This window comes from Homo sapiens, chromosome 18 (genome assembly GCF_000001405.40).
Source record: "Homo sapiens chromosome 18, GRCh38.p14 Primary Assembly".
NCBI lineage: Eukaryota > Metazoa > Chordata > Mammalia > Primates > Hominidae > Homo > Homo sapiens.
In genome coordinates, this window is record NC_000018.10 from 54560619 (window position 1) to 54632707 (window position 72089).

The 72089-nt window shown below is 37.0% G+C and overlaps 1 protein-coding gene, 1 long non-coding RNA gene and 2 pseudogenes across 5 annotated transcripts, besides 1 other annotated feature; 3 read left to right on the forward strand and 1 right to left on the reverse strand.

Annotated features, from left to right (window-relative positions):
• On the forward strand, positions 2464 to 6685 carry DYNAPP2 (DYNAP pseudogene 2; annotated as a pseudogene).
• On the forward strand, positions 15003 to 38875 carry DYNAP (dynactin associated protein). Of its 4 annotated transcripts, XM_011525923.4 has the most exons (5): positions 15003 to 15114; positions 27141 to 27248; positions 30597 to 30721; positions 34321 to 34485; positions 37195 to 38875. In XM_011525923.4, the coding sequence occupies exons 2-5, from the start codon at positions 27230 to 27232 to the stop codon at positions 37525 to 37527; spliced, it is 642 nt and encodes a 213-aa protein (XP_011524225.1). In that variant the 5' UTR covers positions 15003 to 15114; positions 27141 to 27229; the 3' UTR covers positions 37528 to 38875. The 4 variants fall into 4 exon arrangements, with proteins under 4 accessions (XP_011524225.1, XP_016881198.1, NP_001294884.1 ...); XM_017025709.2 differs by lacking the exon at positions 34321 to 34485 and having other exon boundaries at positions 15077 to 15114; NM_001307955.1 differs by lacking the exons at positions 15003 to 15114; positions 34321 to 34485.
• Positions 17912 to 18001, forward strand: DYNAPP3 (DYNAP pseuodgene 3; annotated as a pseudogene).
• A 5231-nt stretch (positions 38876 to 44106) lies between the features above and the next one.
• Positions 44107 to 46489, reverse strand: LOC124904308 (uncharacterized). Its single transcript, XR_007066380.1, has 2 exons — positions 46292 to 46489; positions 44107 to 44316 (listed from the first exon to the last, which is right to left on the reverse strand). It is a non-coding gene; the product is annotated as an uncharacterized LOC124904308 (long non-coding RNA).
• Positions 46658 to 47449: an enhancer, noted in NCBI's record as "OCT4-NANOG-H3K27ac-H3K4me1 hESC enhancer chr18:52274507-52275298 (GRCh37/hg19 assembly coordinates)". NCBI's record gives its function as "activates a minimal SCP1, AML or CMV promoter by ChIP-STARR-seq in naive H9 embryonic stem cells {active_cell/tissue: H9 hESC(naive)}" and the evidence as "EXISTENCE:reporter gene assay evidence [ECO:0000049][PMID:30033119]".

Consider the following 72089-nt stretch of genomic DNA (forward strand, 5'->3'; position numbering starts at 1 on the left):
CATTTTTAATCAATCATTCAAAACATTTTTCAGCTGCTTGTTTCCATTTTGAGTAGTATTAATTATTATTATTACAAGATACTATCTAATTTATTTTTCATTAATTTTAATCTGTTGAAAGGACATTCTGTCACTGGTATTAGAAGTTGAGTAAAATAAAGAACCACTCTTATTCTTTATGATAATTACATAAGAGAATGTATAAAATTTTCTTTTTTTTAACTTCTACATTTAGTGATTTTATGCAAAGCACTCACTGAATTAATACCCATCTGAGAAGGTTTTTGAAATTTTTTTGCACCTCTGTGTATTTTTATGACTTTTCATACATTAAATTAATTGAATAATACTGGAAATATAGTTATCACTAATTGCACTATATTTTAAAACCTCTTGTCTGGCTTGTTAGTTACTATGCCAATCAAACAGTTAAAAAGGGAACTAAGATAATCTCTTTGCCTGAATATTGTCAAAAATCAGAGAACTGGAGCTGTCACATTGGTCTCAGCCAATGAATGAACTAAGTTGCTTTAATTATCATCAGACCATAATGAAATTTCAGCCAAGGGGTTTGTGTGTGTGTGTGTTAGTCAAAATAGAAAACAAATTGACATAGCATTAATAGATGAACCTAAAAGAGACCACCAAGTTTCTTTGGCTAAAGAATGGCCAAATATCAAAGCACTTTCACTACTTTACTAATAAGTGTTTCCAAATTCTTTTGGCAAAAAAAAAAAAAAAAAAAAAAAAGAAAGAAAAACCAGAGTGGAAGTATGTGACTGTGAAGGCGGTGGGATATGCAACTGCAAGTGGCATCATTTTCACAATCTAAGGTGCAAAAAAATCTAAGGTGCACTTTTGCCTCTGGTATTGGGAAAAGTGACAATCCTGGATTTACCCATACATTCTTTGCACATCATATTAATCTGGGTATTCTATTCTGAATAATATACTAATACCTGCATAAGAAATATTCTTTGACAATGTAGAGATCAGATGAATTTCGCAGTAACATATTTTCTTTGGTACTTCGTAATTGAGTTTTGCGACTGTGTAATCAATTAGGCATTTTGAAAGTGGAATGTGCCAGTTATTGTACAAGCATCAGAAATAATTTATTCATCTGTAGGCTATCAAAATAAGGTGTAAATACAAAAGAATGCTTGCAAAATTTTATCTATGCTGTGGTTATTGTGCCCCAGGGCCAAATTAAGATAGTATCTCCTCCCTGCTGTAATATGTTAGTGTACTACTAAAGATGTAATTCAGCTGTTATAAAAGTCTACAGTGCTGCAGTAATTCTTCTTTATGAAGGTTTTAGAGGTTCAAGCTTTTTTCACTTTGCTACTCTGTGATTCATAGGATGTTGCCTTGATCTCTTTAGTTGACTTACACTATTAGATTATTCTTCTCTATGTTGAGTCAAAGTCAACCCATAAAGAGTAAGTAAGCTGATTATCATACAATGCATTAACCATCCTCTTTCAGGAGTGACACATCATAAAGGATGGCGTCCTTCCTTCCCAGCCCTCTCCTGCTCTGATTATAGCCTCTGTCCTCTGTTTGGCTGAGCTCAAATTTCTTCATCTTTCTTAATCCTGTCACACTCATAACAGTGCCTTATTATTTTTTATAGATGAACAATCTGATTTATTATACACAGAGACATATCACTTCTTTATTCCCTATAATAGAGCATGAAGGCCTTGAGGCGAGATAGAGACCACACAACGCATGGTGATCAATTGCAAAATACTTGATCTTTCTTAACTTTGTCTTGAGCTTGGACTCTGGTATTCTGTCAGAGCATTGAGTTACTACTAATACAGAACGTGTCTTTGCATGGGGGGTTTTAAATGGTGGTTTTAGTTGCAGGCACTCCAGGATTAGCAGGAGAAAATTGGATGATAGAACTTTCTGAACAGTTATTGTGGAAAGTCTCCACACCACTTTTGGTCTCAGTAATTTTATTTCTAAAATAACTGGCAAGGTTGCTTTTGGTAAGCAATTTGTTTTCTTTTAGCTCTGATCATCTATGACCCCTTGTTTCTATACCTAATAGAAGCTCTGTTGTGGTATATCTTCATAGGATGCACCTATGCTTGAAATATGGGGATATTTAATAAATATGCATCATAATATGATGATAACAGATGATGGGTGATATTGCCTCATAATATTAATAAAGTATATGAAATAATAAAAGCTAGTGACCTGACTGGATTTAATTACTTTGAGAGATAATTTTATTTAAAGACTATATTTATTCCTAAAATAAAATGAAAATTTTGATTTATTCAGTACAAGTCTTGTTTTAAATATTGATCTTCTACTAATAATTTTATTACATGTCACAAGACAGTTCAAAATTTTTAGAATAATTTTGCTTTAAAAATTCAACACGGCAGCTTCTTTTTCTTCCCATTTGTTCCATTGTTTTGTCCCTGTAGACAGTCCAGAGTCCAAACAACCATGAAGCTCATAGTTCAGCATGTCAGTTTCTACTGATGTCACCAGTGGGGCTTGCACCAATATCAATGCTGTCTGCATCAGTCCAGGAACCCCTGAACCCTCAGAACTCCCAGACAGACTATTCCAGCAGGGCCAGATAATGTTTATGATAATATTGCTTGTTTCTCCAGTGATACTTCCGTGGCAGTACTCCTGGCTCAGTATTTATTGAATGGGTATATGTATATAATAATATAGGTATTATATATTAGGAATTATATATATATATAGAGAGAGAGAGAGAGTGTGTATATTTCTATAAAATGATGTGTGTGTATGTATATATACATATGTATACACATATATGTGTGTATGTATATATACATATGTATACACATATATGTGTGTATGTATATATACATATGTATACACATATATATGTGTGTATGCATATATGTGTACATGTGTATAATATTATCTAATATCCAATATATATATACACACACATATATATCCCATATATATATGGAATGGGCAGGTAAACTAAGCTCAAGTAGCAAGATAGAGGTATCATTGTGCTCCAAGACTCTAAAGGCCTTGCTCTGTAGGAACCTGCCTCTTGCTGCAATCCCAATCCAGCCTCTGAGTCAGCCTGACTGTCCTTTCTTTACCCCTCTGGGCTCTGACTTCTTTTTTTTAAAAAACTTTTTATTATGGGAAATTTAAGACATGCAGAAAAGTAGAAGAAATAGTATAAAATAACCTCATATTTATATCATTCAGCTTCAACAAGTATCAACATTTTCCCAAATGTGTTTCATTTATCCTTTCATTCACTTTAGGTCCTTTGACTCGCAGGTAACTCAGCATACTTCTCTATCTGGTAAGGACATTTTAAAAAACATCACCACTTTTCTGTTACCATACTTATAAAAATTAACAGTAACTCCTTAATATTACCTAATTGCCAATCTATATTCGAATTGTCCCTATTATCCCCAAAATTATAATTTTTGGTTTTAATGAGGATCTAAATAAAGTCTACACATTTCTTTGATTGTTATATATCTGCATCTCTTTTAGTCTAAAATAGTTTTTCCTATCCCCCTCCCCCTCCGTTTTTTTTAGATGGCATTGATTTGTTGAAGAAACTAGGTCATTTCCATGTAGAATGTCCCACATTCAGGATTGGGTTGGTTGTTTCTTCCTGATACTTTTTGACTTGTTACTTTATCCTCTCTATTTCCTGCAAGCCACAGGCAAGAAAAATATATAGGTGATGCATTCTACATTTTACTGCACACAAAGTCTGTTTTTTCCACTTACTGTGATGCTAAGTCTGTAGATTCATGTGGTATCAGGCTGATAGCACTATCATAAAGTTCCTTAACTCTTCCACATAATAGCTTTAGTATCTATTGATAATCTTTACCTAGATTCACTTTTGTTTTCCCATTAGGGGTTGGAAACTGGTGATTTTCTGATTATATATTTCCCTCTACAATTATTAGATAGAGATCTTTGACAAAGATGAACCAGCTGTTTTATTACCTTGAAACGCAATCCTTAAAGAAAGGACTGTAGAAATATTTCAATATTTCATTTTATTTATTAATTTTCAAGGAAATGAGCTTGCTGGTGCCATAGCAACCTCCAGTGGTGAACCGTGAGGTTTGATTTTTAAGAGTCAATGTTATCATTCCTTTTTTCATGGTTTAATTTTTCCTTCTGGCCACTTAGGAGCCCCTTCAAGTTGACTCTTTTGTCTTATTGGCAAAATCCCATTAATCTTTGACAGATCTCTTGCTGAAGGAAGGAATGTCCTAGGAATATCATCTTGTACTTTACACACCTCAGACTTATAATTAGCTACCTCTCCAAGGACTACAAACTTTCCTTTGCCCTCCTGATTCTAATCTTAGCATCTTTCTTTTTGTTTTTGTTTTGCTTGGTTTTTGGAGACAAAGTCTCGCTCCGTCCCCATGCTGGAGTGCAGTGGTGTGATCTCAGCTCATTCTGCCTCCTGGGTTCAAGCAATTCTCATGCCTCAGCCTCCTGAGTAGCTGGGACTACAGGTGCTTGCCACCATGCCCGGCTAATTTTTGTGTTTTTAGTCGAGACGGGGTTTTGTCTTGTTGGTCAGGCTGGTCTTGAACTCTTGACCTCAAGTGAGCCACCCATCTCGGCCTCCCAAAGTACTGGAATTACAGGTGTGATAATCTTAGTGTTTTTAACCTTGACTTAGAAACTTTACTTTGTTTCCCTGTGTTTTTCACTTTGGTTTGTTGCCCAGACTCAGATCTCCCACATTTCTGAACTCCTGCCATGTTGCTATATTTACTTCACCTCACAGCATGACCCTAAGCCCTGAACCCGGCAGAAAATTGCCATTGCTTTGTGGGTGAGATGTTTGGCAGCTCGGTTGGGTTATCCTGGCTTTGAATCCACCCCTCCTCTTTTTCCTGCTATTATGGAGCATCTTCTGGAGGGTCTCGGTCCTGGTCCTTGATACAACTTTAGCAGAGCTGAGGCAATGTGGATGTTGGAGTGAGCTTAAAGAGAAGTAAGAGGATGTGTCTCCTTGTCTGCAAAAGTGAAATAAAACATTTTGATTTTCAAGCTGAAAGTTATCTTAGCTACCATTTAATCCAACCTCTTCATTTAATAACTGGAAATACACCTTCAGGAAAGTTGAATATTTTGCTAGAATTTATACAACTAGTTAGTGGCTGAGATGAACTAGTATCAGGCAAACTTAGAAACTTCTACTAAATATCATAGTTTTGAGACTTAAGAATGCTTGATTTTTTAAAAAGCCTATTCTTTTCCAATTATCATGCTGTCTATCCACTTAATAATAGCAAAAAAGATTTGTTGCCATGTCATGATAATCATCAGTACCAACATAATCATAAGCGTTTTATAGCATGTGCTAAATCCCGGAGAGTGAGATAAGAACTTTACACATTTATCTCATTTAAGCTGCACAACAACCCCATGTGCCAGGTTATATTATTATCCTTATTTTACAGATGAAGACTGTGAAGAGCAGAATTGAAGTAACTTGCTCAAGGCAACATTGTAAGTGGCAGAGCCAGGTTGGAAGCCAAGTTGTTTGTGGCTCCAGACTCTATGCCGTCCAACCACCATGTATTCAGCCTCTCACTTGAACAGCTCTTTATAGTTCACAAAGCTATTTCACCCACATGAATCTTTGTGCCCATATTATATGTCTACTAGCACTCCTGTTACTAATTTTACAGATGAGGACATAGGCTCAAAGAGGATAAGCAATTTTCCAAGGGAAAATAGCTAGTAGCTTGTAGAAGCTAGACTCTCCTAAGATCTGTCTGAAAATTGTCATGCTGACAACTCCTAATATGAGCTGAAGATTTAGCAGATGAATATGTTTTGTCCAATAATTTAAAAGTAAGCCACTGGAAGATTCCTAGGGAGTCTACTTAATGGAAGAATTTTGGGTTTTAATAGGCTCAGAAAGGAGAAAATTTTTATCAGGAGAATTTAGGCAATTCCTTATTGCCAATATAAAGTCAACAACCTACCTGTGTACTGATCTTTGAGGATTTTGGTTTTTTAGCAAGATTTTCTTTGTAAGATTCAGACATAAGTATAAGAAAGGATTAGAGTTGTATGCAAGTTTCTTTACTCCAGTGGTAGGAAAAGTTTAAGACATTGCTCAGGATGAAATGTAGAAATTTAACTTAGTATTTATTATGAAAAAAAAATAATAGTGACATTTACACACTTTTGGTGAGGCAAATTACAAGTAAGTGGCAAATTATAAATAACAAGCACTAATTAAAATTATAAAGAAGCAACAATGACCTTCATTTTTCTTGAAATGTTTGATTTCATTTTTACTATTTTTATTTAAATCATTTTTAGGTGACACAAAATATATCTAGTGACTACTCTTTGTGGAAAATCTTTCTTATTTGTCTCTTATCCTGTGTAATAACAGCAGCAATTGGAGTGTTCATTGTGTGCCTGGTCAATAAATATGAGGACAACACTGCCTCCATTATTATCCATGTACCCCTAGATGATGTGGAACCTAGAATAATCATTCCTGAAACAACCACACTGCCTATCTCTTAATCTACAGTGACCACCACAACAGAACTAACTACGTCAATTGTACACACAACTACCACAACAGATAATTCTAAAATTTCAACTGAACTTATGACCATAAGGTCCTCTACCATCATGTCACCTGAACCTGCAGCCAACACAATTTCAACCGAACCTACAAACATAACCCCAGTAACCTTCACTTCAACGGAAGCTATTACCATAATGGAAACAATCATCAGCATTTCAATGAAATCTTCTACTATAATGGATAGTACCACCACTCCAACAGAATCTATCACTTCAACTGAGCATAATAGCACCACAACAGTTATGGTCATGTCAATAGAAGTTATACCTAATGTTACTCCAACAGACCTTACAACAATAACCACTTCAATGGAACATACAACTCCTGAAGCTACAACCATCAACACACACAAAAAAAAAACAAACACACAAAACACCTGCAACAACACAAGGACTTCCTCACAGCAAAGAAACTTTTATTACTACTTTTAATTATCCCATTGTTTCATCCCCCACTATCTTTTCTACTCCTGAGTTTATATCTATGCCTAGCTGATTCTTTAACCAACAGGAATATTTCACTGGAAGTTTATCACCTTTTGAAGGGCAAAAGGACAACCATTTGGTCCCTCATCAATCTTCCATCACTATAATGAGATAAAACCCACATTGTCTTCTGCATTCATTAGACCATTTCACTAGAACTGAAATTTTAATTTAAAATGTTTGTCAGTTTTCTTAAAGTTTCTGATTATGTAACTTGCCTAGACAATGAGCCTAGTTTGCTATCTAAAAAGCCTTATCTAAGAAAAGTATGATAAAATCTCATAATAAAATCACTTTGATATCTGTTGGTAATATTAATGCATTTATAGGGTGAACTTTCAATATAGGAGTGTGTTAAATAAATATAAATAGAATATTTCTAATTATTGTATGTTTTCCTATGTATGCAACACAAAAAGGTAGTTATTTTCTCCTAAGGTTGGCTTTTTGCATATTATATTGACTGCTACTGCTAATGCCACTAACATTATTGTGTAAAGAGCTTTTTCTATTTTTAAATGGAAGCATTAAATACTGAAGAAGTAAAGAAAGAAAATAACAGTGCAGGATAAGTAATATGATTATTAATATGGACTTTTATTGTTTAGAATTTCTGCCAACTGATGAGGTTAGAATGAATACTTACAGTGGCCAGGCTTCTCTAGAAGCCTATGGAACCAATGAGGTGGACCAGGAATATATTTTATAAATCCGTAGATATTAAAGAGTTGTTAACAAAATTAGTTATTGAGACATACTGTAAAAAATGTTAGCCTATAAAGAATGGACTCCTATTAAACATGATTTCATTCTGGCAGGGGTTAAGGGGGAATATTTTCCTTACCATGTAGTAAAAAAGTATGTATGATTAAGGAAAAATTTTTAAACAAATATTTTAATATCAGCCATGCTAATTTAAAATATTTAAAAAAATTCTTCCATGCCACTTCAACAGGATATTGTTTTCAATATTTTAGTTTATTTCCCATAATTATACATAGTTAAAGGTGACACAATCCATTTGGATACTTTAATCTAGATTGTAATCATGCAAATTACAATTCTCTTCGAGTCATTTAATTAAACAACACACACATACACAAGCTTACTTTAAAAAATGATAGTAAGATTTTTCTCAGCTTGACATGTAATAGGTGCTTAATAAATATCCATTACATGAATGTCTACCTGCCCACATATATAAATAGATAAATGTTAATTGACTTGTATATTAGTTTTCTATTACTGCTGAAACACATTATGAAAAACATAGGGGCTTAACTCAACACAAATTTATTATTTTTAAAATAAAACAGAGATAATAAAAGTTATTTTCTCTGGAGGACAGTCCATTTCCTTGCCTTATCCTGCTTCTAGGGCATGCCAAATGCCTCCCGGGTGGGAACTTCCCACATATAATTTGTAACTACATGTGTGCATCTTCTATTTATTTAATACCTGGGTAGTATTCCATTGTATAAGTATGCCATTTTGAGAACCATTCACTCTTTTAGAGGCTTTAGACTATGTCATTTTACTTCTGCTTCTTCCAGTAGAATTCCCTAAACTAAAGGCAGGGAAAAAAATTGAGTAGTTTTTAAAAGATCCTATGTTTTTCTTTTAAATTCAGAATCAACATACAAGGTATAATATAATGTCCCAGCAATGCAGGGATGTCACTTGTGTGTTTATTATTGAAAATTTACAGATTAGCATGATGCATGGAAAGTAAATAATTTTTAATGAATCAATTATTTTTAAAAGTTATTTCTTTATATATATTTATTATTATACTTTAAGTTCTAGGGTACATGTGCACAACGTGCAGGTTTGTTACATATGTATACATGTGCCATGTTGGTGTGCTGCACCCATTAACTCATCATTTACATTAGGTATATCTCCTAATGCTATCACTCCCCACTCCCCACACCCCACAACAGACCCCAGTGTGTGATGTTCCCCTTCCTGTGTCCAAGTGTTCTCATTGTTCAATTCCCACCTATGAGTGAGAACATGCCGTGTTTGGTTTTCTGTCCTTGCGATAGTTTGCTGAGAAAGATGGTTTCCAGCTTCATCCATGTCCCTACAAAGGACAAGAAATCATCATTTTTTATGGCTGCATAGTATTCCATGGTGTATATGTGCCACATTTTCTTAATGCAGTCTATCATTGTTGGACATTTGGGTTGGTTCCAAGTCTTTGCTCTTGTGAGTAGTGCTGCAATAAACATAGGCGTGCATGTGACTTTATAGCAGCATGATTTATATTCCTTTGGGTATATACCCAGTAATGGGATGGCTGGGTCAAATGGTATTTCTAGTTCTAGATCCCTGAGGAATCGCCACACTGACTTCCACAATGGTTGAACTAGTTTACAGTCCCACCAACAGTGTAAAAGTGTTCCTATTTCTCCACATCCTCTCCAGCACCTGTTGTTTCCTGACTTTTTAAGGATCGCCATTCTAAATGGTTTGAGATAATATCTCATTGCGGTTTTAATTTGCATTTCTCTGATGGCCAGTGATGATGAGCATTTTTTCATGTGTCTGTTGGCTGCATAAATGTCTTCTTTTGAGAAGTGTCTGTTCATATCCTTCGCCCACTTGTTGATGGGGTTGTTTTTTTCTTGTAAATTTGACTTCTTTGTAGATTCTGGATATTAGCCCTTTGTCAGATGAGTAGATTGCAAAAATTTTCTCCCATGTTGTAGGTTGCCTGTTCACTCTGATGGTAGTTTCTTTTGCTGTGCAGAAGCTCTTTAGTTTAATTCGATCCCATTTGTCAATTTTGGCTTTTGTTGCCGTTGCTTTTGGTGTTTTAGACATGAAGTCCTTGCCCATGCCTATGTCCTGAATGATATTGCCTAGGTTTTCTTCTAGGGTTTTTATGGTTTTAGGTCTAACATTTAAGTCTTTAATCCATCTTGAATTAATTTTTGTATAAGGTGTAAGGAAGGGATCCAGTTTCAGCTTTCTACATATGGCTAGTCAGTTTTCCCAGCACCATTTATTAAATAGGGAATCCTTTCCCCATTGCTTGTTTTTGTCAGGTTTGTCAAAGATCAGATGGTTGTAGATAGGTGGTATTATTTCTGAGGGCTCTGTTCTGTTCCATTGGTCTATATCTCTGTTTTGGTACCAGTACCATGCTGTTTTGGTTACTGTAGCCTTGTAGTATAGTTTGGAGTCAGGTAGCGTGATGCCTCCAGCTTTGTTCTTTTGGCTTAGGATTGACTTGGCAATGTGGGCTCTTTTTTGGTTCCATATGAACTTTAAAGTAGTTTTTTTCCAATTCTGTGAATAAAGTCATTGGTAGCTTGATGGGGATGGCATTGAATCTATAACTTACCTTGGGCAGTATGACCATTTTCATGATATTGATTCTTCCTATCCATGAGCATGGAATGTTCTTCCATTTGTTTGTGTCCTGCTTTATTTCATTGAGCAGTGGTTTGTAGTTCTCCTTGAAGAGGTCCTTCACATCCCTTGTAAGTTGGATTCCTAGGTATTTTATTCTCTTTGAAGCAATTGTGAATGGGAGTTCACTCATGATTTGGCTCTCTGTTTGTCTGTTATTGGTGTATAAGAATGCTTGTGATTTTTGTACATTGATTTTGTATCCTGAGACTTTGCTAAAGTTGCTTATCAGCTTAAGGAGATTTTGGGCTGAGACGATGGGGTTTTCTAGATATACAATCATGTCATCTGCAAACAGGGACAATTTGACTTTCTCTTTTCCTAATTGAATACCCTTTATTTCTTTCTCCTGCCTGATTGCCCTGGCCAGAACTTCCAACACTATGTTGAATAGGAGTGATGAGAGAGGGCATCCCTGTCTTGTGCCCGTTTTCAAAGGGAATGCTTCCAGTTTTTGCCCATTCAGTATGATATTGGCTGGGTGTTTGTCATAAATAGCTGTTATTATTTTGAGATACATCCCATCAATACCTAATTTATTGAGAGTTTTTAACATGAAGGGTTGTTGAATTTTGTCAAAGGCCTTTTCTGCATCTATTGAGATAATCATGTGGTTTTTGTCTTTGGTTCTGTTTATATGTTGGATTACATTTATTGATTTGCATATGTTGAACCAGCCTTGCATCCCAGGGATGAAGCCCACTTGATCACGGTGGATAAGCTCTTTGATGTGCTGCTGGATTTTGTTTGCCAGTATTTTACTGAGGATTTTTGCATCGATGTTCATCAAGGATATTGGTCTAAAATTCTCTTTTTTTGTTGTGTCTCTGCCAGGCTTTGGTATCAGGATGATGCTGGCCTCGTAAAATGAGTTAGCGAGGACTCCCTCTTTTTCTATTGATTGGAATAGTTTCAGAGGGAATGGTATCAGCTCCTTCGTGTACCTCTGGTAGAATTCGGCTGTGAAGCCATCTGGTCCTGGACTTTTTCTGGTTGGTAAGCTAATAATTATTGTCTCAATTTCATAGCCTGTTATTGGTCTATTCAGAGATTTGACTTCTTTCTGGTTTAGTCTTGGGAGGGTGTATGTGTCGAGGAATTTATCCATTTCTTCTAGATTTTCAAGTTTGTTTGTGTAGAGGTGTTTATAATATTCTCTGATGGTAGTTTGTATTTCTGTGGGATAGGTGGTGAGATCCCCTTTATCATTTTTTATTGCGTCTATTTGATTCTTCTCTCTTTTCTTCTTTATTAGTCTTGCTAGCAGTCTATCAATTTTGTTGATCTTTTCAAAAAACCAGCTCCTGGATTCATTGATTTTTTGAAGGGTTTTTTGTGTCTCTATTTCCTTCAGTTCTGCTCTAATCTTAGATATTTCTTGTCTTCTGCTAGCTTTTGAATGTGTTTGCTCTTGTTTCTCTAGTTCTTTTAATTGTGATGTTAGGGTGTCAATTTTAGATCTTTCCTGCTTTCTCTTGTGGGCATTTAGTGCTATAAATTTCCCTCTACCCACTGCTTTGAATGCGTCCCAGAGATTCTGGTATGTTGTGTCTTTGTTCTCGTTGGTTTCAAAGAACATCTTTATTTCTGCCTTCATTTCGTTATGTACCCAGTAGTCATTCAGGAGCAGGTTGTTCAGTTTCCATGTAGTTGAGCGGTTTTGAGTGAGTTTCTTAATCCTGAGTTCTAGTGTGATTGCATTGTGGTCTGAGAGACAGTTTGTTATAATTTCTGTTCTTTTACATTTGCTGAGGAGAGCTTTACTTCCAAGTATGTGGTCAATTTTCGAATAGGTATGGTGTGGTGCTGAGAAGAATGTATATTCTGTTGTTTTGGGGTGGAGAGTTCTGCAGATGTCTATTAGGTCTCCTTGGTGCAGAGCTGAATTCAATTCCTGTATATCCTTTTTAACTTTCTGTCTCTTTGATCTGTCTAATGTTGACAGTGGGGTGTTAAAGTCTCCCATTATTATTGTGTGGGAGTCTAAGTCTCTTTCTAGGTCTCTAAGGACTTGCTTTATGAATCTGGGTGCTCCTATATTGGGTGCATATATATTTAGGATAGTTAGCTCTTTTTGTTGTTTGATCCCTTTACCATTAAGTAATGGCCTTCTTTGTCTCTTTTGATCTTTGTTGGTTTAAAGTCTGTTTTATCAGAGACTAGGATTGCAACCCCTGCCTTTTTTTGTCTTCCATTTGCTTGGTGGATCTTCCTCCATCCCTTTATTTTGAGCCTATGTGTGTTTCTGTACGTGAGATGGGTTTCCTGAATATAGCACACTGATGGGTCTTGACTCTTTATCCAATTTGCCAGTCTGTGTCTTTTAATTGGAGCATTTAGCCCATTTCCATTTAAGGTTAATATTGTTATGTGTGAATTCGATCCTGTCATTATGATATTAGCTGGTTATTTTGCTCGTTAGTTGATGCAGTTTCTTCCTAGCCTCAATGGTCTTTACAATTTGGCATGTTTTTGCAGTGGCTGGTACTGGTGGTTCCTTTCCATGTTTAGGAGCTCTTATAGGGCAGGCCTGGTGGTGACAAAATCTCTCAGCATTTGCTTGTCTGTAAAGCATTTTATTTCTCCTTCACTTATGAAGCCTAGTTTGGCTGGATATGGAATTCTGGGTTGAAAATTCTTTTCTTTAAGAATGTTGAATATTGGCCCCCACTCTCTTCTGGCTTGTAGACTTTCTGCCGAGAGATCAGCTATTAGTCTGATGGGCTTCCCTTTGAGGGTAACCCGACCTTTCCCTCTGGCTGCCCTTAACATTTTTTCCTTCATTTCAATTTTGGTGAATCTGACAATTATGATTCTTGGAGTTGCTCTTCTCGAGGATTATCTTTGTGGCGTTCTCTGTATTTCCTGAATCTGAATGTTGGCCTTCCTTGCTAGATTGGGGAAGTTCTCCTGGATAATATCCTGCAGGGTGTTTTCCAGCTTGGTTCCATTCTCCCCGTCACTTTCAGGTACACCAGTCAGACGTAGATTTGGTCTTTTAACATAGTCCCATATTTCTCGGAGGCTTTGTTCGTTTCTTTTCATTCTTTTTTCTCTAAGCTTCTCTTCTCGCTTCATTTCATTCATTTCATCTTCAATCACTGATACCCTTTCTTCCAGTTGATCGAATCGGCTACTGAAGCTTGTGCATGCATCACGTAGTTCTTGTGCCATGGTTTTCAGCTCCATCACGTCCTTTAAGGACTTCTCTGCATTGGTTATTCTAGTTAGCCTTTCATCTAATCTTTTTTCAAGGTTTTTAACTTCTTTGCCATGGGTTCGTACTTCCTCCTTTAGCTCGGAGAAGTTTAATTGTCTGAAGCCTTCTTCTCTCAACTCGTCAGAGTCATTCTCCGTCCAGCTTTGTTCTGTTGCTGGTGAGGAGCTGCGTTCCTTTGGAGGAGGAGAGGCACTCTGATTTTTAGAATTTTCAGTTTTTCTGCTCTGTTTTTTCCCCATCTTTGTGGTTTTATCTACCTTTGGTCTTTGATGATGGTGACGTACAGATGGGGTTTTGGTGTGGATGTCCTTCCTGTTTGTTAGTTTTCTTTCTAACAGTCAGGACCCTCAGCTGCAGGTCTGTTGGAGTTTGCTGGAGGTCCACTCCAGACCCTGTTTGCCTGGGTATCAGTAGCAGAGGCTGCAGAACAGTGAATATTGCTGAACAGCAAATATTGCTGTCTGATCGTTCCTTTGGAGGTTGCGTCTCAGAGGGGTACTGGGCCGTGTGAGGTGTCAGTCTGCCCCTACTGGGGGGTGCCTCCCAGTTAGGCTACTTGGGGGTCAGGGACCCACTTGAGGAGGCAGTCTGTCCGTTCTCAGATCTCAAACTCCGTGCTGGGAGAACCATTACTCTCTTCAAAGCTCAGTTGGAAATGCAGAAATCACCCGTCTTCTGCGTCACTCACGCTGGGAGCTATAGACTGGAGCTGTTCCTATTTGGCCATCTTGGAACCGGAAAAAGTTATTTCTAAGTTTAAGAAAAATTAGCTTTATTAAAACATTTTTCTTGAAATAGTTCAAGGAGTCCATTTCATCTATTATAAACATTTCCACTTGAGATTTTCTCCAGTTTTTATGCACATAAGTATCATCTGTTTCTGGCCCAAAACCTCACCCTCAGAGCCAACCTCAAATTCCTTAAATCTGAGATGAAAGCAGAAATCTTCACTAAGAGCAGTTGCCAGCTGGGATGTTTTCCAATACTGAGACTTTAATCTTTGCTTTTCTTTGTTTTCCGAAAGACCTGTAATTGATATCTACCGTGATGTTTACATTTCTACATGATCTCTCATGTGCTAGGTAACTTGGGAGGGGCACTAGACTAACTGACGGGAGACACGCTCAACCTGAATCCACAGGACACAGATTGTGCTACTTTTCTTTCCTAGACTTTGGGTTCCTTATCTCAAATTCACTGCTAATGGTTCATTTTAGTTCTTTCTTTTTTCTTTTTTTGTAGAGACGGGGGTCTCACGATGTTGCCCAGGCTGATCTCGAACTCCTGGCCTCAAGCAATCCTCCCACCTCAGACTTCCAAAGCACTGGGATTATAGTCATGAGCCATCGCAGGTACCTGGCCTCTTTCTTTATTTTTCATTTTTTACTGAGGGCTAACATTCATAAAGTTCATTAACATAACATGCACACACACACACGCACACATGCACACACACGTGCCCGTCACCCACATCAAGATATAGAATATTTCCAGTACCTCAACAATTTCCTCATGTCTCTTCCCCATCAACTTCTCCCAGCCCACTCTGAAATAAACAAATATTCTAATCTCTCTCATCATCTGATTACTTTTGTTCATTCTTGAACTTCATATATTGAAATCATACGTGTCTGATATCTCTCAGTAAACATAGTGAATTAACATGCAACATGTTGCTGCTTGTAATAATAGCTGATTTTTAATTATATATGTGTGTCCCTGTTGTTTAATACTGTGCCATACTTCCTTGTATCAGTATACCAAAATTTATTTATCATTTATGGGTATTTGGATTATAAATGTTACAAATAAAGGTGTCTAAATATTTCTATGCATGTCTGTTTTGGACATATACACTCAGTCTCTTGGGGATATATCTAGGAGTGGAATTGCTAGGTCATAGGGTAGATGTATACAGAGCCTTCATAGAAACTGCCAAACAGCTTACCAAAGCAATTGTATCATTTTCCACTCTCACCAGTAATAATGAGGGTTCAGTGGATCCATATCTCACCAAGACTTGGTAATGTCAATCTTTTAATTTTCATCTGTCAGTGGGTGATTTTGACCTAAGTTTTATGGGTATCTAGGCAATGAGTGCTAATGACATAAGCATTTTCCAAAAAGAACAAAACTAACCCAGCACAGTGGCTCGCACCTGTAATCTCAACACTTCGGAAGGCTGAGGTGGGAGGATTGCTTGAGCCCAGGAGTTCGAGACCAGCCTGAGCAACATAGTGAGACCTCATCTCTACAAAAACAATAAAAAAAAATGAGCTGAGAGTGGTGGTGCACACCTGCGGTGTCAGCTATTCGGGAGGCTGAGGCAGGAGAATTGCTTGAGCCCAGGAAGTCGAGGCTGCGGTGAGACATGATTGCACCACTGCACTCTGGCCTTGGTGACAGAGTGAGATCTTATCCCAACAACAACAACAACAACAACAACAACAACAACAACACCAAAAAAACCTACAAAAACAAAAAGGACAAAACTACTTTGCCTTGATTCCTCTATTTGCATAGTGTTACTTTTGATTACTTAGCCCATCAGATCAATTTATTTGAAAACTTTAAAATATTCTAATATCATTCTTGGCAAAAAACTGTTTGTGCTAGCTTTATGTAGAGTATCTTTGGATGTATATGTTTGTAGTAGCTAACTTATTTCTTAACTCCTACAAATGCCTTAATTTTAAAAAGAAATTTCTAAAAAGAGAAATAAAGAAGGTTTCTCTAAGGCAAAATGGAAGAGCTTGAAAGAAATGCTTGCCTAAATCTCCTTTAACTATCACTTTTAAGTTGCCAAAAGTGCATTAAAAATCTCCAAGATTAGGTTTATATATTACTGTGCAGGAGAGAAGAAACTTGGTAAATGAATCAACAGTTATTAATTTATTAAGCTCCCTCTAGAAAACAGAGTTGGATGCCAGGCGTGGTGGCTCACACCTATAATCTCAACAGTTTGAGAAACCCAGGTGAGAGGACCACTTGAGCCCAGGAGTTTGAGACTAGCCTGGGCAACATAGTGAGACACTGTCTCTAAAAAAAAAATTAGCAGGGCATGGTGGCACACGCCTGTGGTCCCAGCTACTTGGGAAGCTGAGATGGGAGGGTTGCTTATGTCCGGGAGGTCAAGGCTACAGTGAACCGTGATTGCACCACCACACTCCAGCCTGGACAGTGTAAGACCTTATCTAAAAAAAAAATGTAAAATCTTGTTTCAAAAAAAAAAAAAAAAAAACACAAACAAACCAGTATCTTATTGTCTCAAAAGAAAAGAAAAGAAAACAGAGTTGAAGTCTAAGAAAGTGTTACCCAAGGGATCACGCCTGTAACCCCAGCACTTTGGGAGGCCGAGGCGGGCAGATCACAAAGTCAGAAGTTCGAGACCAGCTGGCCAATATGGTGAAACCCGGTCTCTACTAAAAATACAAAAATTAGCCGGGCACGGTGGCAGGTGCCTGTAGTCCCAGCTACTCGGGAGGCTGAGGCAGAAGAATCGCTTGAACCCGGCAGGTTGCAGTGATCAGGCGAGATCAGGCCACTGCACTCCAGCCTGGGTGACAGAGCCAGACTCAGCCTCAAAAAAAAAAAAAAAGTGTTACCCAAGGGAATTTCATCTTGCTAAATACTGGGACTGTGGGACTGAAAAGTTCAGAGTATTCGGGACAGACTGAGTCAAGGCAAGCTGCTCAGGAGCCCTGGATGCCTCCCTCAGAGGAGGTATCAGTCCTGGAGAGGGAGAATGGTCATCCTAGGCTTGAAAGAAGGCAACTGGAAACTTCATCTACTTCAGAATCCTCTCATGGACTGGCCCTGAACTTTAGAGGAATGATGTCTATGGGATGATAGCAAGAGCAAGAAAGGAAATATTACATATTACCACAGTTTCCTTCTGCTAGACAGGATGCTCAGAAAGAAGCAACAATAGCTCTTAGGGGCAGGATTGGTTTTCGTGTTACTTATTGCAATTAATGAATATTTTACTTCTGACTGTTAAGGTGGGTCTTCTGTTAGTTCTGATATTTAATGTTTCATTTAATCAACACATGCATGGATGCATCATAGTGAATTTGCCATCAGCCAACTAAAATATTACTCAAGGTTTCAAATATAAAGAGCAATCACTGATCAAAAGGCAAATTAGTTTTGAAGTTAAACTTGTGATACTGGCAGCTCAAAAATGGAGAGGAAACATGGGGAATACATGGTAAATATTGACCCCTCTAGAAACCAGCCCATGGGTAACTGTTGTTCCATTTGGATATTGTGTTTATGTGAATCTTTCGCCTGGTTTTAAGAGAAAACTCTATGGCTTTTAATATAATAGAAGTAATGCTTACACAGTCTTCACAAAAAAGAATGCATAATTTTAATGGTTCAGGAAAAGGCAATTTTTTTATTTTATTTTTTATTTTTATTATTATTATTTTTTTGAGACAAGAGTCTTGCTTTGTCATCCAGGCTGGAGTGCAGTGGCACAATCTTGGCTCACTGCAACCTCCGCCTCCTGGGTTCATGCCATTCTCCTGCCTCAGCCTCCTGAGCAGCTGGGACTACAGGTGCCCACCACCATGCCCGGCTAATTTTTTGTATTTTTAGTAGAGACAGGGTTTCACCATGCTAGCCAGGTTGGTCTCAATCTCCTGACCTCATGGTCCGCCCGCCTCGGCCTCCCAAAGTGCTGGGATTACAGGTGTGAGCCACCGCGCCCGGCCAGAAAAGGCAGTTTATTAACTTCTCAACTATTCTCTAAAAATCAGAAATGTTGTATTACTCTACAGTACTAAAGGAATAGTTTAAAATGTATTCTATGTATTTATTAAACTAAAATGTTAGTATTTTCTGGAATATAATTTAATGAGTTAAAATAATAATATGCAGTTAAAACCACGCAATGCTGGCTTCAGCTACTTTAGAAAGTATTTTTTAAGTTTGGTGTCTGGGTTTTGGTATAGAATTCTTGGATCTTTGCAATTAATTCTAGAACTTTCAAAACTCAAATAATTCTGTTATCTTTGAAAACCAGAAATTAATCTTATATATGCTCTGCAAGTCCAATACATAAGTCAAGAAAATCTGGTTTATATATAGACAGCATCACGTTTTCCATACCCAGGAGCCAAACTCTTGCCTTGATAAAAGAAACAAATGTGGATATGTAGTTTGAAATGGACAGTTTAAAGAACAATTTGAAAGTGAGTGGAGAAGCATTTTTCTTCATCCAAGAGATATACCAAAGCAGAAAGTCATGTTGCTCAATAAGTATATTTGTTGAATGGTTGAACATCAAGAAAAATATTTCTGTCTCAAAAGTAGGAGATTTCCCCCTTATTTGTTTTAGTTTATGTGATCCTCAAAGATGGTCTCCAGATCTTTCTGAATCCTCACTTCTCTGATGGAATTTTCATTATTTGAAAGCACTCCAGTTAAATAAAAGATTAGTTGCCTTTGCTAAGGCATTAATTGATCATGTTGACCTTTTCTTGGGTTAGTAGTAAATTTAGATATATTTCAAATCCTATAAAAACAGTACTATACAGCACTCTAAAAATTTTACTTCCATCTGGATATTTTGATGTAATGAGGTCAATTTTGACCAATGAAATAAAGTAACACTTGAAAGTTAGATTCAAAAAGGCAAGTTACGTATTTCTTTCTTCTTGGAGAAATAGTACATCTTACCTCATAACTTTTCAGTAAATATACCAAATGCATTTCAGCTGCACTGAATGATATTATTGACTATTTTTGACCAGCTGATTAAACATTATCCTCAGCTCTCTACCTATTCAAATTTTAAAATTGACAGTCAGAACAGAGCCAGAGCAAAATGGCAGTAAAAATTATGACTTGGGCTGCAACATTTGTGACAAATAACAAAATACTCCTTCAGCAGCACTGTTTTTTCACCACTGAAAGACACCACCTGTCATGGTCTACAATGAATACTTCAAGTGAACCTTCTGCTTACCAGCACTTTAGCTAAAATGTAGCTATCACGATGTCTACTGAATCTGCCACTATTATCGTGTCAAATTAAGCTGCAACTACCACTTCAACTGAGCCTTCAATTTTTACAGCTACCACTATTTCAGTTGAATGTACACCAACAACAGAAACCAGCACATCAGCTGAGACAGCACAACCTCTATCCTCCCTTCCAGTGAATCTACTAATGAAAGTGCTAACATCACCATTCTCACAGAAATTACAATGTGGTGGCCTCCTATAAGGCAACCAAACCATTAAGTACTTTGATTAAGTTATCTTTGACTATTTCCATAGCTACTCGTAAGATAAATTTGAATCTACAATGCTATCACAGGTGATTTGTTTAGCTAACAGAAATACTTCAGCAGAGCCTGAAGCAATGGCCAACAATAACAATTTAGCCCATTTCCAAGCACCAGCGCCATGACATCAAATCCACCTCATTTGTCTTTTATACTTAACAGATCTCCATTTTATTAGAATTGTTATTTTATTTTGTAATAGTTTAATAATTTTTCTAAAATTTCAGATCATGTAATTTTCCTAGAAAAAAAAATCTAGGGACCACCCTCCAAGTAATTTGATAAAACCTCACAAGGAAATCTTTATTAACATGGTTGGTATTCATTACCAATGTTGTTTTTGTTTTTATAAAATTAAATGGTTCAGCAGTGGAAATGCAGTTTCTTACTGTTCAGAATATTTCATTTAGTATGACAATTCTCTATGTATTGAATCACTATACCATGTATGTTTTAAGTACCACATTTTGTTTCCTTATGTGTAAAATTATCTTGTTTATATAAGTTTTCTTCAGATTATTTTGCTGTTTAGCACCACAGTTGTTAGAATTAATTATTTGCTATTCTTTATGTAACCTTATAGTCACTTAGTTAAATGTCAGACATTTACTATATGTCTATCTCCCAAAATACTGAAGGAGATGCAGAAGAAATAACGATGCAAGATAATCACTAAAATAATTAACATGAACACGCTTTGTTTACATTTTCTGGATATCAAGGTTTTAATTGATTTTGATATTGCTTGGGTCTTCCCCAGGCCTACTGTACTATAACCAGCAGGAGTGCGGCAGGAATGTATGTTTATAAACACCTTCACAGCTGATTCTAATGCATAGGCAGGTTTAACAGTCATGGTCCAATCAGTAAACCAACGAAAGCATTCTGACATGCTATATCTTACTGGTGGGTTTGGTGAAGTTGATACAAACTATACAATCTTATTTTAAATCATGAAAAGAAAAAATCAATTTTTTAAGATAAGAGAAACATGAAACAATTAATACTAATCTTAATCCAATCTATGAAGAAAGAATTATATATAAATACTGTCAGGTATATAATCACATGGGAAAAAATGTTTCACTTAGATAAAGGAAAAACTTATTTTCAAGCAAAAATTGAAAAAATATATTTCAGTATCTATTAAGCTAATAAGAATTAATTTTTAACAGTTCTTCCACTTAGCTCCACAAGAATATTTTTTAAAAAGTTCTGCCAGCAATTTTAATAAAAGATTAAAGTTGTACTGAAATCTTTTAACTTATATTTTATTAGTATAAATTGCTGTTTCTTTCTTACTAATACAAATGCAATTGAAATGATCCGGCCGGGCGCGATGGCTCACGCCTGTAATCCCAGCACTTTGGTAAGCCGAGGCGGGAGGATCACGAGGTCAAGAGATCCAGACCATCCTGGCTAACACAGTGAAACCCCGTCTCTACTAAAAATACAAAAAATTAGCCAAGCGTGGTGGCAGGTGCCTGTAGTCCCAGCTATTCAGGAGGCTGAGGCAGGAGAATGGTGTGAACCCGGGAGGTGGAGGTTGTAGTGAGCGGAGATCGCATCACTGCATTCCAGCCTGGGCAACAGAGTGAGACTCCATCTCAAAAAAAAAAGAAATGATCCAAGTCTTTTCCATCTGTAGTGTTATTGTATACAGACATTTGTGACTGTATTTTTCTATTTAAAAAGAAATATGTTTTCTAATTTGTAATTTCTGTTATAAGTCAGAAATAAAAATATTCTGGAAACAAATTCAATTTTAGATTTTATAACAATAGTAACTTTCCCCCAGACTTACACTTAGTCAGTGGTCAATATGTATTTGTTTAATAAATGGTTGAGTGAATATTTCAGACCCTGGCACATCCAATCAATAAAATAATTAGCCAATCAGTCTATTAATCATCTACTCTTTATTCAAAAAAAGGCTTTGAGCCTCTACCGTATACTAACCCGTCTACTTGGCACATGTTCTGTTCTTCAAAAATGCTGTTGTCCCTCTCCTTCCTCTCTTAGAATTCCATCTGTACTCCAGGACTCGGATCAATCCTGCCTCCTCCAAGCACTGCTTGTCTCTCTTTTGAGCTATTTCTTCTTTGACCTCATATATCTTTTATTTTCCACCACATTCATTTTACTCTTAAGCTACCCTAGCTTTCATTATTCATGTTTTCCAGAGTCTTATCTTCCTACTGACATAATCATTGTTTTGGCAGTGACCTATATATTTTTTAACGTTTTTACAAAAATTTCCAATTCACAAACAAGTACTTATTATCCAGCTTCAACAACCATCAACGCTTTTTAATACACGTTTCATTGATCATCCTATACCAAGTCAGATAACAGATATACAGTCTTCATCTTTGAGGGTCAATTTTTTGGAATCACTCTTTTTTTTCTGGGCACACCTTAGGAAAACAGAAACCGGTTTAGGTAATGTAAGCAGAAAGGAATATAGTTATCAGATGCTGAATATAGCATCAGGAGTAAAATAAGGAAGACTATCTGTAGGTTTTCTCTGACCTGCTGGGTGGTCAGAGGGCTGCAGAAAACTCCTGCCAAGCCACATTTTCCTGCAGCTCCCAAACCAGAGACTGAAGGGTAGAGTGCAGCCTGTCACCATAAAAGCTACGTATTTATTATCTGTTGAAGCTTGTGTATGTCAGGAGCCCCCACTGCTGGGGTAAGAAGGGCTGGCATTTCCCTTTGAGTTTATAAATCTCATGGGAATACATCTCATTGGCAGAGCCTAGGTGTTCTGGGAACGTAGTTCCAGAATTTTAGCCCTTGGTGTAACAGGAGTACAGAGAAGGAACTAAGAATGAATGTTAACTGCCAATCCAAATGTCTACCTCATCTTCTAGAGGAAGAAAATCACTTACATCTTCATAGTTTACTGAGCAAAAGCCCATACATTACAATTATTGACAGAGTTATGATAACATGCTTAAACTCAATAATAACAAATAAAATAACAATAAAATTATACACTCTTTACCTACTTAATTAGTACTATATTTAAATATTATCTTACTCAGCACTGCTAATCATGTGTTTGAACATGTGCTGTCAATATTTTTAGCAAATCACAAATTTTTCAGCAGTTTGGAAATCAGTTTGTATTAAGGGTGATAAAATACCTTTTGACTGTGTAATCCCACCTTCTGAGAACCGATCACCTGAAAATAGCTTGGAATACAGATAATAATACCTTCCAGTATTTACATACAAGGCAGAAAAAAGAGTAAACAAAAATTACCATGACAAACATCTGTTGTGCAACTCAAAAACAAAAGAAAGACTAACAACTCCAAATTACGTATAAGTAGGGTGAAAGAAAAAGTGAAAAAAAACAGAATATTTTACACCATACACATGAGCAAGGTTAAAAATTTGACAATACTAAGTATTTATGAAAAATGGGAATATTTTTATGGGAGTGAATATTCATACAACTTTGGAAACAATATTGGAAATATATGGTAAAGTTAACAAAATACACACCTGATGATACAGAAATTTCACTTTTAATTATACATTTAGAAATATTTATTAAATATTTAAAACAAATATTTATTTAATATTTAATATTTATATTAATTAATAATTAATATAAATATTTAATAAATATGCCTAAGAATGCATATTCAAGACATATTTTAGAGTATTCATAGCCTCATTGTTCATTATGCTAATAAAAGGGAACCCAACTCAACTTCCATTATTAGGACAATAGGTTAATAATTGAATGAAATACTATAAAACGTGAAAATGAATAAAATAGAGTTACAAGTGTCCATGTAATTGAGTTGTATAAATATAATCTGGGCAACTCCACACCTGCATTGTGAAAAAATACAGTATAATAGGATTCATAGAAATTTTAAACCATGTAAACTATACTATATATTTTTGGAATATATTAAAACATTAAAACATCCATGGGAAATATAAACACCAATTAAGGAGAGTTGTGATACCTGGTAGGAAGAGAGAGAAGGGCAGGAGGGAACTGTGCTCAGGCCCAGGGACAGAGTAGCTCTCATTGCATGTAAAACAATGTTATCACTTAAACTGGGCAATAGGAATGTGGCTATTTAGCCATGGGAATGTGGCTATTTATACCTTTTTGTGTAGTTGCAATATTTCTTAATGCATTTTTTAAAAATGGTGTGGCTGGGGCATGGTATGTGATGTGTAAAATAGTGCAGGATGGGGATTCAGAGGCAGGCAGAAAGTTCAGAGACATGTGGGCCGTGAGAAGACTTTGACTTGGGGCAATGGATGCTATTTAGGGGTTTTGAGCAGGATGGTGATATAAACAGGCTAACATTTTGGAAACAGTATTCTGGCTACCTTGAGAGGAATGAATCAAAGAGGGGCAAACATGAAACTGGGAGGACCATCATATGTGGTCCTCCTCAGGTGTGAGGGTGCAATCCTTATTTCTATTTCAACATCCAATGCCCAACAAGGGACATAAAGGGCAGTTAACAGTGTGACTAGATTGTATTAAAATCTAAATTAATTTAGGGATATTTATAATATTTTCTTTTTTTTTTAACTAACACTGAGGCCATAAAACTAGTTATTCTACATCTAATTTTCATGTATTTTCTTGCTCCAAAGACTATTGTATTGTTCATTTTTCAATTCATATTTTAAAATTCACATCCTGACATTTCTTTCCTCTTTGCCTATGTAATCTAGTTAATACCGATTTTCATTCTAGCTTTTACTCTACCTCCAGACCACTCTTCCTACTTTCCCCCAGTGCCTTGCCTCTTTCTACCACTTCATGGTGGTCTTTGCTTCTCTCTTCTACAATTTCTCCTTCCTTCTCTCTGTCCATCCATGTGCACTGAGGACCTTTAAGATTTGGATGTGAACTTGCCTCTTCCAAACTGTCACCAGCTTCATCCCTCAAAGATCACTTCCTTTGCTTTCCTAATATTTTGAACACTGTCCCAGTGGTTAATTCTCACTTCCTCTCACTATCCTGCCTACCTGCTGCTCCTCACCAGCTCCTCTGAGCTGAATTCATCACAGCCTTCTTCAGTCCTGCCTTAGTTCCCATCATTGTTCCATATCCAAACCTGACTCAGGTACGAGTTCTATGAGCTGCTCCAGCTTCGTGAGCTCTCGTCTTTTACCACCCCATTCTCCATCCACAGTGAGGTGGATGAAAGGAGCCAAGTCCTAACTTTGAACTCTGAGACTGCTTGGTTTGCACTGCCCACTGTACACCGAGCCTGGCTACTGCAGCCCTGAACAGGGCTATGATGTTCCACTGCTGAGCCCTTGCACCCCACTCCGTTCCTAGGTTGAGTTGACCCCAATCTCGGGTCCAGATCTGATAACCTAGTTATGGTTCTGGACCTTATGAATCCCAGTTTCTCTATTTGCCCCATCTTTTAAACCTGACATTTTCTGAGAGTTTCATTCTGAGCTCTGATTCTAATAAGCAGTCTATCTGCCACAATTTTTTCATGAGGCCTGGATCCCTGCCTTAATCTTTTTGTGTTCATCCCTGAAAACTGTAGTCCCACTGATGGATAAACCTCAGCTCCAAAAGCTGGGGCCTTGATGTTCACAAAAATAAGGCCCACACAGCTGATTGCCGATCCTCATACTCTGTGAACGTCCTAACATTTGTCTCATGCTTGGACAGAACTTGGAGGGTCAGCAAGGATGATGAGACATGTCTCCACCCTGGGAGTTGCTAAATTCTGTGTTATTTAGAAACCTGAATTCCAGCCATCTCTGTTTTCATGGGCTGGTCTAATTCCAGGTGGCAGCACCACCCTGGCCATGCTTCCAGTAAATATCCATACCTCCCTGATGAATCTTGATACATGTCATCAGAATCTCTAAAGGTGCCAAAGTTGTATGATCTTGACAGTGAATTCAAGCTCTGAGTTGTCTTTCCCTTTTCCCCCCATCCTTCTTAGGGCTCAGTGTGGTACACACTAGACACTAATAAATGGCCACAGACAAGAAACGAATGGTTATCTTGAGAGCCACACACTCTAATCTTGAGTTTGTAAAAGGTCACTGAAAGCATACATGTGTCATCAGAAAAGTGGGGATACTACTACTTAATTCTTGTAGGTATTACAAAGATTAGCTTTGAGCAGTGTGGTACACCAATTGGAAGGGACATAAACGTTTCTATAATGTCAGTAATACTATGGTAAAATCAAATCTATGTCAGAGATTGCCTAAGGGTAGCACCTTTTCCTGTGATCCAGCAATTAAAGCTATTCTTTTCTTCTTTTTTCAAATATACTTTATTTTTTAGAGTAGTTTTAGATTCACATCAAAATTGAGTAAAAGGTACAGAGAGGAAAAATATGTTTTGATGGTCCCTGCCACATGCATAGCCTCCCCCATCATCAACATTTCCCATCAGAATGGTATATTTTTTCACAATTGATGAAGCTATATTTTCTTCTCATTCACAGTTTTAAAATGGCAGTCATGAGAGTCAGTTTACTATTTCAAGTCTTTTATGAAATAGTTTTCCAGCACGATGAGAATAAGGAGGGACGTAACTGTCTTTAAAAAATTGTAAAATTTTACACAAATGAGTGTGATAGCGCACAACTGGAGTTCCTGCTACTTGGGATGCGGAGGTGGGAGGGTTGCTTGAGCCCAGGAGTTCATGTCCAGCCTGGGCAACACAGCGAGGTCCTGGCTATAAAAAAAATGTAAAGTTTCTACAAACCCATCATACCTCATGTGAAAAGCTTGAGTTAAATATGTTTCATAATTCAAATTTTTTTAAATTTTATGAAATATGGTACATATATTGCATATTACACAACACGTGTTAGTAGCCTGAAACACACATTAATATTTTTTGTAATTGAACATATAAATAACCATGCTAAGATTATTAAAGACCCAAAATGTTCTTGTTTATATTAATTTTTACTGCCAAATAAATTTATGCCAAACATACAAATTAATTTTCAGTTTGCAAAGCCTTTTGGATTTCTGAAATTGTGTATCAGGGATTGTATATCCATATTCTGAAGAAAAAATAGTTTATTTTGGGTCTCTCCATATAGGAGGATCAGGGTGTAAGTCAGCCAGAGAGACAAGGAAAATTTTGGATCTATAGGAGAAAGAACTTTCAAACAGCAAAAGTCACCCAAAAATGGAATACCAACTTCTAGGTAAGTCATGAATTCCTAGTCGCTGTGCTCAAACACAGGTGAATTATACAGTTGCCTTTTATTCTGTAGAAGTTGTTATATATTTATCATTTATATTTATCATTATGGTCCTTTCTCTAATTCCAACATACAAAAAGCTAAAAGAGAACATTCTCTTTGATTGAACAAAAATAGTAACACTTCAAACAAATTTGAAAGTTAAAATCAAAAGTCAAGCTTTCGATAAAGAAAGAATAGACTGTAAGCAGAGGTCTTGTCTGTCTTGGTTGCTACTAATTTGATATCCAGTTTTCAGACATGCCTGTGATACATTAGGCACTCAATAAACAGTTGGGAATAATTTTTTTTTTTTTTTTTTGAGACGGAGTCTTGCTCTGTCACCCAAGCTGGAGTGTGATAGCAGATCTCGGCTCACTGCAACCTCTGCCTCCTGGGTTCAAGCAATTCTTCTGCCCCAGCCTCCTGAGTAGCTGAGATTACAGGCATCCGTCATCATGCCCGGCTAATTTTTGTATTTTTTTAGAGACAGGGTTTCATTATGTTGGCCAGGCTGATCTTGAACTCCTGACCTCAGGTGATTTGCCCACCTCAGCCTCCCAAAGTGCTGGGATTACAGGTGTGAGCCACCGCGCCCGGCCTCCAGTTGGGAATAAATTAATGGAAGACTGTGCTTTGTCAGTATAACCATATTTAAAATTTATAAGTAAACTTTACATTTGGAATTGGAAAATTCAGTGATGTAAATCAAAACATGTTTTCCTCCTGAAGTTTCTATTTTGAATAGGACTAATTTTTCTAATCCAATTTTATTGCTTAAATACTGTTTCATTACTTTTGATTCAGTAAAGGAATACTTGGTATAAGTATTGGCTCAGCTTTGTAAAAAATACAATAAAGAACATGCTAATTGTGTTGTGAAAAAAATATATGAATTTACAGAATGTTTCAGTTTTTATTCTTACTTTTAATGATTGGTTCAAATTTCTTTGGTAATTTTGACAGGGCAGTTTGGAAATGTATTGTTCAGTTTCTATTTTTTTCACAAGGATCTTTCATGCTTTTTGGGTTGCATGTCAGCATTTTACTTAGGCTTTGAAATTCTGTGTCTGAAAAAAGATGAAATATAATAATCCCTTTCCCTAAAATGTCTAAGATCACATGGCCGAAGCTGTCATGTTGGCTCTCAGTTTATCAGTAGACCAAAGAAATAATAATCAGAGCATATCAAAATTTCAGGTAAGAAAATTTTTGAGTAAGATGATTTTAAAAAATCAACTTTGACCTAGGCTTTGAGACAACAGCCAATTCACTTCTTTATTGGATGACTGAAAAACAGCCTCCTCCCCTTGCCGCCTTAGAGTGGAAAAAATGGCCAGCTATCAGAGTTCTCTCAAACACATGTCAGCCAACAAGACTTTCAGATTTCTTTTTGGTTATAAATCCTGCTCAGAACAAAGATCCTTTATTGGCGACTCTGAGAAGGTAATGAGAGGTATCCATGCTGTCTGTCATGCTAACAATCCAGGTGTGCTCTGCTTTTTCTGTTAAGGTTTAGATTGAGGCATTCAAAGAATTGTTCATAATACATGGTGAAGAAATATTCTTTGCAAAATAAAAATCTGACTTTCACATGGTATATTTAGCTATAGAACAATGTGTTGTCTCATTTTTATGTTACTATTCCTTTTGATTTTAAATTTTAAAATTTTCTCCCAAATTTTGTGGCTGAGTCATGTAACTGCTTGGCCGGTTAGAGATGGTGAGGGTGAGACTCCAGTGACAAGAATAATCTTCCACTCTTTATGCCATTGATGTAATGTGTGGATGCCATCAATAGTAATGGAGTTTCACTTCCACTGTGGCTATGTGGCTCTACTGCCAAATGAAATGTTTTTGCAGAATAAAATTGTAGTAATATTTTAAAAATATACAATTAATATATATTATTGGTTTAATTATATTCTTCTGATTTTCAAATGAATCAAAAAATCAATCAAAAAGTCTTTCAAAAGTCATTTTTAATATTATTGACACCTTCAACCCATGTTGGTCCCTTGTACCCCATGGCTGTTTGCTTTGCTTCAAGAAGAGTAAATCTTTATGTTTTTCTTTGTGTTTCACTTTTTAAATTGTGGTAAAATACATATAACACAAAGTTCATTATCTTAATCATTTTAAGTATACAGTTAAGAGTATTAAATACATTCACAATATTCTGCAACCATCACTGCCACCCATTTCCAGATCTCTTTTTATCATCCCAAACTGAAATTGTGTATTCATTAAACAATAACTCCCCATTTCCGCCTCCTCCCAGCCCCTGGCAACCAACATTCTACTTTCTGTCTCTATGATTTTGACTATTCTAGGTATGTTATATAAGTGAAATTTACAGTATTTGTCTTTTTTGTGATGACTTATTTCAATTAGCACAATGTCCTCAAGGTTCATCTGTGTTGTAGCAAATCATCGTATTTTAAACTCCTCTTTAGAACAATTTTTTTTCCCAGTTTTTCAATTCCTTGACAGCTTTCCATGTTCTTTATATTCTACAGCTTGAGGGTAAAACTTACAAGCTGAAGGTATTGAATACATTTATAAGAGAAATTTCAAAGATTAAACTTTAAAAATATTCAGAATCCAAAAGTGTCATATACAAAGAGAATAGGAATTTTTTTTTATTATGGAACTTTCTGCACTACAAACATACCTGGCACACTTTTGAAACAGTATTCTCACTTGTTGAGTGAATAAACCAATACAAGAATTGATCATTTTACAATTTAAGACAAACTAGATTTTTTGACCAAAATAAAAAAACCCTCTTCTTAAAGATTTTCAATATTCCATCACTCCTTTGACATTATTGCCTAGGAAATTGATTCTAATAGTTTTTAATGAGTGTGAATTGCTTGAGCAACTGACCAAAGAGACTTCCAGACACCAACCCAGGGACTGAAAAGGTGAAGTGTCCCTAAGGTCATGGGTACCTAAGAGGTGGTGCCAACAAGGGGAGAGAGGCTTTTGTGCTTGAGTAGAAAGCAAGCAATGATACATTTCTATCTCAGAACGTTTTTCTGGGGTCGGTCCTAAAATAAAAGGTGAGTTCCTGAATGATGGGACTAAAGAGGAGAGACGGAACAATAATGTAAGGTTTTCAGAGGGAGTAGTCACAAAAGCTTTCAGAGGAAGTACTGGTTTTCTTGCGTCTTTCTGCAGTTAACATTTCATTTCCTCCTCTAAGGTGGATCCTGTTTTAGTGAATAATTAGTATTTAGTTTAATCCACACTTGTACTGATGCATCATAGTTGACTTCCACCAGTGTTTTAATTGTTTCATGGTTGCAGATATAAAGGGCAATGAACAAATTGAAAAATATTCTTGGAGAGAAGCTTGTGATACTGGCAGCTCAAGAATGGACAGAAAGCATGGAAAATACATATTGAACGTTGAGCACTCTGAAAACCAGCCGGTGAGTGTCCTTGCTCCATTTTGATAGTTTGCCTATATTACAGTTTCATTTTCAGCATTTAAAAGCAGTTTAATCTCTTTATTACTATCTAGCCAACATCATAATTTTGCATTCTTCTCCAAAATAAAGAGCAACCCTGTATCAATTTTTGTGCTGTAACTTTCATGTTTTATTTTGCTATGTTATATATTTAGGTATTAATTTAAATATATATAGCTATAAAGTATTAGAAATGTTTCTATGGCCATAGGATATACAAATAGATCCATTTAACTTTCTATATTCACCTTCATGTAAACATAAACTCCAATGATGTCAGTGTTTATTTATTAAGTTCTGTTTTTACAATTGGATGCTTAGAATTTTTAGACCTGTCAGAACTCAGATTTCTTAATATGCTGAAAAACCAGATATTAATTCTAGATATTAATATTCCTAAGAAAGAAAACTTCCAAAAATACCTGCTCTGTGTCAAAATATGACTATTTTGTCTGCTTTTTAAAAAATATTTTTATACCAAAAACCAAGCCTTCAGTGTATAGTTATCATAATCATATATCTGTATCATATACAGATTTTATGTATCTATTTATATCCAACCAAATAATCTTTGACTTCAGAAAAGGAAGGACATGTAATGAGAATTAAAATAGTGAGTTAAAATTCACTGCCAGCAGAATGAATGAAACATGTGTGAAGAAATAGCTTGCTTTTGTCATATGGAGCTGTGGTAATCAGCCTGTGTAACTCATGAGATAAACCAAAGAAGAAAGTCCTGTTTCTCAGTAAGTGTTAATACAAGAATCCTATAGAGGATTTCTGGTTCACCAAAAGAACCAAGATCTTCACTCCCTGGGCTGGTGTCTGGAAGTCTGCTTGGTCAGTTGCTCAGGCAGCACTGTAATTGGATCTTCAAGATGTTCAGATACTCAGATGGAAAAAAAAATTATCCTTGGTCAGGTATGTATCATCTTGATAGTTTTTCTAGATAATAACAAATGTAAAGATGTTTACAAATATTAGCTTATATTGTTTTTTTTTACAGCATATATCTGGATAGCTGACTAAATATTTTACTTTATTATATTATTCAGGCATAGATATAACTATATTTTTCTCTTCAAACCAAATTCAATAATGGAATTTAAAAAGTATTTGAAGATTATAAACACACAGAAAATAAATTTTGGTGTCCTTGTTTTTCTGTTAGGGATCTAAGAAATCTCAAGTTAATCCTTATAAAGTTTGGGTAAAAAACTTACCGAATGTACTTTAGTTAAGTACAACCAATGCATTTCAGTTGCCTGTGGCCATTATTAGCTAATGCTGATTATGCTAATGCTGGTTAACATTATTTACAGCTCTTCAACTCTTCCAGTTTTGAATAGAGACTCCACCTGTAGTAAGAGTCAGAGCAACCTGACACAGTAAAATTATTACTTAGGCTGCAAACTGGGCCTAGATCACAGGTTCCCCATCCTTAGTGTAGACCCACCCATCACCTTCCTCTCTGAAAGGGCTGGGATTCTAACAGGGCCAGAAAATTCTGGGAAACTGCCCCACTGAGTGAGTTTCACTTTGTTTGCAAAGGCATTAAAATGTTCAGGTTCATCAGCCACAAGCAAATTGGATGTAATGAAAACAACAGGATCAGCACCTAGTTAAATAAGCAAGGGTATTAACAAAGATAAATTCAACTTATTCAAATTTGCATAATGAATAGTAGGTAGAATTTTGTTTATTCATATTTGATAAACATGGGACTGATATCTATTTCTTTTATATTATATTTACAGAAAAAATTAACTTAGCTAATTGTCCACTGCCAGGAGTATCCCATCTTAACTATATTTAATGACAATTTTATATTTTTGTATTTTTAATAATAATTCCTAATGGGTCAATGATTATGTATCATTCTGGTTTGACAGTTTTCATGGAACTCACTGGTTGGTTGGCCAGTAATTTCTATAACTATTAGTAATGGGTTATTAAATCAACACAAAGACAACTAGTGGCAGTAGCGGTAGTAATTAAAATACTATTACTAATAACAAGAATGATAGTTAACACATATTCAGTGGGTATTATGTGCCAGACATTGCTACAAGCATTTGGCAGTTATTTACTCAGTGATCATATGAGCAAATCTGTAAGTGGGTAATTTTAGTATTCTCCTTTTGAAGCTGATAGGAGTGGCCAAAGATAACCTTGATTCACAGCTAGAAAGTAAACGTTATCATCCTGTGAGATGAAGAGCCTTAGATCATTCTACATTATGTTTGATATGTAACAAAACTTTTGGCTGGGTACAGAAGCTCATACTTACAATGCCAGCACCTTGGGAGGGCAGAGCCAGAGGAGTGCTTGAGCCCAGGAGATCTAGACCATCCTGAGCAACATATGGAGACCCCATCGCTATGAAAAATAACATCAAAAATAATTAGATGAGCATGAAGGCATATGCCTATAGTCATTGGCTACTCAGAAGGCTGAGATGAGAGGACTGCTTGAGCCTTGGGAGGTCGAGGTTTCAGTGAACCATGACTGTGTCTCTTCACTACAGCCTGGGTTACAGAGAGAGATCCCATCTCAACAAAACAAAACAGAACAAAACAAAAAACTTTTCCACAAGATCCATAAATTCCTGAATCTACTCCTTTCTCATGTTCACTTTATCTTATCCTTCCCCTCTTTTAACACACCCCTTCCCTAAAGTCTTTCCCTGCCAACTCAGTTGTTTTCAATCCTTATTTACCTCTTTTTCTGAATAATTTACAATTATTGCATTTATTTGTTAATTAGACACTAACCTGTTTTGCCTCCCTGTTAGCAAATAGACTCCTTGAGAGTGGAGACCTGTATTGTTGTGGACTGTTTTTACATTGCTCTATGCCCAAGAGGAACCCAGCAAAAACATACTGCAAATTCGACAAATGATTTGTCTTCTGTGTCACTGCCATAGGCTTGCAAGTTCCATTGGATAGAGCATGGTATGAATTATGTAAAGCAGTCACTTTGTGTAAGAATTTTTCACTAGTATCATGTAGTATAGTATATACTACATTACTGTATTAGCATAGTATGGCATAGCATAAGAATATACTATTCCTAGTATAGTGTAGTGGAGTACATGGGCCTTAACACTGGAAGGTCTGAGCTCCTGTGCTAGCTGTTGTGTCATGATGACAAATCATTTCAACTCTTTTCACTTCAATATTTTCATTTCCAAAATGACCTGAACAGGTTGTACCCAATAAGATGCAAGGACTTCAGCTCACCATCCTCTTCCTTATAGAGGCTTCTTAATATATGCTCCACATACAGCAGCTTGCAACATAAGGATATTCGATCCATTTATGTAATATCATGAGGAAGAGGATACACATTCCTGAACTAGAACTTTAGTAGCCTACCAAAATTAGTTAAAGTATAATATATAATAATCTGTCTAGATTTTTTTATCTTCAGGGGATAAGAAAACATTTATTCCTTTTAAAAGTCATACTCTTAGGTACTTTTGATAGAAGAATTTTATTTTAGCAACTCAACACCATGGTTTCCTAGGCTTCCTACTCACTTCCACTCTGCCTTTGTAGCCAATCACACATCCAAATGACCAAGAGGCTCACAGTTCCATATGCTGGTGTCTACCTTCAAATGATATAACCAGTGATGTCTCTCCCAACTTAACTGGGGTCTGCGTGAACCCAGGAATCCTTGCACATTCAAGATGTCTACAGTCAGAATCCTGTAACACACAGGTAATGTGTAGCACGGGAGCTTTTATTCAAGTTGGGATGTGCTCTATATGGGCATGTACTTTGCCTATTCTTTCCCAAGAAATGTACTTAATTACTTAATTCATTTATATTTGTATTAAGCATTTGCTGTATTCTCAGTATAGGTACAAGTCACTGTGAGGCAATTCACAAGAAAATAAATATTTGCTAGTCTCTGTTTTCCAAGAGCTAACATTCTAATCGGGGACTCAAACATCTATAATAGATAGAGAACATACATGAAAATCAAAGGAATAAGTGTAAGGTGCAAATGCAAGGTTAGGGAGGGGCAGATGAATAAGAATGTTGGCAATATTAGGGTTTAATTCACCATTAGACTCTGATGGGAGACTGTCATATTTAAAGTTTCATGGGTCCTATTCTTTTGGCGATCACCTTATTTTCTTACTCTGTGCAGCCTCCGAACCTGTGTGTGGCACTTTCTTTAGCTCCCTGGGTTCTGGCCTCTGGTGTATACGACCTTAACACAGAAACCTTACTGTTCTCTGGAGCATCTCCACTAGCTTTGGAGACCAGACTCAGCTCTCCTTGGTTCCTGACCTCATGTCCTGTAGGCTGAATGAACTTTACCTCACGACTGTATCTTTAAGTCTTCAGCCCTTGTATAGAAATTTAACATTGACTATAAATTACCAATATGGCTTGGCAGTTTGGTTTGATTCCCCAGACTCTGGAATTCCTTCCTTTCGCTGCTTAGTCTTGCTATAGAGACTCAGTAGAGAGCCTCTGAGGCTTGTTTCTTGATTCTGGACAAAACAATATGAACTTTATACTGTTTCTGGGACAATGTGAAAGAGTAAGCTCAGTAGGATGGAGTTAGAAAATGTTTCTTCTTGTTTGCAGAGGTAAAGTAATCCATATCAATCATGGAATTGAAGGAGGTCTTCAATAACATTGAGTCTGCTAGCTCTTTTTTTTATTTTTATTTTTTATTTTTTTGTTTTTTTGAGGCAGGTTCTCATTCTTGTCACCTAGGCTGGAGTGCAGTGGCACAATCATGTCTCACTGCAGCTTCAACCTTCTGGGCTTAAACAATCCTCCCATCTCAGCCTGCTAAGTAGCTAGGACCACATGCATATGCCACCATGCCTGGCTAATTTTTTAATTTTTTGTAGAGTTGAGGTCTTGCCATGTAGCCCAGGTTGGTCTCAACCTCCTGGGCTCAAGGGATCCACCCGCTTCAGCCTCCCCAAATGCTAGGATTACAAGCATGAACCTCCATGTCCAGCCTCTGCTGGTTCTTAAACTTGACTGCATATTAGAATCACCTGGGGACTGTTTAAGACCAAATCAAGTGCCTGAGCCCCACCCCAGACTAATTAAATCAGAAACTCTGGGGGGTGGGGCCCATACAACAATGGTTTTTAAAAGCTACCCAGATGAATCTAATGTACAACTAGTGATGAGAATGACTGATCTAGTCCCATTAAATCATTTAACAATTAGGGAAAATATGGCTCAGGAAAGTTTAGAGAGTTGCTAGAACTCATACGGTTTTTGCCAGAAGGGGCCAAAGCAGGAGGAGAACTTAGTTTCCTTTTGTCTGATCATGTGCATTTTATTCCACTAAAGGGCTCTTTTTAAGTTTGTGTGATGCAGTATTATAGACTCCTCTCCCAGATGTACACAAGCCTTTTTGCCACTTTCTTTTCTTGAACCTCCTTTTCAGTGCTTCCCATCAAGGAAAGAGGACGTTATTTGTCCTAGGGCTAACTTGATCTTAGTGGCCCTCATTTCCCTGGCCTTGGTGACCATTGCCCTCATTCCCTGCTGTCTTTGTGTCATCAGGCTTTTCATGAAACTCTAGTCTTCCAACAAATACCATGGCACATATTTTGTAATGTTTCAGACCTACTGTATTCTGTCTGAAAGGTATGAGTTTTGTATTCTATTCCTGGAAGATCTTGCTTTCATCCAGGTAATAGTGAAATAATCTGTTGGACTCCAAAGCCCTTGTTTCTAAATTCTAAATTCTATATTATACTGCATCCAAAACAAAAATAATACTTTTGAAAACTAGTGACTTTATCAATGTTATTTTTAATCTTCTCAACAACAATATGAGATGTTGTTCTCACATTAAAAAAAAGGTAGGGGTGAGAGAGGAAAGAATAAGAGGAATACAGAGGATTTTTTAGGGTAGTGAGACTGCTCTGCATGATACTGTAATGGTAAATACATGTCATCATATAGTTGTCCAAACCCATAGAGTGTACACCAACAAGAGTGAACCCTAAAGTAATCTGATAATGGTATATCATTGTAGGTTCATTAATTGTAACAAATGTTCTACTCTGATGGGAGAAGTTGACAACTGGTGAGGCTGAACATGTGTGAGGGCAGGAGGGATGTGGGAAATCTCTGTATTTCCTGCTTAGTTTTGCTGTCAACCTAAAACTGCTCTGAAAATAAAGTCTGTTAAAAAGAAAAAAGACAAATGGAAAATAGAATAAGAGAAGATGAGATTTTGCAAATTTGTCTTTCTTCTAATGTAAGGGACAGCAGACAATTATTTCCACCTGCATGAAAACATGGACTTCAAGCCCATCTTTCAGAGACACATAGTGACTCAAATGATGTTAACCCAATAAGTTATAAGTAATATAAAAGAGATGATAAATTACAAGCATTTTTGTTTTTCATTGCTGATATTTTTATATACATGCTTAGGTAAAAGAATATTGCCGCAATGACTGGTCTATGTGGAAAGTCTTCCTGGCTTGTCTCTTAGCCTGTGTGATAATGACAGCAATTGGAGTACTTATAATATGCTTGGTGAATAACAAAGGATCGGCCAATTCCTCCATTGTTATCCAGCTATCCACAAATGATGGAGAGTGTGTGACTGTCAAACCTGGAACACCCTCTCCTGCTTGTCCACCTACAATGACCACCACTTCAACTGTACCTGCAAGTACAGCCACTGAATCTACAACTTCAACAGCTACAGCTGCCACCACTTCCACAGAACCTATAACTGTTGCACCTACCGATCATTTATAATTTGAACAGCCATAGCCATCACTTCAACTGAAACTTCAACCTCTACCACTTCAACTCAGTTTGCAACTATAATAGCTACTCCTATCACTTCAAGTGGAATCATGGCTGCAGTCACTTTAACAGACTCTATAACCGTTACAACTTCAACAAAATCAAGTCCTACTTCAACTTAAACTTACTTGACAACTCAAATAATCACCACTTCGACCATCTCTTTGACTGAATCAACAACTACATTCCCTTCAACTGAATCTGCAACCACTTCCACTTAACCTATAACTACTGTAACTTCTACTTAGCCTACAGTAACAATGCTCATCACTCTTTTCCAACAATGTATAATCTCCACCTATTCATCTGAGGACTAAGCTCTGATTTTTCATCTTGCCCAAATTCCTTTCTAAGGGGTATGGGGAGTCATGCCCTACAAACCATAAATTCTCATCAGATGGGTTTTATTTAACCCTGTATATTGTGACTTACTTTCTAATCTGACTCTGGCATAACAAGGGAAAAAAATCAAAATGTTTTACCCCAAAATATATTTCCTTGCCATACCTTGAAATTGTCCTGCAAAGTCTCTTGTGGAGAAACTCCACATTCTGTAGAGAATATCCTTTCCCCTTTGTTTTCCTTCCTTTCTTTCCAGATCCAGGAGATAATCAACTAAGAGCCAGGCACCCTTTTAGGTCTAATAAGAAACACTTTACAACCTGCTCTCTCTCTGAAGTCTGCTTTCTGAGAGATTCCTCTGCACAATAAAACTTGATCTCCACAATCCTTTATCTTAACCTGAACATTCCTTTCCATGGATCTCAGGTCTTCAGATAAACTAAACCAATTGTCAACCAGAACATGTTTAAATTTACCTATAGCCTGGAAGCCCCAACTTTGAGTTGTCCTGCCTTTCTGAACCAAGCCAATGTATTTCTTAAATGTATTTGATTGATGTCTCATGTCTCCCTAAAAATATATAAAACCAAACTGTACCTTAGCCACTTTGGACACATGTTCTCAGGACCTCCTGAGGGCTATGTCATGAGCCATGGTCACTCATATTTGGCTCAGAATTAATCTCTTAAAATATTTTACAGAGTTTGACTCTTTTTGTCAACACATCCGAACCTGCAACTACAAATGCCACCATTACCACTTAAAACTTGATAGAACTAGCATCAGTCATCAAAATAACCTGTTCTATATTAAGTTAACTTTTAGTTATCACCAGTAATACTAGCCTACAACTACTCGCCACACTGGCTCTTCCCCAAAATTGAAATTGTACAATATGTGAGTCTAATTCTTGCTAACATAACATTATTGCCTACATTAAAAGCTTCTGCAAAGCAAAGGGAATGAAATGAAAAGGCAGCCTGCAGAATAGGAGAAAATATTCGAAAATTATATATCTAATAAGTGGTTAATATCTAAAATATATCAGGCATTCACATAACTCAATAGCAAAAAAACAAATAACCTGATTTAAAAATGGGCTAAAGATTGGAATATACATTTTCCCAAAGAGGACATACAAATGGCCAACAGGTATGTGAAAATGTGGTTAACAGCACTAACCATCAGGGAATTTAGAGTTAAAACCACTATGAGATATCACCTCACAGCTGTTAGTTTGACTATTATCAAAAAGTAAAGAGATAACAAATGTTATTGAGGATGTGGAGAATAAGGGACCCTTGTACACTGTTGGTGAGAATGTGAATTAATAAAGCCATTATGGACAATAGTATGGAGGTTCCTCAAAAAATTAAAAACAGAACTACCATATGATCCAACAATCCCACTGCTGGGCATGAAATCAGTGTCTTGAAGAGATATCTGCACTTCCATGTTCACTTCAGTATTATTCACAGTAGTCAAGATATGGGACCAATCTAAGCTTCCATCAGTGAATGAATGGATAAAGAACATGTGATTGAGATATATATATATATATATATATATATATATATATATATATATATATAAAATATTTGTCTATATTCAGACTTTTAAAGGCTGAATAATATTCCAATGTGTGTGTGTGTGTGTATACACACCATAAATTACAGCAATCAAGAGTGTTATATTGGTAAATGGAAAGAAGCATAGATCAATGGACCAGAATAGAGAATCTAGAAAGAGATCTACAAACATATGGTCAATTCAACTTTGACAAATGTCCAAAGGCAATTCAGTGGGAAAAGAATAGTCTTTTCAATAGTTGGTGCTGAACAATTGAGCAATCTTATATACATACATACATATGTACATGTGTATATAAAGTATATGTACACACATGTACATATGTGTATATATATATACACACAATTTATATATATATGCACACAATTTATCATATATATGATACATATATACTATATATGTATGCACGATGGAATACTATTCAGCTTTTATAAAGACGAAAGCCTGACATTTGCAACAACATGAATTAACTTGGAGTCTATTATGCTAAATAACATAGACCAGACACAGAAAGACAAATATTGCTTGATATTACTTACATGTGGAATCTAAACTAGTCAAACTTAGAGAAACAGAGAGTAGAAAGGTGGTTGCCAGTGGATGGCGGATAGAGAAAATAGGCAGATACGGGTCAAAGGGTACAAACTATCAGTTATAAGATGAATAAGTTCCAGAGATCTAATGGACAGTATGGTATCTATAGTTAATAATAATGTATTGCATACTTGAAAATTGCTAAGGTAATAGATCTCAAGTGTTCCCAACACAAACACAAGAAAAATGATAATTATGTCAGGTGAAAAAATATGTTAATTAGCTCAATTGCGGGAATCATTACAAAGGTATACTTATATGAAAACACCATATTGTATTCCTGGGAATTGCTGTGTTTATGAAAAAAAATAAAACATGTTTTCCACCATAAGTATATAAAATATACAAATTTTTCATCAATCATATCTTAATCTTTAAAAAATAAATATCAAAAAAGAAATATATTAATATATCAGTAAATATAATAAAAATAGATTATATTCTCCACCAATAAAAATAAAAAATAAGAGAATCCATAGAATCTTCAAAATAGCTTCTACAATTAACAAGTTGAGTAAAGGTGTAGGATGTAAAGTCAACAGACAAAAATCAATTGTATTTCTGTGTACTATTAGAGTTGCTAGTACCATTTACAATAGCACAAAACATGATATGCATAGATATAAATCTAACTGAATATGTGCAAGAGCTATCTGCTGAAAACTACAAAGCACTTTTGAAAGAAATCAGAGAAGACCTAAATAGAGAAATATACTGTGTTAATGGATTGGAAGAGTCAATGTTGAGATGTTCAGATTTCTCCACATTGGTCTGGAGTTTCAGTGTAATCCCAATCAAAATATCAGGAATATTTTCTGTGAAATCAAGAAACTGGTTTTAAACTTTATGTGGAAATGGGAAGGAACTAGAATAGCTAAAACAATTCTGAAAAAGAAAAGCTGAAAGAATCACAGTAATGATTTCAAGACTTACCATAAATTACAGCAATCAAGAATGTTTTATTGGTAAGTGGAAAGAAGCATAGATCAATGGACCAGAATAGAGAATCTAGAAAGAGATCTACAAACATATGGTTAATTCAACTTTGACAAATGTCCAAAGGCAATTCAGTGAGAAAAGAATAGTCTTCAATAGTTGGTGCTGAACAATTGGGCAATTTTATACACATACACACATATGTACAACTGTCTAATTTTTCAGTGTATGTAAATATGCATATCTTTTAAAAAGATCCTTGACTCATGCTTCCCACACTTTCAAAAAGTAACTCAAGATAGATTATAGACCTAAATGTAAAACCTAGGACTAGGAAATTTCTATAAGAAAACATAAGAGAAAATCTTTGTGGTCTTTGGTTTGGCAAACATTTCTTGTATTTGATAACAAAAGCACAATTCATAAAAGAAAATATTATAAATTGACTCCACCAAAATTAGTAACTTTTCCTCCTCAAAAAACACTCTCAGTAAAATGAAAATTTGACCTACAAATTGGGAAAAATATTTACAAAATATCTAACACTGGACTTATAGCTAGAATATATGCAGAATTCATACCAATAGACAAAAAGACAACCTATTAAAATAAGCGAATGATTTGAACAGACAATTCATCAAAGAAAACATATGCATGGCAAGTAACTACACAAAATGATGCTCATCATTATTAGTCATTAAAACCACAGTGAGACATACTGCACTATTATAATAGTTAAAAAAAAACAAAACAAACCAAAATAAGAAACCTTGACGGTAAAAACTACTGAACAGCAAGTGCTAGCAAGGAGCAGAGCAGAGTGGCTGGAACTGATTAGCACTGCTGGTGGGAAGGAAGGAAAGCATGAAAACAGGGAGGAAGGAGAGAAGGAAGAAAGTTGGTTCATTGGTTGGAGTAACCTTACCAGCAGGGTTTAAAGGGACCTTACTGGAATCTACTTAAGAAAGCCATGGCAACATCCCCCGATGGCAGCATCTGTGAGGCTCTTAAAGGTAGGAAGAGAATCTGAGTAACCTTAGCTACAGATAAAGGAGCATGGGGTTAATGAAGGGGCAGAAGTATTTGACCTTGTCAGCCTCTGGGGTAAGGAAAAGACTCCTGGATATGTTGAGATTGCTGGTAGTGCTAAGGACATTAGTAGAGTTTAACAGGGTCTTCAGCTACAGAGGGGCTGGAGTGAAGCTGAATACAGCACCCACCCCAAAAATTGTACATGCCCCTCATACAGTGAAGACCATATGGGTATAGCCCACCAGCAAAGGGTGAAGCTGTCTGGAATCACAGCTAAACCACTTTTGCCTTTGTTATCCTTCTTCCCTGCTCCCAACTGGTGGGAGCTAGAGTTTATAAGAGAGAAGGGGAAGAGGTGACTCAGATAAAAGATTCCCACACCCACTATGATCTGTGCGCTATCCTTGGTACATCCTCAGTATCTTAGAGATACTGGAGAAAATAATATGGACCCAGATGGAGAAAGGAAGGAAATGAGTAGTGAATTGAATTTGAGATTAAAGGATTTGTTTTTATTTTTATTTTAGTTGGTCAAGATTGGGGCCTAAATGCCAAAATAAGACTGTTAATAACAAAAGAAAGAAAAATTATAGACTGGCTAAAGTGTCATTAAGCACTGTGTTACCCATTGGCAAGGAGGGACTCAACATTGTATAGTTTTGATAAAATATATACCTAATTCATGTGTAAATTATACAAGCTTAGATTCCCCAATACATGGTTAGCTACACTAGTGGATATTTTTAGCTATTAGAATAATCTAAGTTAATCACAAAAGCTATGTACATTGAAAATCCCATTAGCTGAAACTTTAATTTCAGAAATTGGGCTAACCCATAATTAAATTTATAAAATATATTGATTTTACCTCTTTTTAAAAACTCATTTGAGACAGGGTCTCATTCTGTCACCCAGGCTGGAATGCAGTGGCACGTTTGTGGCTCACTGCAGCCTTGACTTCCTGTGCTCAAGTGGTCCTCTCACCTCAGCCTCCTGAGTAGCTGGGATCAGAGGCATGTGCCAGCATGCCCAGCCAATTTTTTTGTATTTTTTGTAGAGATGGGGTCTCACCATGCTGCTCAGGCTGGTCTTAAACTCCTGGGCTCAAGCGGTCTACCTGCTTCGGCCTCCCAAAGTGCTGGGATTACAGACATGAGCCCCCGCACCCAGTCTTCTTTTTTATTTATTTATTTTTTAATAATGTAATCTTTTTTAAAATTTTATTTTTTTATTTCAAAAGGTTTTTGGGGAACAGGTGGTGTTTGGTTACACAAAAAGTTTTTCTTTTCTTAAATATTTATTGAACTCCTGCTGTGTGCCAGATACTGTTCTTTATTTTAAAAAATTTTTTTTGATTTCCATAGGTTATTGGGGAACAGGTGGTATCAAAAAGATAATCCACCACGATCAAGTGGGTTTCATACAGGAAACAGAGCAAGCTATTTCTCAGAGGCAACTAGATTGCATAGACCCACGATATTCATTCCAATTGTTTGTTTTTCCTACTAATCATTCCCCAACAGAATTAACAGGACAGATGGCCCCAGGGCTACGCTTCCTAGAGTGGGTTTTTTGCTCATATACCGGGACCAAAACACTATCTCGCTATGTCCAGCTAGTTAGTAAAGTCATCTATACAGGCTGCAGATGATGCAAATAATTGCTAGGTTATGACCCTGATGTCATAAGAATTCCCTTAAGTAAAAAACAATTCAAAGCAGTCCTGCTCCTACCTCTAGACCCTCAGGATAGCACTCTCTGATTATGCGGGCTGTATAGAACATGGCCTTCCTGCTGACAAACTACTTCAGTTCTTATCTCATATTCCTGTAGCTATGCCTACAAAGGTAGTTCACACCCCCATACCTAACGCTTTAATGCTTTTTACCGATGGCTCTGGTAAAAATGGAAAAGCAGCTGTCTGGTGGGAACCACATAACTCCCTCACTCTATCTGGATTTACTAGCACTCAAAGAGCTGAGGTTGGAGCCCTAATATTAGCCGTAGAAACCTTTTCCACTCAGCATATCAATATTGTTAGTGACTGCTTACTCTGTTTATTTATTACAGAACCTTGAGACAGCCCTCATTAAGTCCACTCTTGAGCCCACCACTCTGACTGATCCCTCACATCTTCCCCTTTTCTGTTTTTTGCATCAGGTCTTGTTGATTGAAGAGTACATATATGTGCAGCAACGGGTTTGTCAGGTGTAGCGGCTACAGCTCGTTTTCCAGCTTTGCATCCTAGAATTAGTAAATAACATGAGACAAACATGAGTATAATCAGTAATATTCTTTTCGAATCAAAGAGTGGTCCCCAGGAGTGGAGGTCTATCCAGGAGAGGATAGACTCTTTTTGCAGTGGCAGTTAAATATTGAGGGGAGTTCAGGGCTGCATTGTCCTTTTGTATAGAAAACAGGTTTTGTAACTTGTCAGTAGTTATGCCCAAGGTGGGGTGAAGCCAGTTAATATCGCCGAGTAATTTTTGATAATCATTTAAGGTGTGTAAGTTGTTAGTATTTAATTTAACCTTCTGAGGTCTTACTGACTGGGAAGTTAGTATGTATCCAAGATATTTCCAAGGAGAGGACATCTGTACTTTTTCAGGTGCTATGATTAAACCTCTTAACTGTGAATTCTTTTTGACAGAGGCATATAGACGCAAAAGTGTTGGCTCTGTTGGGGCTGCCAGTAAGACATCGTCCATAAAATGGATGATCTTGCAATTAGGAAATTCTTTTCTACTGGGAATCAAAACCTGATTTCTATGATACACATAGTAGGACTGTTCAGCGTTCCTTGAGGAGTACTTTCTAATGAAATCGGCAAGCTGGCCTTTCATTATTGATAGCTGGTATTGCAAGCGCAAATTTTTCTCTGTCCTGTTTTGCAAGGGGAATAGTATAAAAACAGTCTTTTAAGTCAATAATGACTATAGACCAATCTGGAGGAATCGCCGTGGGGAAGGGAGCCCCTGTTGAAAGGGCCGCATGCGTTGCAAATTAGCACTGATAGCATGTAGGCCGTGCAAAAATCTCCATTTACTAGACCTTTTGGGAATGATGAAAATGGGCGAATTCCAAGGGCTGTTTGATGGTTCTATATGGCTGGCTTTTAATTGTTCCTCAACTAATTCATGGGCTCTTTGTAATTTCTCTCCCTTTAAAGGCTACTGTTCTACCCAAATAGGATTTTGAGAGAGCTACATCAGGGGTAGGGGAGGAATAACAACAGTGGCCATTATTAGAAGGGGGTCTGCAGAGTGACCCCCCCATTTGGCTAATAGGTCCCATCCCCAAAGATTAACAGGGATGGGCATGATTAGAGGTTGTATAATAACATAAGGACCCCTTCCCTGGAGCATTGCAGCTGTTATGTTTTGCCTGGCCAATTGATTTTGGTTGGCTTGTTGTCCACACAATTTATCAAATTCTGCTTTCCAGAGGAGGTACTGACTGGCTTCTAAAGTTGTTTTAGCTAATACTGACCAGTCCCATGGGGTTATATGGAAACTGTCTGCCATGGCCTCGATTAATCCTTTCATATATGGGCTAGCGGCTCCGTTTTCTCTAATGCTTTTCCTTATCTCTTTATAAGTGTCAAAAGTAATGGGTTCATATACCCAATCGCCTTGTTGATCTTGCATCACCGGGCAGGCCAAGAGCTCCCCTTCTAATGCCACTCGCCTAAGACAGGGTCCCATAACTGTAGTGTATCCCTTGTCTTTTTTCCAATTTATTTGGGGAGGGGGGCTCCAGAGAAACCTCTGTTTCCTCTTTTATATCTTTACCCAGTAATGGCAGGGCTGAGGGAGGAGGAGGAGGCAGTAAGGTAGGTGATGCTTCCTCTTCCCTTCCCTTTTTAGGCTCTTCTGTGTAGAGCGGGGCCAAAGCAGCCCTAACTAATGCCCATAACATTAAAGATGTTACTGGGACCTGTTGCCCTTGTGCATGATGTTGTTTAAGATTTCTCCACACTTGTTCCCAGAGTTCTAGGTCTAGCGTGCCTTCTTCTGGGAACCATGGGTTATTGGAAACAACAGTTTGCATTAGGTCCCTTAATTGAACCTGCGAAACTGAGGCTCCACTAGCTTTAAGCAGCTATTTCAATACTTTTATATACTGTTTCTGTCAAGTGGGTAACTGTTGTCCCATGATGAAACCCTAGCTTGAAAATTTCCCCGAACATGGAAAGCCCGACTGGGCATCAATGACTTACGGACGGCGCAGACTCTTCACCCTCATTTTTGAGGGTTCCATTGCAATCCGTTGTAGTGTTTCTCACAGCAGGCACCAGCTGCCAGGTCTGTCCCACACACCCTGGCTGAGCGATGGATGAAAGGAGTACTCAGACACAGGTATGCAGTGTAAGAGCTGCTAAGGGACTTGCCCGCACTAGGGGCTGAAGAGAGAGCAGACTTGATAAGCTAGCACTGCATGGTTTTATTTAGTACAGACATAATGCCGAAAGCCTGGAGCAAACACAATCTGCAGGTAATTAACATTATTGTTCCCCCTTACAGGGAGCAGTCGTGCGTGGATGGTCAAAGGTGGGTTTCTGGACAACATGGGTAAACAAGCCTATTGAGATAAATTCCCCTGTTATTTCCTTGTACCTGTGTCTCACCCTCTGCCCCAGGGTAAGAGAACAGCTGCCTTCAGCTTATTGTCCCCTGAAACTTTGCAGAGCCTTCTGACCTTTCAAAAGGCCTGCTTCTTTCCCTATAGCTTCTTCCACCACTCTGACAGATCTGCCACACCTCTTTTGAGTTCCCACAGAGGTAATACATGCCACACCACAGTGGAATCACCTGCTTGAGTATCAGTGTCCTCTCCAGGCTGAGCTCACTGGCTTTTAGCTCTGAATCCACAGCACTCAGCATATGACTTTAGCTGGCACAAATCCGATGTCCGTAGGTATTTGTTAAATGAATGAATAAATGAATAACTGATTATCTTTAATGAATCAAGTCTTGCCAACTAACTCACCTCTGGTGAAACGCATTATGCAACAGTGTTAAACAAACTAAATGCAAAATGCCAAAGTTTCGCATTACAACAGATCTCTTCATTTGTCCGACTAGAAATCGAAACTAGAAGGTGAAGTCACCAGGAAATGTTTGCATGATTATAGAGCCTTTGTCAAGTTCCAGTCATGGTTGAGCGGAGAATGCAGATTGTGAGCAGGATTTCCAGTTCAAAGAAAAACCTGGATTTTCTGGAGTAAAAACGTAACTATAATTGGAACTCACCTAGTAGAACTTATTTACGCACTACACACAATTAAAATTGCCAAGTCAGCCTACTTCCAATTAGGAAGGGGATCTTCTTACCCCATCTTTCTACTTCATTTTAGATGAACTGTCTTCTCAACTCATGCTGATAATTTTTTTCAATTTGTTTACTTACCTATAACTTCTCAAAGAAATGACAGCTTCTGACTTAGTAAATGTTTAAAGTGAAACTAAACGGACAAAAAGTCATGAAAGGTGACCATGGTTGTCAGTGAACCTCCATTTTGCCACAATTCTGCAAATCTGTTAAATGAGAAAATGGGGCTAGATAATTTCTGTGTTCTCATACATATTACACTTCAATTAAACAAGAAATAATTGAGTCATTCCACGAATCGATAGGCTGGAGGAATGCTTTTAAGTAGGAAGCTGACAAGTAAGCTATAAGTTTGCTTTCTTTTTTCCTTTTCAGTAGGAGGTAGGATACCTTTACTCAAACAATGTTTTGGGGCTAAGAAAAACTGTACCTGAGAGATGTTGGGAGGAACAACACAGCACTGAAAGTGGTTTTGGTGGTTGCCACTAGAGTTTCCTAATAATTTTACCAAGTGGTTTGAACTTTTGCCAAAACAAATGATTCATCTTCTTCTCTTTGGGAATTGTAATATATGTCAACAGTAACACACTAGTATGTTAATGGAAGAAATTTTATATGGATTACAGAGTCATTTTCTTGTGAGGAAGGCTCATAAGAAAGAAATTAGATATTTTTTCAGTCAAATGTTGGCACGGTTAATATTATTGTTTTATATAAATATATACTCCGAAAGGCGTAGCATACAATGGGAAATCATAATTACTGAATTGAATTCACTGCTGGATAGATGTATCATAGTTAACTTAGTGTTAAGTCCAATATTTCTTGAAATCTGCAACTATAAAAGGCATCAAAGTAACAAATATTTCTAGAGTTGGGATTATGAAATTGGTTGCTACGGGTTGGAAGGAAAATACAGGACATAATCCTACATGTGCTAAACAACTTCACATCTAAACAATGAGTAGTACAAATATTTTTAACTCTCCATTAACCTGAGCTTTCCACTTATCATCACCTGTCTAGCTTTCTGATGGTAAGTCAAAATATTTTACAATGATTTTTACTTTACTTGTATTAAGGTTAAAATAGCCATAATTTCATAGGGAAATGCATTTTTAATATATGAACTTGCTGCATGATTAAATAGCTTAGGTACTTTATTAAATTGCTTTTCTATTTCAACCATTTGAGAGAGGCTATTTTTTTCAGAATGCAGATTCAATGCTGCATTCCCACAGTATTTGCTATGCAAACATAACCAGGTAGAAGATAGAATACGTGATTTCTGAGAACAATTTCCTGACAGTTCTTCAGGATTTAGCTAAGTTCTTACATGATAGTTCCAAATTGAACATAGTTTTCACAGCCTAAACAGAAAACTTCTTAAGAAACAGCTGGTTTATTACCAGTTTATTATGAGTGGTGCCACATGCAAGGCATACAGTAGAACACTACTGCTTTTCCTAGATTTTCTTCTAGAGGAGCAGCAGAGTGTATCTGTTCCTATAATCCCCCGTGTAAACCACATAGGAATGATCCTAGAGTTGAGAGGAAGGACTGTTTTCTCTAACAGTTGAAATAAGATCACAATGCAATACCATCTTACCTTTACGAGAATGGCCATAATTTAAAAAATAAAAAATAATAGATGTTTGCATGGATATGGTGAAAAGGGGACATTTTACATTGCTGGTAGGAAGGAAAACAGTATGGGGATTCCTTAAAGAACTAAAAGTAGAACTACCATTCAATCCAGCAATCCCACTACTGGTACCCACTGGGCCAAGTGGGAATGTCTTGGGGGTTGAACTCCCTGCAAAGTGCAGTTTGCATTTTGGAATGGGGAACTACAGGAACTACAGGGAACCTCCAGCAAAATTAGTTTAAAAAGGCTCATCCAGGAAATGCATGTAAGAGCTGGTCACTCTGTATTTCGAGCCCTCTTAAAGGTGCTAGCCCTTCAGAGAGAGAAAGAGGGCATAAATGACTTGGTGGTGACACGCTGTGGAGTCCCACCTACAATCAGCACACTTCTCTCCACTACACTAAACCCTAGGCCACAGCTCAGTTTCTCCTTTTATGAAAAAAATGTGGGAAATGAATCATCTAAGAATGAGGAAGAACAAGGAGAAGGACCCCCTTTTGGGCACCTCGTTGGTTTTATGGTGCCTCTACTTGCAAGTGTTTGTGTAAAATGGAAAAGGTCGAGGGCATGCCAGGTTCTCTAGTACTTCAGCTGGTTGCATATTACAGTCATTTTGTGCACATTTTAAACTGATGGGCAAATTACATCAAGGAAAAATTCAGAGCCCAGAGGTTGACCTGCAGCTAAAGAGTTCCTAAGTTGTCTATTTCTCTATTTTCTTTTCTGCTTGCTTTAAATCTGCTGTTACTTTTCTACTGAGATAAAACCCACTATTTGGGTGCAACTTTTAATTTTTGTTATTGTTTTTATAAACCAGTGAGTTTGTATTACTATCCCATGCCTAGCACTCTAAAGTAAAAGCTATAGGATCTTTGTTTCTGTGGGCATGTATATGTGTATTTATGTTTACATACATATATTTTGTTGTGTGCTTTGGCCACAAGGTACCAAATTGACTTAAAGAATACTCATAAAACTAAATAATAAGCCCAAATGCTTTTCAAGTTCATGTGACTTAAGTAAAATCTTTAATAAATAAGCTGGCTTTAAAATTATTGGTAAAGTCATGTTAGAAATGTCTTAAGAACTGTCAGCATTTTTGTTTCCATTTATTGATCAAGTGGTTTCGTACTTATCCCTGCCAAATACTCTAAGTTATCAAAATTTGCCATAAGGGCTATAGAAGTATAAACCCATCTAGCAATTCTACTACTAGGTATCTACCCAGAGGAAAAAAAGTCATTATACACAAAAGACACTTGCATATGCATGTTTATAGCAGCATAATTCACAATTACAAAAATATGAACCAGCCCAAATGCCCATCAATCAATGAGTGGATAAAGAAATTGTTATATATATCTATATATAACTATATAGATATAACTATACATAGTTTTATATATATACACACACACACACATATATATATATACACACACGCATATGTGTACACGAAATGTATATATATACATTTCTTGGTTCCCAACCAGGAAGCAAGGTGATTAACGGACGGTCGAGGCAGCCCCTTAGGCAGCTTATGCCTGCCCTGTAGAGCATCTCTGCAGGGGACTCTGGCCAGGTTGAGCTATGCGGATCCTAAGAGCACTTCCTAAGAGCGCTCCCAGATAGGTATTTGCCCCGGTGGAATTCCTCGTCAGAGTAGTGCACAGCAGGCCCCCGTTATAGTTATATATATAAAACTATACACACACACACACACACACACCATGTAATACTACTCAGCCATAAAAAGGAATGAAATAATGGCATTCGCAGCAACTTGGATGGAGTTGGAGATCATTATTCTAAGTGAAGTCACTCAGGAATGGAAAACCAAATATTGTATGTTCTCACTTATAAGTGGGAGCTATATATATATATATATAGTCATATATATAGTCATATATATAGTCATATATATAGTCATATATATATATAACTATACACACAGACACACACACATACACCGTGTAATACTACTCAGCCACAAAAAGGAATGAAATAATGGCATTCGCAGCAACTTGGATGGAGTTGGAGATAATTATTCTAAGTGAAGTCACTCAGGAACGGAAAACCAAATATTGTATGTTCTCACTTATAAGTGGGAGCTAAGCTATGAGGACGCAAAGGCATAAGAATGATATAATGCACTTTGGGTACTTGGGGGGAAGGGAGGGAGGGGGATGAGGAATAAAAGACTACACATTGGGTACAGTGTACACTGCTCAGGTGATGGATGCACAAAAATCTCAGAAATCACCACTAAAGAACTTATCCATATAACAAAAACCACCTATCCCCCCAAAACTATTGAAATTTTAAAAAAAGGAAAATGATGACGTGACAAAACCAGTTCACTCAGTCTTATCACTGGAAGTTCTATACCTTTCTTATTCTATACTCCCTTCTATAGCTAGGTTATACGAACTAGACTTCCAACAGAGCAAGAAAAATCTGCAAAACAGCTGGCCAAGAGATTCTGTTTTTTTTTTTAAATGAAATATGTCTCATTTGTTTTTCAGTTTTCACCCCTGGGCAAGTTGAATAATCTGTAAAGACTGGCAATAAAACCAAAGTTCAGAGAGGTTAGCAATTATGCATATTGACCACGTTGGAACTATAAGCTGACTGTGGTTATTGTTCTAAAGTTGAGACTTACAAATATTTAATCCCCAGTGCCAAGCTCATAATACATGGTTAGGAAATGTTTGCTGAACATGCTGAATTAGACCTTGACTCATTCTGTCAACATCTTGTTATTAATATTTGGAGCCCTGGGACATCAGGCCTCGGCTTGTAAGTCCCTGAAATTGCTTTTACCAGATGCTCCTCAGAACCTTGAGCTGGAAACTCCACTTGCCCTACGAGCCAAGTGAAGCCTTCTCATCACCAATCCTTGACCCAGCTCCCATCCTCGTCTTGTTCTCTACTTCCTCTTTCTTAGTTCACCCTTCAATTCTTCCCTTCTTCCTAATCTTTCCCTCTGTGCCCTATGGGATCCCTATTACCAAGTAAACAAACCCTCCTATGTCTTCAGTCTCTTTAAACTATGAGTCCACCATCTTTTTGCCATAATGGGAGCTGTCTTTTTCCATAGCATGTTTCCTTTTGTCTTCTTTAGTGACTATTTCATATTTTGGTCAGATTGAGGCTGGCAGTGGGAGGTAAGGGAAAGGTGAACTTTCTAGTTTCCCATTGTTGCTGGCAAACTGTAACCTATCTTTCCTCATTAAAATACACATGATTTGGAGCTCTTGCTGTTTGGTTCTTCCACCACCTATCCTTCCTTGTTATCATCATCATTCAGCTCCCAGGCACTTCATTTGACACCTGCTCAGTCCTTTTCCCTACTCAACTCTTGCTGTCATCGCAATTCTTTTAACAACTTTAATACCAGTGACTATCACTTTATGTACTTCGTGACCATCTAGTCTCCAATAACCCATACCCCCACACTAGACCTTGTCATCTCTAGGAATAGCTCCCCCATTAAAAGTTTAAGTTTTAATTTTGTACTCTGATCACAAATACCTCCTTTTCTGGATATCCTTTCTCCTGATTTCCATTATGCTTTTTCTTAGACATCCATGAGATCACAAATCCTCTAAATTTTTTCCCCAAAACTCATACTATTTCAGGCATGAATCCTGCCCTCCCATGCACCACTTCATGGTCGGCACATTGAGTGCCAAGGGTCACATTCCTGAACTGGACAGGCACGAGTCAGTTGACTGAATTTCAGCTGACCAAAATCCAAGTCGCTCAAATCCAGTTTGCCAAGTGACCAATTCATAAAAGGACAATTCATTCCAGTTTTTCAAAATTATTTTTGACAGTGTTCTTGTCTCTGTTTCTGGAAAAAAATTCCTTTATCTTCGTGCTATAGACTGAAAATCTGTGTCCCCCACAAAATTCATATGCTGAACCCCTAAACCCCTAATGTGATGGTATTAGGAGTTGGGGCCTTAGGGAGGTTATTAGGTGATAAAGGCAGAGCCCTCATGAGTGAGATTCATGCCCTTATAAAAGAGACCCCAGAGACCTCCTTCACCCCTTCCATTATGTGAGGAAACAGCAAGAAGACAGCCATTTCTGAACCAGGAAGCAGGTCCTCACCAGACTCTGCATCTGCCAGTGGCTTGATCTTGGACTTCTCAGCCCCTGGAATTGTGAGAAATAAATTTCTGTTATTTATAAGCCACCTAGTCTATGGTATTTGTTATAGCAGCCTGCATGGACTAAGACACTGTCCCTCTCCTTTGTCTCTGCCCAAACTCTGCATTTGAGTTAGGAAATTTGCTTCTGTTGAATTGGTAATTTAGTTATTTAGCAAATTGGCTTCACTAAATGTGCTTTTTGATAGAAATAATTCTTTTTTGAATGGTCCTGCTTGCCCAAAGACTACCCACACACTTCTCTCTGGCATTTTGGGTCTTCACTCTTGTCTCCTTGGCTTTCTTAAGCCTTGGTCAGCCTCAGTATCCCAGGATGTCTCATGGGGTCAGACTAACCTCTGGTGTCCCTATGAAGGATTACCCCAAGTCTTTCTGCAACAAGTGCTCCAATGGTCTCTAGAGTCCACCCAACTATAGCAGTGCAAGTGGCGTGTCTATAGTGACCACCACCACACCCAAATTCTGTTTGCTTCAACCACAGCACTGAGGGAGTCACAGTGATTAGACCACACTACATTTTCCACAATATATATCGTCTCTTGCTCTGGGGGCTTTGGGTACCCTCTACGCCTACTCTATTCCTGGAAAGAGGAATTCTGAAACAACTTATGACATTTAAGAAGATCTTGGTTATTACTGGTGGGTGTTGATTTCACCTGTAGGTGTAGCTTTTTTTGAATTCTTTTTTTTTTTTTTTTTTTTTTTTTTTTTACCAGTGAGACCTGAGACTTCTTGTAGTACCTATTTCTCCCTTTTTTGTGTCTCTTACTCTCATTAAGTCAGAATGGTGGCTAAGCCTCAGGACCCCTGCCACTCTAATATTAAAGCAGTTTACATTGGCTCTGTCCTTCATTTCTAGCTCTTTGTGGGCTTTCTTCTTCTCTGGCTCACTGTTCCCTCCCTTTCCCTCTCTTTGCTCTGAAATCTGCCATTTGGTGAGAGCTGTATGAGTGTTTCTGCCCCAAGCATGGCACACTGATGTTCTAAGAAGAGAACAAGGAGCCCAGGAAAGGCACTGAGAAGGAGTCATTGAAGAGGCAGGAGGGGACGGGGGACACCTTGGTGTGATGAAACCAAAGGTGGAAGTTATCTGAAAGGAGGAGTCCTCAATATTGTCAAGTCATCAAAGATGGCAGGTGCCAATAGGGAAAAATATATTTAATTGCTTCCAGCTAGCTTCATTCATTTTTCTGCAAAGGACGTGATCCTCAGCAAATTAACGCAGGAACATAAAACCAAACACCGCATGTTCTCACTTATAGGTGGGAGCTGAACTGAGAGCACATGGACACAGAGAGGGGGATAACATACACTGGGGCCTGTCAGGGGTGGGGTGGGTGGGGAGAGAGAGCATTAGGAAGAATAGCTAATGCATGCTGGGCTTAATACCTTGCTGATGGGTTGATACATGAAGCAAATCACCATGGTACACATTTACCTATGTAACAAACATGCACATCCTGTATATGTACCCCAGAACCAAAAAGAAAAATTAAAAAACATAGTTGGATTTAGCAATGAGGGAGTCATTAAGAAAATAACAGAACATTTCAGGGACATGTTGGATGGAGAAGCCTGTAACAGGATAGAAGAGTGGGTGGAAGGAGAGGGGGACAAAATGCATTGAACTCTGTTTACAAAACTCCAGACTGTGAACAGCAGGAAAGAAACAGAGCAATGAAAAGAGGGTGAAGGTCTAAAGTAGTATCTATTTTTGTTTGTTTTCAGACGGCAGAGACTGAATGTGTTTGTTGGATGAGGGGAGGGAGTGAATTAGAACATTTTTGCATCTATGTGTTATTACGACTTGACTATCATTGAATTCTTTGTACAGAAGATATTGATTCGGATCTACCATTCAAAAGCATATTTCATTCATATATTTATTCAATAAACATTGATAAATAATCATTGATTATTTATTATGTGATAAACACTATTATAGACCCCACCCCCTCATGGAGCATATAATCTAGTGGTGAAGACAGAATTTTTTTAAAAAATAAGAAAACTCTACAGATTGTCAGTGGAGGATAAGTGCTATGGAGAAGAGTAAAGTAAATAAATTGAGGGGATTTCAGAGTGGTTAGAGGTGCTATTTAATGCAGGATTGTCAAGAAAGGAAGAGACCTAAATAAAGGAGCAAGCCACATAGACAACTGTGGAAAGTGTTCTACTCAGATGGAAAGTGTTCTACTCAGAGCCATCAGCAAGTGCAAAGGCCAGTGTGGCTACAGCAGAGTGAGTGAGAGGAAGGGTGGGAAGGGAAGAAGTTGGAGCAGAGTGAAGTGGTGGGCAGATTGTGTAGGACTTTGCATACCATTAAAAGGTTTATATATAATTATTATATAGGTTCTATTATAAGTGAAATGGGACTCCATTAGAGAGTTTTAGCAGAGCAGTAACATGAAAATAATTATTCTGACTCCTTTATAGATGTGAATAGATGATAAAGGGGCAAGAGTATAAGCAAAGAGACTAGCTAGGAGAGAATTGAAATAACCCAAGTGAGAGATGATTCAGACCTGGACTAGGATTGTAGCAGTGGAGGTGATAAGTGCTAGTATTTCGGGCCTATTTCACAATAGAGCCATCAGAATTCGCTGATGGACTGGTTATGGGATACAGGAGAAATATGATGGCATCCCATGTTTTACCTTGTTCAACAGAAAGGATAGATAGATTGTCATTTACTGAAATGAGTATAGACTTTGAGATTCTTCTCTTCCCTGTGGTCCACATCTGGGAAAGCTGATAAGAAAGCCTGGGTGCCTCCTCTTTTGCACTAGCAGGAAGTTCAAGCCATGCATGCAGAAACTGTCACTCTGACATCACTCCCTAACCACAGGAAAGCCAGACACCTTTCTTTTCTTTCTTTCTCAAGCCATTTTCAGGCCTGCTTGCAACCCTGCAGTGCTCTCCCCAGAAAGCCTCATTATGTGAGTAGTAAATCCCTTCAAACCCTCCTGACGTGTGAGGTCCATCTCACCTATGAAGGACATCTACAAAAGAAACAAATCAGTTTCATGGGCTGGGTAGGGAGGATGAAAGGAGGTCTAAGGAATTTATTTGGTGCAAATAAGTTTGAGTTGCCTGTTAGATATCAGGATGAAGTTGTTATGTCTGGGTACATAGATACAAGTGTCTGGAGTTTAGAAGTTAATCCTAGGCTTTAGATAGAAATTTGAGAGTCATTAGCTTGTGGATGGTTCCTAAAACCACAGACTGGAGAGGGTCACCTAGGGAATGAACATAGAGCCGGGAGAGAGTACAAGAACTAAGCCCTGGTACTTCAGCCATTAAAGGTTATAGAGGTGAGAAGGAGCCAGAAAAACCTTCTGAGAAAGAGTTTGTGCCTTGTGACCCAGGAGGAGAATCAAGAAAAGTGGTGCCCTCAGAAGCCAAGTGAATATATTAAATGGAGAAGGGCAGAGCCATCAACAGGGTCAAACACTGTTGACAGGTCAATGTGCCCTCTTTCCAGAGAGATTTCTTCAGTAAAAAAAAGAAGAAGTGTTTGAGCAATGGAAAAAAATTACCATCAATAAATTTAGGACAACCAACCACAAAATTTTGAAGGATTTTGCACATATTATTTCATTGCTTTCCTTTCCTTTATCAAGTCTATTGACACATTGTTTATTGATACACAACTACTTGTCTTCTGTTTGTTGGATGGTTGACTTTAAATAATAGAAACCTTCTGTCAGTGTCTCTAATTTGGCTTAACTTGAAAATATTTGCGTAGGTGGATGCTGTATTGGGCCACCCAGGCATCTTCCCAGATTGAGATACCAGCAAGCCCTCCCTCTGCTGACTTTCCAGGACTGTCTTACAAGGCAGGATGTGAGGTGTATGGCTGTGAATATGGCTTCCCTCAGTGGTGGGTGATGGTGTGGATCATTTTCCTGAGCTGTTTGGCTGCTGGGAGGTGTGCCAGCTCCTCTGGGTGACCCAGCAGCCATGAGGCCCACCAACCCAGCCAGAACTCTCCCTGGCTGTGTAAGACTTTCATTCCAAAGCTGACAAAGCAGGGCCCCTCTCCATTTATCCAAGGCTCTGGGATGTACCAGGCCCCTCTTCTCCTCATGTTATGCTGCATCTTCTTCTCATTTTATGCTTTAGAGGGGGTCTTCCCAGAGCTTATGTGAACCAGGCCTCTTTGATGTTATCCTGAAAGACACAGGAAAATCTTCAGGGTGGAGTGGGGAATGAGGAAGAGACCCTTGGGGTAGACTCTTCCTCTTCCCTTCTCCACTCTATTCATTTCTTCTACAAAACAAGGTCCCAAAAGGGGAGTGTTTCTTTCAAGTGATGGCACTGAGAATAGAAAATTAAAGTGAGGCAGAGTGACTTATTCTTCTCACTAAAAAACATAGAACAGTCTTCAACCCTCACTCCTGCTCAGAGACCCTTACAAATTAACTTATAAATTTGATAGTTCTTTCCACACACAGAAGTCATTGATTTTCTCCATTTATATTGTAAATGCCGGTGATTCTAAGGGTATATTAATTAATTCATCCATGTGTTCAACTATGGAACACTTTTTTGACCCTGTTTTAAGTGTCAGCTGTATAATAGTAATCAAAAGAGACAAAGTTGTTGACTTGGGGATATTACATGCTAGTGAGGTGGGCATATCACAATCTCAGATGGAGACACCTGTCTTGTATGGGACAAGCAAAGGTTGGAACCAGTATTCCCGCCGGTGTAAATCTGAGTTTTGCCAATACTAGCTTTGTAATCTTGGGTGCATTATTAGCCTCCTGTGTAAATCAGTGATAATTATTGTATCTCATTTGGTTGTTGCAAGAATTGAAGCACTGAGAACCCTGAGCAAGAGTTTTGCAGACACAAAAAACACGCAAGAAAAAGTTTGACATATTCAGTGCCCTAACACAAAGCTTGTGTGGTCAGAGTTATTAAGTGGAAGGAGATGAATTGGGAAGGAGGCAGCACTCAAATTATACTGAGCCTTTATAGATTTCATTTTCAGTGAAACGTAAAGTTGCAAAAGGGTTTTATAAAGAGTCTGCTTTGTGCTTTAAGATGATGGCCATTAGCTTCCTTGGAAAGACACTTTACAACAATAATCTAGGATCAATACGAGAGATAAAAATTTATTTAAGCTTCAGGAAGTGATGAAGGTCACATTTTTATTGTCTAGTTCTATTTAACATCAGTTTATTTGGGTTTCCCTGATTTGGTTTATTAAGCTAAAAATCCAAAGGTGGAATCTTTGGCAAATGTCTGTTTAGTATAATTCATACAAATGTGCCTCATTGTTAATTTATAGTAGGTTCTTAATCCTAATTAAATACTTTATATGCCTCCTAATTGTATTTTTGAAAAGACAATAGACAACTCCTAAAATACGTTTGGGTTGATTGTAAATCACTGTATAATGAATATAAAAATAAGGCAGTGTGTTGTAAGCATTGAGGGACCAGTGAACAAAGAGGTGTGTGCTTAACAATTGGCAGCGTCTAACTTAAAGAGGATTTTTCTGTCCTGAAAAGGGCCTTAATCTATTCGATTCATCATATCAGTTAGAAAACATGTATTGAATGTTAATATTGTGAAGGTCCTATGCTAATCATCTTTTAATTTGAAATATTTCTAATATAATGCATTTTATTCCACAAGCACTTATTAAATATTTCCTATGTGGTAAGTGTTGGTAATTTGAAAGAGAATATGAAATGATGAACTGAGCATTTCAAACCTGGGTAATAAAGACTGTGGAAGCAGCAAGCCCCAGATGCTGCAGACACACAGGGAAGAGCAGCAGCAGCCCTAGAAATGGATGCTGGCTTTTGACTAAACAAGTCTGGAAATAAATTATTTTTGATCCCAGTATCATTTTGATCCCAGTCATCTGGTAGTAAACTTTTAGTGACCATTGTGGAAGGCTGAATAATGATGTCCATGTCCTAATCCCTGGAACCTGTGAATATTACCTTACATGGCAGAAGAGACTTTGCAGATGTGATCAAAATAAAGATCTTAAGATGGGAAAATTGTCTGGATTATGCAATGGGCCAAATGTAATCACAGGGCTTGCTATGAAAGAGAGATAGAAGAGTCAAGAATTAGTAGCAGGTGGGATGACAGAAACAAGAGGTTGGAGTGATGTGAGGGAGAGGCTGCAAGCCAAGGAATGCAGGTGGTCTCTAGGAGCTAAAGAAGGTAAAGAATTTTTCCCCAAGACTCTAGAAGGAATGCAGCCATGCCAACATCTTGACTCAGTTCAGTGAGGCTGATTTTGGACCTCTGACCTCCAGAACTGAAAGCCAATAGATTTATATTGTCTTAAGCCACTAAGTTTGTGCTAATTTGTTACAGCAGCAATAGGAAACTAAAATGCCATGGTCTCCACTGGTAGTAGTGGTGGCTATGATGAACATTTTTCCAATTAGCTAAGAACAGGGAGGGCAGGACAAGAGCCCCTTCTCTGAAGGGGGTCTCACTACTACGAACAAGGGGACAGGAATATTAGTAAATACTTTGTTTGGGGAATCTTGTAAACCAAAAATCCCCATGTTTTTTCTTTCTTTCTTTCTTTCTTTCTTTCTTTCTTTTTTTTTTTTTTTTTTTTTGAGACAGGGTCTCTCCTTGTTGCCCAGGCTGGAATGCAATGGTCCAAATATGGCTCACTGCAGCCTCCACCTCTTGAGCTCAGGTGATTCTAACACCTCAGCCTCTAGAGTAGCTGGGAACACAGGCACACGCCACCACACCCAGCTAATTTTATTTTTTGTAGAGACAGGGTCTCACTATGTTTCCCAGGCTGGTCTTGAACTCCTGGGCTCAAGCAATCCTCCTGCCTTGGCCTCCCAAAGGCCTGGGATCATCGGTGTGAGCTACTGCAACTGACCTTCCACATTTTATTTCTGCAAACTGTCATTTGTAAACATTCACTCTCATTTGTTGTTGGTGGTGGTGGTAAGATAACACATCTGTCTGACTGCCTTCTGGGTAATCTTGCCTTTTTATATAACCTTGAAAGTCATGGCAGGGCAAGGCCAAAGAGAAAAGTTCATATAATGATACACAGTATATGTCGGAGATATATCATTAATTTAAGTATATTTATTTGGGCTGGGTATTTCAAGGAATACAAAGACAAACCTATTATTAGACACTGCCTTTAGAGGATTTTCAGTTAACAGATGGAAATTACATATGCTCACAATTGAGTTTTAGGGAAAGCAAGACAAGCTGGAGTCAGCTTGAGGAGATTGAAGAGTGCCTAATGAGGGAATCTGGCCTTTATTGGTAATGGGAGGCCACTCTGTCTTAATACCTATATTTATGGCTTTTCCCCCTGGAAGCTGTGCGTAGGATGGATTGGGGAGCAAAAAGAGAAAAGACAGACAGATTCACTAGGACTTTGTTGAAATCACTCAGAGTCATGGCAGTAGAGATGGAAAGGAGAAAACACAGAGATCCGAAGTCAAGGAGTCTTTGACCCAGTTAGTGTACGACTGAAAGAAATATCACATCCTTTGATGCCTGGTCAAGTTTCGAAACCATATGTGAAGTATCTGGTGCATAACATAGAAAACTGTGAGAAGAAAAAAGAGCACTGTTTGTGAAGAATAGGTAACTGGAATAGATGTAATTCATTTCACATGGCCCCGAAGCCATGACTCCTACCTGATAACTTTATACCCACCTCATTCCTGAAACTTGTTTTCTTAATCTTTTATCACTGACATGCCCATTTCACTCCTTTTTGAACATTTTACTCTTTTTGTCTTGTTTTCTGTCCTATCGCTCTTTTCTGCCCTTCCTTTCCAGCTGTGATTATTTCTCCTTGTTTCTTGACCATTTAACCAAGCACATAAACTATTGTGATTTCTAAGCTTCTGTTCTTTGTCTATTGCTTTTCTGACTTTATATGCTCGCTTTGGTCTAACTTACTGATTTTTACACTGTCATTCTTTCAGAGTATAAAGCCATCTATCTGTGGCCCATTTCATGGCTCTAATAAAGGAATCTCAAGCTGGGAAATAATTGCTGGGATTGGTGAATTACTGTGGACAACAAAATTACCAGCTTATCCAGAATGTGGTAATTTATAGAGCAACTTATGACATTTCCAAATGTCTCTCAGGAATATGAGCCATCCTGTACTGGGGCACTGTCCAGGACTCCTGGCTATTGGGGATTCCTACCTCATGTTATAAGGAAATATAAATGGCCAATAAACATCTCATCCCAAGATGCTCAGCCTCATTAATTACCAGGAGAATGCAAATTTCTCAGTCATACTGTGATAGTTTACACTCACTAGATTGGAAAATATTTTTCTTCTTTTTTTATTGTTAATTATTACCTAGTCTAAGATGAAGAATATTTTTTAAATCCCTGTAAATCTGAAACATTGGCAGTGATTTAAAACAAAGGCCATTTTTATGCACTGCTGGTAGGAATGCAGAATAGCACAAACAGAAAAATATTTTGAAATTTCCCAGCAAATTTGAAATGGGCATACCCTGAAACAGAGAAACTTCATTTCTAGGTTTATATACCCTAGAGAAGTACCAGGAAATATGAACAAGGTGTTCATAGAAGCATTGTTTATCTTAAAAAATATAATGAATATATTAGTCCATTCTCACACTGCTGAGAAAAACATACTCGAGACTTGGTAATTTATAAAGGAAAGACATTTAATTGACTGACAGTTCCACATGGCTGGGGAGACCTCATAATCATGACAGAAAGTGAAGGAAGAGCAAAGGCATCTCTTACATGGCAGCAGGCAAGAGAGCAGGTGCAGGGGAGCTGCCTTTTATAAAACCATCAGATATCATGAGACTTATTCACTATCACAAGAACAGCATGGGAAAAACCTGCCCCCATGATTCACTTTTCTCCCACTGGCTCCCTTACACAACACATGGGAATTGTGGGAGATACAATTCAAGATGAGATTTGGGTGGGGACACAGCCAAACCACATCAATGAAATAAAGGCAAGTCCAGAAACACACTGTTTGATATCTTTACCATTTGTGTCTACAAAGCTGCACAGTTATGGAATCTAACCAGTTATATAACCAATTATTATTGGTTAAGCTTATAAGCTACAATATATGTCGACCAATTTCCTAAAGCTCCAGTAAAGTATAATAGTTTGGATGTTCATAAGGGAAAACAGGGAAGTAATAAACAAATAATTTAAAGTGTTGGCTATGTCTATGGGGAGGGAATATTATCTGGGAGGCGTATTCTGGGGCTTCAGTTGTATTAGTAATTTCTGTTTATTATGATGGGCAATAGACATGTAAGCATCTTATCATTATTTTTTTTTTACTGGTAAATATTCTTTTGGTGAATGCCTAGAAAAATCTAATAATTTAAGAAATGTAATTACCCTTTTACATTCCCCAACTCATGCCACTATATGAAAATAGACTATTTGATTTACTTTGGGTGGGTGGTTTTAAAATGTAGTTGTAGTTGTCAGAGCAATGTCACAAAAGTTCTAGGTTCTATTTTCACAGGGACTTTAGCCTTCACTTGCGGCTGATCAGCACAAAGCAGATATAGCCATACAAGAAATTACAGGATTGAAGACTCCTATGAAGATAGCAGAAATGGGAAGTTTGAAAACTTCATTATAAATAAAGCATTTTATTGGGTGGTCAGAACTCTCAGAGTTAAAAAGTGATACTGAACATGCGTGTACTAATTAAATTGTGTACTCCAAGTCTGTTAGTTACATGTATTCTCAAACAAAAGACAGACTGTTTGTAATGATCATAAACTACATATTTACAGAACTTTGTAACCCTGAGCCAGTAACTTATCAGTTAGTCACCTGGTATTAATTGAGTTCTTATAAATTGTGCAGTTGGATACTAACCACTCAGGAAATTAATCTCAAATAATAGACCTGGCCCCCATCTTTGAGGAACTAGCATTATCATATTTATAATTTACAATTGCTTATGCTCAGTCCTAGGGCAGAGCTGACCTGGGACTGTACTATGTGCAGAGAAAGAATTAAGAGTCACAGGATAACAATGCAGAAATGCAGACGAGAATTAAAATGAGGAAACATTTTCAGAAAAAGGCAGTATTAAATAAAAGGCAGTGGTAGCCAGAATGTCCAACAACCTTTACTTGTCTTGGGCTCTTGATTAAATAGAAAAATTAGCTCATAAGTAGGTTAAATTATTTGTAAGAAAATGAGCAAAATATTGTATGATGGAAAAATTCAGATATACTATAAATCGGCAAGGAAGAAAAAAAAAGAATGCAATAAATGTTCCAGGAAAATTGATTAAATATTTGGGGAAAACCAGAAATTGATCTCAAATGTGTTAATGAGTTAATTAATGAAAATCAAAATATAAAAATCAGAAATAATTATTTTAACCTCAATGGTGTTTAACATTTCTGTAAGTAAAAAAAAAAATCTAAAAAACAACAGGAAAAAAACTATTGGAAAAACATTTGCCAAACATGGGATAAAAAAAGTCACTGATATTTTAATATATAAAGTGCTCTTTAAAGAAAAGAATAGTGAACCACAACAGTTAAACTACCATGAAACGTAAATATAAATAAAGCAAAATATATATATGAATAAGCATATATGAATATATAAATATGAATACTTTATAAATACAAAATGAATAATATGTAAATAGTTACTATGTTCACTCTCAGAGTTACAAAACAAAGGAAGTGACCACACACACACTTACATTTTTTTCCTGACTCAATTAGCAAAGTCTGACAAAATGGCAAAAGCAAGGGGACACAGTGAGTAGGGTAGTCTTATTACATTGTTAGTAACAGTGTAAACTGGTACAATTTTCTTTATTAATTTGGCAATATTTATCGAGATTTTTTAATCTAATTAATTCTACTTTTAGATTGAAACCTAAATAACCAATGAGACATTTTGCATTCAAATGTTTCACAAATTAATGAAAAAGCGATAAAATAGGCCAGACAATAATTTGGGGTCAGTGAGTAATGGAAACTGAAGTTCCTAGATTTAAAGTAGAATAATGAGTTTGGCCTCATATACAGATGCTCGACTTCTTTTAAATTTTCAAATAGTGGTTATAGAACATTATTTCAAAGCTGAGGTACAAAAGAAATCTAATGAGATCATATGTTACCTCTTACCTTATTTATATCAGCCTATCTTCTACTAAGTGATTTGTCTATTCGATTCCCTTGTGAAATCAATCAATTTGCCAGTTCGACATGGGCTTTTCAATTTAGAGTAGAAATGAAATTTCTGCTCTGCAGCAACTATTGGTTAACCTGAAGAAAATTTCTTAAATTCTTTGAGTCTTGGTTTCCTCATCTATCATATGAACCTAATAATACTTTTTCAGGAGCTTTTGTACCCATCACAGTTTCTGAAAAATAAATATTTCTTCTGATTAGTAGAAGAGCCAAATTGCTTTCACAGGAGCAAAAAATTACATATATAACATATATAATAATATATGTAAACTATTCATAAGCATGGATATTCCAGAGTCATTAATACTTTAATAAATATGTGTAATGTATAATAAAACTTCATTTATTCCAGGGTGTTCTCACTTCTATTATTTGGCTTATCATTACTTTTTTTACTCTACTTAGCTTCCAGATAATTTTCTCAAAATTCTGCATTTCTCTATTAGGGATTTCATAAGCAAGTCAACATAGCAATAGGAGAGAATCAGAAATTCGTCTGTTCTTATGATTTCCATATGATCATCAGAGCTAAGAAGTGCCATTATGGTACCAATATTCATGCTCTGTGGGCAACATGTTTTATTTCCTTATACTATTATCAACTGCTTTGAATAGTTGACATCTCTGGGATTTACAATTGGCTTCATAATTGTGACTTACAGATAAACTTTTCACCTCAAAGATAATTTACAACAGAATCCAGAAACAGAATATTTTCAGTTTTTCTAAGGATCTTGAACAATAATCTCTCTCTTTATTTCCTCATGGATAAAGCTAATTAAGCCCAAGAAATATCATCACAAATCCAGATCAAGACTGGCTGCTATGCTCTAGTGGTCTCCAGCTGATATAGTTTGAATGTGTCCCCACCTAAATTTCATATTAAAATGTAATCCCCAATGTTGGAGGTGGGGTCTGGTGGGAGGTGATTTGATCATGGAGGCAGATTTCTCATGAATGGTTTAGCATCATCCCCCTCAGTACTATCCTAGTGATAGTGAGTGACTTCTTCTTAGATCTGGTTGTTTAAAAGTGTGTAGCACCTCCCTACTTTCTCTCTTGCTTCTGCTCTGGCCATGTGACCTGCCTGCACCGCCTTCACCTTCCACCATGATTGTAAGCTTCCTGAGGCCTCCCAAGAAACTGAGCATGTGCCAGCATCATGCTTCCAGTATAGCCTGTAGAACTGTGAGCCAACTAAACCTTCTTTCTTTATAAATTACCGTGTTGCAGATATTTCTTTATAGCAATGCAAAATTGGACTAATACTGACTGCTTTCAACTTGCAGTAGCTTTCCCATGCAGTAGCTTGGGAAAAGGAAAAACCCTATTCTCTTGCCATCTTTTCTGAGGAGCAGTGCTTCAGTCTTTGATGGTTAAAGCGGACACCAAACTTTTTTTTTTTTTTTTTTTTTTTTTGAGACAGGGTCTTACTCTGTCACCCAGGCTGTAGTACAGTGGTGCAATTTTGGCTCACTGCAACTTTTGCCTCCCGGGTTCAAGCAATTCTCTGCCTCAGCTTCCCAAGTAGCTGGGATTACAGGGGCCCGCCGCCATGCCTGGCTAATTTTTTTGTAATTTTAGTAGAGATGGGGTTTCACCATCTTGACCAGGCTGGCCTTGAACTCCTGACCTTGTGATCCACCCACCTTGGCCTCCCAAAGTGCTGGGATTACAGGCATGAGCCACTGCACCTGGTTGAGACCAAACTTTAAAACAGAACAAAACAGCTTAAGTCTTCAGAGCTTAGAACAGACCATAAAGTTTAAGGTTCAGGTTTAGGTTCAAGGATTGACAGGAATTGGTATACTTCCTGAATTAGCAAAGAAACAAAGCAAAAGATTTACATAAACTCAGGGTACACAATCCCTGATACAAAGAATGTGGCTTCACGGTGCCAGCCTGTTCCCTGCTGAGAGGCTCCAAAGTCAAGTGTTCTCAGCACCTTCTGTGAAGTGAGGGGCTGAAACTCCAGGATTAGAAGTCATTGAGAGTGTGTTGAGAGAGGGAACAAACATCAGTCAAATATCAATTCTAGTTATCTAAAAGCAATTGTTCTGATTGCCAGACCACAGGTATATCATCTAGTTTATTTCTGTTTTATTTCTTACCATGCCATCAAGCCTTGAAAATGGAGGTTTCAGTGCACTAAACCTAATCAAACAGCAAAGGCACACAGGAATGGAAAGATACTCCATGTTCATGGATTAGAAAAATTGATATTGTAAAAGTACATACTATCCAAAGCATTCTACAGGTTTAGTGCAATCTCTACCAAAATTCCAATATCAATCTTCACAGAAATAGAAAAGCTATCCTGAAATTTGTGAGAAATCACAAAAGACTTCACATAGCCAAAGCAATCTGGAGCAAAAAGAACAAAGCTGGAGACATCACAGCACCTAATCTCAATTTATATTACAAAGCTATAGTAATCAAAACAGCATGGTACTGGCATAAAACCAGATACATTGACCAATAATAGAACAGGATAGGAAGTCCAGAAATCAACCCATGCATTGATGGTCAGTTGATTTTTGACAAAGTGCCAAGAACCCATAGTGAAGAAAGAATGGTCTCTTTAATAAATGGTGTTGGGAAAATTGGATATCCACATGCAGAAAAATGAAAGTGAATCTTTATCTCCCTCTATGTACAAGAATCAACTCAAAAGAAATTAAAGACTTAAAGCAAGACCTGAAACTATAAAACTACTAGAAGGAAACCTAGGGGAAAAGCAATGGTCTGGGCAATGATTTCTTAGATATGACCCCAAAAGTACAGGCAACAAATGCAAAAATAGACAAATGTGAATTGCATCAAACTAAAAAGTTTCTGTATGGCAAAGAAAACAATTAACAAAGTGAAAAGACACTGGGAGAAAATATTTGCCAATCATACATCTCATAAAGGCCTAATATGTTTTAAAATAAACAAGCAACACACACAACTCAATGACAAGAAAAAATTAGACCTGTTAAAAAATGGTGAAATGTCCTGAACAGACATATCTCAAAAGACATACAAATGGCCAACATGAATATGAAAAAATGTTCAACATCACTAGTCACCAGGGAAATGCAAATTAAAACCAGAATGAGAGGTCACTGCACATCTGTTAAACTGGCTGTTATCAAAAAAGTGATACTATCTCAAGAAAAAAAAATCACAAATATTGGTGAGGATGTGGGGAAAAGAGAACCCTTGTACACTGTTGATGGGAATGTAAATGAGTGTAGTCATTTTGGAAAGCAGCAGGGAGGTTCCTCAAAAAACTAAAAATAGAATTATCATATGATTAGCATCCCAGTTCTGGGTATATATCCAAAGGAACTGAAATCAGTATGTCAAAGAGATAACTGCACTCCTGTGCTTATTGCAACATTATTCCCAATAGCCAAGATATGGACACCACATAAATTCCCATTAATGGATAAATGGATAACGCAAATGTGGTATATATACACAATGAAATATTATTCAACCTTAAAAAAGAAGGAAATTCTGTCATTTGTGACAACGTGGATTCACCTGGAAGACAGTATGCTAAGTGAAATAAACCAGACACTGAAAGACCAATGCCACGTGATCTCACTTATATGCGGAATCTAAAAAAGTTGAACACACAGTAGTAGAGAGTTGAATGCTAGTTACCAGAAGCTGTGGGTTTTGAAGAAGATGGATGGGGGTAAAGGAGATGTTAGTCAAAGAGTACAAAGTTTAATTAGACAGGAGAAATAACTTATATTGGTCTTTGCATAGCATGGTGACTATAGTTAATAATGAGTATGTATATCCATATATAAATAAAAATATATATAGTTAATGTAATGTAGATTTCAAAATTACTAAAAGAATAGGTTTTAAATATTCTTACCCCATAGTAATGATAAGTATGTGACGTGATAGATATGTTAATTAGCCTGATTTAGCCATTCCACAAGGTATACATGTATCATAATATCACACTGTACCCCATAAATATACACAATTATTTGTAAATGAAAAATTTTTTTAAAGGCAATGGCTTTTTAAAAAAGCCTTCTGTATTATTTGTCGAAGAGCTGCTATGAAGACAGAGGAAAGAAAGGGTATTGAAAAAAATTCGAAATGACTTGTGTATTAATTTCATTAGACAGACCTTACAAACATCTACTAACAAGTTCTTATTTTTAACATGTTATTTAACGTGTAATATGTCACACATAGAGAAATTTTCATGTGTAGTTAATATTTATTGAATGAATACACTCAAGTTACCACCACTAGGTCAAAACAGAACATTCCAGAACCCCAGAGCCCTTCCATGTTTTGTCCAGCCCCAATTCGGCTTTTCTCCTTCCCCTGAGAGATAACCACCACCATGAGTTTTGCCTTAATCAATTCCTTGTTTTTCTCTATAGCTGCATCACTTATGTGTGCATCTCTAAACAAGACAGTTTCATTTTCTATTTTTTGCACTACATTGTATTTATGATATTCATGCTTGTTGATATGTTTCTCAATAGTCCATCTATTTTAATTGGTGAAAAGTATGTCATTGTCTAATTATACCACAATTTATTTATTCATTCTGCTGTTGATGTGTATTGGGGTCATCGTTTTTTAAGTTTACAAATAATGCTATTATGAATATTTGTGTATTTATGTCATACATCTTTTTCTATCATTTTTACTAACAATGTTTTGATTATTAGTTTTTAGATTATCTCCTCTAAAGAACACTCAATGAGATTCTGTTCTTCCATCTAGTCTGACAATCTCATTTCCAAAGGGAACATCCACTTAATCCATATTCAATGCAATGATCAATATACTTTAGCTCTAACCCTCCATCCTACCTTGTACCTCCTAGTTGTACACTTATCCAATGCTATTTTTTCTCTCTCTTAAACTATTTAAATGTTTTAATTTTTAAAAAATGTTTTAAAAAAGAATGTTTCTTTAAACTATTCCATCTTCTGTCAATTCTGCATTGGGCCTGCCTCTCATCCTAATGGCTTCTTGAGAAATCATTGTGTGTGTATTCAACTGAACTCAAAATTTTTATCTTCCTCCCTTATAACATGAGAACCTTCAGATACTTCAACTCCATGTACTCCTCTTCCAATTTACAGATCCTGGCTGTCATTTGGTACTAAATTCCATCATGTTTTATTAATCCCTTATAACATTATTAATAATTTTTTATATAGTCAATGTTTATCTACTCACATATTTGATACTTTTTTTGCTCAACTTTCTTTTTTATATCTCAACACTTCCAACTGAGATTTCTCTCCATCTGCATTTTCTACCATTTTGCATTTCTTTTAGTGAGTGTCTGCTGGTGACAAACTTTCTCAAATTTTGTTTAACTAAAGATGATCTCATTTTAACTTTTTACTTGATGGATATTTTTGCTGAGTAGAGAATTCTAGTTTGGCAGTAATTGTTCAATTCACTACATTGCAGATAATTTTCACTGTCTTCTGACTTTCATTATTGCTTTTGAGAGGTCATATACCATTTTAATGAAATGTAGTAGGCTGATTTTTTTTTTTTTTTTGAGATGGACTCTCACTCTGTCACCCATGCTGGGGTGCAGTGGCATGATCTCGGCTCACTGCAACCTCCGCCTACGGAGTTCAAGCAATTCTCCTGCCTCAGTCTTCCGACTAGCTGGGACTAATAGACAGGCGTGTATCACCATGCCCAGCTAATATTTGTGTTTTTAGTAGAGATGGGGTTTCGCCATGTTGGCCAGGCTGGTCTCCAACTCCTGGCATCAAGTGAACCACCCACCCCAGCCTCCCAAAGTGCTGGGATTATAGGCGTGAGCCACAGAGCCTGGCCTAGGCTACATTTTTTTTTAAACAAAAAGGGTGAAGCTAGGATCCCGATGCTAACTTATGAAGATATTTTGTATCATTCTTTTATACTCTAAGATTTAAACCACAAATAATTTAGAATTATAATATGACAATCCCAAGTTATCTAAGCATTACATAGTAGTAGGTTCAGATACAATCAGAGCAACACTAGCTTAATCAGGCAGGGTGTGTTTTGGCCATGAAGTACAAATTAACAAGTAGCAGTGACCTAAGCATAAAGTCATGTATTGTTTGCTTAATAAGAAGTCTTGAGGTTTAAAATTCAGTTATATTCTATTTTTCATGAGTGTATCTATTACACACAAAAAGACAGGTCTGCTCTTGAATGGGGATATGAGTATAAGTCTATTAATATTTTGGAAATACACATCACTAACTCCTTATAAGGGGTTGGCTTATAAGAAATAGATGGCTAAGAAGGATCTTTAAAGTCATTTTTTTCTTCATTCTGTATTACAATGCCACTCTGATAGAGTCAGAGAGCATCAACTCTAAGGTGAATATGAAATATCACCTCAATTTTACATGCTTTATTGTGTACACTTTCTCTTGTGAGGAGTGGAAGAAGTACCAAAGACATTATTTTTTTCCCTTAGTCCCTGCAGATCTAAAATATTAAGATTCACCAGGAACATTGTTAATAATTACATAGCCTAAAGCAAGATATAATGTCATAAAAAGCAGACAAGATTTATCTTGGCTAATCCTTAATTCATGTAATCAAGAGCTACTGAAGTGCAATTATCTCCTATTTTTATCTTTAACTTTAGCTAAAACCATTTTAATTAGCTGTTTTCCTTGTCCATCCCAATGCAGCCACTGACTTCAATAGTACAGTAGATTTTATTCACCATTCACCTAAACTTATCATGGTCTAGTAATATTGTCTTATCATTGGACAGTTTTGAAATTATTGATTACCATAATCCTTCTGTTTGCTTAGCCATAGAATTCTGCAATATTAATAATCAAGGATTGCCTTTGTGGGCTTTTTTAGAAGCAAAAACTAAATTCCTAACCTGTGAGAAATCAAATTTCAGTGATTTCAAATAAGTTCTGTGAAATAAGGAGGGCAAGGCCTTACATTTGTCAGAATCCTAGAATCATTCATACAGATGAGATCATTTTCTGCTATTGTTTTTTTGAAGGTAGCAGATATTTCTATTACTTTATCTCTACCTAACATAAATTCTGTACTTTTGGGTTGAATTTGGAAGTTTTTCCAGAAAATAAATAATTGTTAGTTTACATAATCCACACTGAATAAATACACAATTATTAACTATTTCCTTGCTTCTAATTCACAGAGTCAGAACAGACATTTTTGAAGTGGCATTTGAGATACCAGCATCTTCAGAATATATGGAAAACATGCTGTGGATATTGAACAACACAAGGCTGATCTGGTTAGTACTGTAAATACTGTTTAATTGCCTTTATGTCTAACATTCTTCCTTTCGACATTTAACATTGAAAACTTCAAGAATATTAAGTTGCATTTTTTATAATGTTGGCTATTATGGGATTATGAAATCTGAGATGTTAATATCAGTAATCATAGTGCTGAGGAAGTTATCAGTATACCAAACAGTGCTTCCACATCATTTGAGAATTGTGTGTTAGAGTTTTTGCTTGAATTTTGATATTTATATCAGAAACCTACAATAAGGTATCAGCAGACAAAATTTTAGTAGATGATTTAAAATATGTTCATAGCAAATACTAACAATATTATTTTTATTTCTATATATTTTCATTTGATAAA

Excerpts from the sequence above, each read along its gene's own strand:
- DYNAP (XM_011525923.4), top strand. Across the intron at positions 30,722-34,320 it reads AGCACTCTGAAAACCAGCCG|CCAATCACACATCCAAATGA; the intron begins GTGAGTGTCCTT and ends CTGCCTTTGTAG. Across the intron at positions 34,486-37,194 it reads CAGAATCCTGTAACACACAG|GTAAAAGAATATTGCCGCAA; the intron begins GTAATGTGTAGC and ends ATACATGCTTAG.